We start from the raw sequence: 72,089 nt of genomic DNA, 5'->3' as shown, positions 1-72,089 counted from the left end.
CTGTATGACCGTTCTATGTTAGACGTGATTTGTTCGTGTCCATGCCTTTCCTAGGCAAGATACGGCTTGGCCGTAGGCCTTATTCCACTGTATCCATTCCATTGCATATTTGTAAATAGTGCATTGTAGCTTGCACGCATCGACTGCATCCCCCCATCTATGGCTTGCGCCTTTCCATGTTGAGCTTGGTCTATGTGCCCATACTTTTCATGTCTATACACTCATAGTTCTGTATGACCGTTCTATGTTAGACGTGGTTTGTGTGTGTCCATGCCTTTCCTAGGCAAGATTTGGTTTGGCTGCTTGCCATATCCATTGTATATATATTACATTGTAGTGTAATTTTTTTTTTTTTTTTGCATCCAGCATTAGGATCATTGGTCTTTCTTCAGCGGGTCATTTCCCCACCTATGTCATTCCACCCAATTACTTGTTCTTGTGTCCGTCTACATCACTCATAGTCCAGCATGTGTACGCGCCTATTCCACGTTGGTATGTTGGTTTGAGGGTTGTGGCACCTTTTCTATGGTAGACGGACTTTGCATCTCCATCAATCTATTTGACATTTGTGTGGTTTTGAACCGCTCATGATTTGATCATGATTCAATTGCATTGCATTTTCATTTGCATTATTATACATAGTTTTGTATATATCGCATATCATTTTGCATTCATTTTGCATGTTGTGCATATTGCTAACGATATATGTACCTGTTAAGTTTTCTTTCATGCACGATATTGTATGTACGGTTCATTGGAAGCTGGTGCAACCAGACAAACCGCGCAGGTATTGTATTCTTCGAGTGAGACGTATCGAGAATTGCATAATTCTCTTACATCCTTTCTACATTGTAGTGTAGTTTGGTGTATGCTAGCTTAAAACTGTCGCATGTTATGCTTCGTTACAGCTTTCTTTGCATGATCATAAGTTATGTTCGGCTCCTTGCATTGTCAGTTGCATTTTGCCCCTGCCTTCAGGCGCATATCTTTGCTTGTCTTGCATGCTTGTCTAAGTCTTCGGCCTTGTCAAAAATAGGTCGTCTCTGGGCTTTGACATTCACTCCCATCATTGTTATGACTTTTGAGTTCTGTCAAAGAGGGGCAACTGTAGACACCCCATTTTTGACCGTCCTCAAGGCTTGGACATCATCGTTTGAACACGTGATGATTATCCATGCTTGTGTTTGTTTTGAGTTTCAAAAAGTCTTGGCTGTGCGCCTTGCCTTAAAATCTCTTAACTTCTCTGTTTTGTGCTTGGTTGCACCAAGAGCTTGTGGATGTGTTCCTGAGGGAAGGGGGTAGCCTGTCGACCAAGTCTCCTGCCCACCGGCCACCTTGATTTTCAATCAGCCAAATGTGATGGCCGGCCGGTCAATTTGACTGCCGGTCGACCACTTTGATAGCCGGCCGGCCAAGTGTGGTTTTCAATAGATATCTCTGCAGACAGCTGGCAGTTGTCATTCTAGGCCATACCCCAGCCCATACCTGGACGTGGGTGTTCTGAGGAGCTGCAGATTGATATATTTCTATATCAATCGAGCTCTCTAACAACAAGAGGAGAGATATACAACTTTGAGCAAAAAAATCTCTCTCTCTCTCTACATTTTCAGCCTCTCTCTCTAAGGTTTAGGGCTTGTTTGTGCTCAAAAGTACATTTTCTTTGCACTTTTGCATACAAACACCTAGTTCTCTACTCCCTTTATTGAGCTGAGGTCCTTGGAGGTGATTTTTAGGGTGATTTGAAGCTTTTTTTGGTCCAAAAGTTGCTGATTTGCTACTGTGCTTCAAGGGTGAGCTTTTACCTCTTTCAAGCCTTGTTTTCATAGCTTGTTTTGTCATATTTGCAACTGTTTTTGAGTTTAACATATAATATAGAAAAGTCTTGTTTTTGTCTACCCTAAATAGTTTCTTAAGGGTGTTTTAAGCTTTGGGGTTGTTTGACCCCTCTTAAGGCTTGTTTGGCCCTTGTTTTGTGCCATTTCGGTTGAGCTCCGAGACCATTGTGTTTGGGCCTCCTCATCACTGAAATCTTGAGGGATTTCAGTAATGAAGATGGTGCCTTAAGGTCCTAAGAAGGAAAGGGCCACCCCCTCTTCTTGTTGTCCTTGAAAAGGGCCATTTTTGCCTCTTGAGGGAGCATCTTGTTTAAGTGTATGTTGGCCATGCTTTAACTGATTTTTGTGCTTATTATGTCATAATATAGCTCTGTTTTCAGTTGATTTGGACACACCTTGCATGCCTTGCATACATGTCTTGTAATGCCACATTTTTGCCTTAACATGCTTTAGGTGTAGACCCTTGTTCTAGCATGATTTAGGCTTAGCTTTGTGAAGCTTACATACATATTTTGATGTGCTAAGGGACTGTTTTAGGTCATTTGAGTCATTCATGTCTTGCTTTATATAGCTACCATGCAATCCCTCTTGAATGCCTTAAGCTTCGGCCTCTCTAGCATGCATTACTTGCATTATTTCAGTGGTTTGGAACCACTTACCATGTTATTTCAGTCCTTATAACATGCTTGCATACTTGCATTTGATGCTCCTTTGTTGCTTTAAAAGGTTGTTGCCTCATGCTCCATGAGCGTGCTCCTTTGTATGCTTGCATGTTTAAGCCACTTAGATGCCATCTAGGTGTTCACTTAGCATTGTTTAGGTCTTCCTTAAACCTGTTTTAAATCCTCTTGGCCTTGAGAGGCTAGGTTGACTTGGCCATGGTTTAAGTCTCCTTGGCTTGCCTCAAGTACTTGGACCATTATTGCATGCTTTGCTTGTTTTGATTACTTGGTTTGGCACCTCTCTTTCATGCAATTTCAGAGCTTATGATACATGCCATATGCCCATGTTTGTCCTCCTTTAAGTGTGCTTAAAGGTTGCTTATTTGATGCTTAAGTGTTGGCCCATCAACATGTACATGTGTGTGTGTGTTGGCTCTCATTTCCATAGCATTAGCCGCTGTTTTAGGCTTGTTTAAGGGCTTCCTAATTTAGTTTAAGTCCACCCTTTGGCATGTTGTTGCATGCCTAGCTTATGACATGTTGTTGCATGTTGAAATGATGTTGCATTTGGCACGTATTCTCCTCCTTGTTTTGGTTGCTTAACATGCCATATGTTTTGCATGCTTGTGTGTTGACATTGTGCCTTGTATGCTCATTTAACTTGCATGCTTGTTATATGCCTTGCATGCCTCCCATATGCTCATGTTGCATGCCTAGTTAACATACTTAGGTTGCATTGCATTTGCATGCATCTTTCACCTCTTGATCAAGCCATGATAGAGGTTGAAAGTCCCTTTGTTTGCTTATTTGCATTGCATTTCATTTAAAATCAAAGTGTATACTTGGTTTCTTGGGCCATCATGCATTGAAATGCGCGATTGATGGTCCGAGAATCGAGAACCGTGTCCCTTTGAGTCATAAACATGATAGGGGATATGTTGGTGCATACATTTGCTTGAAATACATTGCCATGCCTTGCCTGCCCTCTGCTGCTGTCAAACAGGTTTCAGCAGGAAAAATTGGCCGGCCGGCAGTGTTGGGTGCCGACCGGCAAAACATGTTTGGCCGAGAGCATAAGTTTGTGGCCGGTGACCATTCTCCATGGCCGGTGGTGTTCTCACTCAGCCGGTAGTGTTCCACAACACTCAGAGAAGCAACCTTGGGAGTTGTGCAATTTTCAGAGAAGCAGAACAGTCAAAGCAGAGGCAAACTTGTGCATGGCGTTGGATTTCCAAGCAAACCCGAGCACGCGCGCATTGGATCCTCTTCCCGAGGCCTTTACTGCTTTCTTAGCTTAGTTAATTTGCTTAATTAATTAGGTGGTCTGTAATAATTAATTAGCTGGTAGGTTAATTAATTTGTATTATTCTTTTGGTCCCTCCGAGCGAGGGTGAATTTGTAATAAGTGTGGGTGCGTGTGTGCATGTCCTCCAACCCCCACTTCTTTCTCCCTTTTACTTACCTGCTTTGATGGTTAGTATTAGGACATGTTTACTTTAGCATACCTTATGCTATGCATACGTGCATCATTCATTAGTCTTGCATGCACCAGGCTCGGCGCATCATACTAACTGCATAAGTATTTCAAATCTAACTTGAATATATGCTACTTGTGCATTTTCACATGTCATTTGTAAACTAGCCGAGTCTACTCTAGTGACGTTCCGTATGCGTTGCATTAGGCATTTAAACATGGACTGGGATCATGCATGATTGCTAACATGTTCTTGTTTTGGCACGGAGTACTAGGTGAGCGCTTTATACTTTAGCATCTCACATGAGTGTGAACGTTAACATGATAGCATGATTACCATGAGGCTAGCTGCTTATGTGATATAAACTGCTTGAGTGCCTGTGGGTGGAGGTCGAATTACCTAAATTGGAATAATGCATTAAAACTGTGAATTTTAATCCCACTAAATAGTGGCAAAACTATCTTTTCTAAAGCCCACTTGAGGGTGGCAAAACCTGCATTTCAGCCTACTTGCGAGTAGGAAACCATTTTCAAAACAAGCATGAAATGTTTGGTTCCAATTTAGGCAATTTGGTCTATACTTGTTTGCTGTGCGCATAACATAGTAGTTCTAGGTTAATAACTGGAATAAGAACACATAACGTTTTCAAAAACGGATATCACGGTTAGTAAAGGCCGATCTTCGGATCAGGCGAGAGGGAGTGCTCATAGCTGACCTTCCCCAATCGTACCCAAGCTCCCGAGCCGAGGCAACTTTGGTGATGACGGACACGTGGCCTTTGGCACCGAGTCAGGGTTTCCTAAATTCCCCCATAAAAAATATTTAGGTGGCGACTCTGTATCTGGCAAAGCAGTCCATGTTTGGCACTTCTTTTCTAAAAATCTATTTTCTCAAAACGATTTGCCGGATTTGGACTCTTTGGTTCAGATTAAGAACCGTGACAATTTGAGAGTCCGAACTGTAGCGAGCCCCAAAAACGAACAGAACGAGGGGACTCGTCCTCCCGGGGCGTTCAGGGACGTCTACAGTCAGCCTCAGTTGGCATTGTGGTTTCTTTCTCCGCTGCTATCTCGGCATCGATTTCCAGTAATGTTTGGTCCAAACTCTTCTTGGCTGCCTGGACCTCGACCTCAGAAGTGGTATGTTTTGGAGAGGCTGCCTTGGAAACCAAGTCTTCCTCATCTTGAGTCAAGTCCAGGACTTGATCATTCAAGGTTGGAGACTTGGCCCCCTTAGCAGTATCCTCCTCCTCTTCGGCATCGTCAAATCTAGATTTCTCTTCCTCAACTTCCCCGTCTGACTCTTTGGAAGTCAGGGGGAGTGGCACTTGGAGTTTGCTTATATCCCGGAGGTCGGAGTGCATAGGGACAGATAGTTTGTTGAGGGCTGCAGTCCAGCCGAGATAGAAGCCTCGGTTACAGTTTTGGTTGACTTGATCTCTGTAGGCGTCGTAGATTGCAGCTTGCCCTTCTGAGAAGGCCTTTTCATCGATCACCTTGATCTCGACTTCCTTCGCAACCAGCACTTCTTAGAGCTCTGCCTCGACCTTGGCAGTTTTCTCCTCGGCATTCTTGATATCATATCTCAACACTTCAACTACAGCCTCGGCCGCCTTAGCTTTTTCTTCGGCCTGATCCTGGGCCCGTCTAGCTGCCTTAGCCTGATCAAGCAGAACCTTAATTTTGGCCTCAGCATTGTTTAAGGAAGAAAGAAAACCAACAGCTTTCTTGGTTTTTTGTACTAACTCCTTTTTGAAAGCCTCAGCTTTCGTCGCAAAAGAATGGGCGTGTTGGATAGCCTGTAAGAATTCAAAGAAAATTCGTTAAGTATGAAAACCAGAGTTAAAACAAGATAAAAGAGTACCAAGTGTTGGGTGCTTACTAAAACGGAATGCTATATCGTCAAAGCAAAATTTTCATATTCATTGATCTCGGCTATACGAGTGAGATCGGTTGGAAGGAGCACGGCTGTTGAGAGAGCAACGCCAACCTCAATACTATCAATGGCGCTGTCACCAGCCTTCATTGGCTGATCCCTAATCATGATGGCTGGGGCCCAGGGCTCATCAGCTTTAAATGTACTTGAGGTTGCCGCAGCTTCTGTCCTTGGCTTCTTTGACCGAGCGGTATCAGTTGGATCGGCCTCAGCAAGCCTTTTCTCAACAGTAGGGAATGTTTTCTTGATCTTAGTGAGCTTCGAGATTGGTACTATATCTTCCGATTCAACTTGGGTGGCAGAGGCTTTTGCCTTAACTCTCTTTACCCTTTTTTGTTTTGGTTTCTATTGAGGCTGAGATAGTGAAGAGGAGGCCACAGTGACCACTCCTGGCAGGTCAGCCAAGAGGTCCTCAACAACTGTTTTTTGGCCCATGTCTTTAGCAGTAGCAGCAAAGGTGACTTTGGTTCCAAAATGAATGGTTGGCAAGGCAATTGGAGGGTTCGCTGGATCATACGCCGACGCCCCCGAGTCCTGACATTTACGACTACGAGTCTTGCTTGCTGGAATGTTTGCTGGGGCACAATGCCGGCGTCGGCGCTGGGATGTCGGGATAAGTTGAGGAGCAGATGTAGATGGCAACTCGATTGGATCAGAAAATGAAGCCTAATCAGTTCTTGGTGAAGAAGTGACTGAGGGAGTTAAAGCAGACAGTGGAGTTAGACTTCTCTGAAGGACGTCAGGCAAAGCCGACTTGTACGTTGGGATGTAATTGAGTAGCAAAAGGACTTTGCGCTTATCAATGAGCAGGCCAAGAATCTTTTTCAAGTCCTTATTGGGGGAAAAAGTTTGTTGGAAGTTTTATGCTGGTTGGGGAAGAGCTACAAAAAAGGAACAAGAAAACAAAAGTATTCAGACGAAGATATATGAGTTGACAAATCCTAACAGAAATGTGATTAAAAGAATGACTCAATTCTTACCATCACCCTCTTTAAACACCGTTCGGCGCAGAGGGAAGAGATGAAGATCATCATCAAGAGCAAACTCCTAGTTGCCCGAGACGATGAGGTAATCATCTCCAGCACCCTTATTAGAGTCTGGGAGGTCAGCTATGATTTTGTATGCAGTGGATCTGGGTTTCAGGTAATAAATATAGCATTTTTCAGACTTTAGGCCACACATGGTATAACAATATTGAATGTCGGCCAATGTTATCCTAGCGTTTTCTCGCCGAGCTAGGGCAATTATACCATTAATAACCCTGTAGGAATTGATGGCTAGCTGTATCGGATTGAGTTTATAATAATGAAGGATTTCCCTGAAGAGAATATTTAAGGGAAGCCGAAGTTCGCATTATAGGAAGGCCACAACAGGGAAGGGCATGGAGTCTCCATCTAGCATGATGGAGTCCTCCTCCCCGACTAACATAATTTGGACGTCGATGGGGATAGAAAACTCTCTCTTAAAATATTTGAGCTTTTCTGTGGTGTCAACCTTCTATCTGAACATACCCATTATCTCGAGGTAAAGGGTTTGGGCAACAGGGTAATGGTTATAGGTTTGAACACCTTGGTTAAAACCTAAACTAGCACTGGGGCTATGGTTTTCTCAGATCTAAGGGGAGTTTGTTTTAGTTTCTCCTAAGTGTTTGGTTTCTAGGCAAATCCCAAACCTACAAGCTAAGCACGAAAACAAAGGTGCAAGGGCAAGAATCTGGAAATTAAGTCAAAGAGAAACAGAAAAGAACATGATTCACTTAAGAAAGAAACAAAGATTCAAGAACACTGAACAAGTGTGTGCAAATGTGCCAATATCAAGAGCAGTGACAAATTGTTAAAGCATCAAACAGTGTGTATGTGCATGCACAAATCACAAATAGTGTATATAGACACAGAGATAAATTGAACAGCACAAGTTGCAAACAAACACATTTGACATTCTGAATGATGAAATTTAAAGCACAGTGAAAATTCAAGGAACCAGAAATGATTCATGATGACCAGAATATAAGAACAGACGAAGAATAGTACAAATTATTTGAAGATACGAACAGTAATATCAGGGACTTACCGATTCAAGCCGAAGAAGGAGACGCCGGAGTCAGATCATTTGAGAGATCAAAATTAGATGGTGAAAAGCTTACCGGAATAGGTAATCGAAGCAAGTGTAGAGCTTCGAAGGTATGAAAATGGCAGAAACTAGAGAGCGAAAGTTTGAGCACAAGAGAAAGAAATCAAATTTTGCGAAAGTGAAGAGGCAAAGAGAGAGAGAAAGAGTTTTTGTTAAAACGCGAAAAAGTGGCAAAACATAATTAAACGCCTTGGACGACGTGCTTGTCAGGCGGTGCGCACAAAAGTGACGCGACCTGATAGCGCGTGTCACGTATGGACCAATAAGGAAAAGGCGCATGGGGGAAACGGTTGAGAAAACTGTGCATGACAGCTCATGCGCAAATGAAACTCTTAGAGTTCTTAAGTTAATAGAACGAAAACCTCGGCTAGAGGAACGGCTTCGGTTAAGATACTTAAAGAACTTGGTTCTTGGTTCTTGATCCCTGGTAAAGTTGGACAGTTGAGTCCTGGATACATGAAGCCGGCGAATAATGATCTCGAACGAGGAAGAAAGAATGAATTTCAGTCGACAAGGTAAATGCACTGGCGATGTAGGTTCCATCACCTCAGGTTGCTGAGATAATAGAACCTAGGACGCAGTTGTGGGGACATATTTTATGAATGACAACATGTGGCCAAGGTGACGCCAATGTGTCAGCCAAGGTGCTACGTGGCCTGGTCTTGATGCCGAGTTGATCTCGGTTAGGCCGAGGTTATCTATAGAGACACCGAAATTCGAGGTGAGCGGATAAGGGACAAGAGTCCTAGAACTGAGAAGGATCTCAGTCTGGATAAAGATAAAGCTCTTAGGAAGTTTATCTCTATCTAACTGGGAGTCCAAGATGAGCATTGAGCCAAAGTCCATTCAAGCTAGGCTTCTACAAGGATCAGGTTAGTGCTGGCTATAAAAGTAAGGCACCCTTGTGGGTCTAAGGTATGCTTTTTTAGGCTCTGTCTAGTGAGTTAAGCATTATTGGCTATCTTTGAGAGATAATTACTAACTTGATTGTCGGAGTGCCCCCGGGTGGACGAACCACCGCCGGATTCTTATATTTCTGTAACAGGTTGTTCGGGGGCTTAATCTATTCTGCTAGTGCTCTCCTACTGAGTTTTCATGTTTGGTTGTGTGGTAAAAAATGAGCACCCACAATATACATATATATTGGCTTGAGAGAAAGAGATAGAGAGAGAGATAGGGGGTAACCGTAGCCGGTGCAGTGGACAATGATGCTCTGACCGGGGACAGGTTTGGGTCTGGTTCCGATAGTGAGGACTTCCTTTTCGACTCCCATCTTTGAATCTCTTGTTGTTTTACTTCACATTCCCCTTTTACAGTGGCTCCCTTCGTCAATATTGAATGAGGTTTGGGGCGATTGGAATGGCGAAGACAGAGAGTGAGGAAGAGAGAAGATGAAGAAAGTAATAGGGGGTTTGGGGTTTGGTCGCCAGCAAGGGTTGGGCTTCGACAGAGAAGGACGGGAATGGGCTTTGATGGAGGTAGAGAGAGAGAGAGAGAGAGAGAGAGAGAGAGTGTTCAAAATTTGAAAGAGATGAAAGGAGTGTGACCAAATAGAGAGTGAGACATTTTTAGCCTTTGGATTGAACCAATCTAAATTTTGACAAAGGAACAAAAGCCCCATCAAGAAAAATCTGAGTTGTTTTGTTATATAGATATTAAACGGCTTGACTTTTTAAAATCTATTTAGATTTCCTTTATCATACTAAAACTTGGTGACATGAAAATAAATTCATCCATAAATCATTTTTTTTATTCATAATTTAATAAATTTAGCTTTTATTTTTTGTTTTGTGTTAATTTTATAAACTATAATTCTGTAACACCGTGTCCAAATCTCCTACTCTTGGCCTAAAAAAGAGCTCGAACTCATGATAAACCTCCTGATTGATAAGGTTTCACAAATATGTTTGGAATTAAGGGGTGTTTCGGAAAGATGGTAAGTTAGTTTTTGGCTTTTTACTAAATTTTTTGGCTTTTTTAGAAAGTGATTTGGGAAGATGGTTAAAAGTTGTTTTTGACTTTTTTTGATTAATATTTATTTATGATGTTATATCACAATAAAATGACCAAACTACCCACCCAATTTAGAAAATTTACATTTTCACCCATATATAATCCTAAATAATATAAAGGGTATAATTATAATTTTATATGTAGCTTTTTTAGACTTGCCAAATGACTCCATAACTAAAAAAGCCATCTAGCTTTTTTAGCCCCCAAGTTGCAAACTCAACTTTTAACCCAATTTGCCAAAAGACCACTAAATATATTAGTTGAACATTTCTTTTCTTTTCTTTTCTTTTTCTCTTTTGGGTAAATTATACAAATGATTTTTATAAGTTACACGATGTGTCAATTTGGTCCCTCTTGTTTTAATTTGCTCAATTTTATCCCTTAATTTAACAAATTGTGTCATATTAGTCCAATAAATAACAGCTATTAGATTTGCTGGATGGAAAGTCATACGATGTGTTAATTTAGTCCCTATAATTTACATGATTTGTCAATTTGGTTTCTATCAAAACCGAGCAATTAAAACAATAGGGGCCAAATTGACACATCTTTTGATTTTCAATCCACCAAATCTAACAGCCGTTATTTATTGGACTAATATGATACAATCTGTCAAATTAAGAAGTAAAATCGAGCAAATTAAAACAACATAGACCAAATTAACACATCGTAAAAACTATATGTATCATTTTCATAATTTATCCTTTTTTTCTCTTTTTTTTTTTTTTGGGATTCTTTTTCCTCACGCTAAAATGTTGTGTCATCCGCTTTTGTTATTGTTTGTCGAGGATACAAATGAGTAAAACTATCTCATCTCTAATTAATTTAAACTTTTAAATGTAACAAATATTTTTTTTATCGACGAAAATCAATTTTGTTATATTAGCTCTTGTAGGATTGAACTCACAATCTCTTCCAAACAAACACCCAAGTGCTTCCTCCATTTTATTAGGTAACAAGGCCATGGAATAATGTCACAATTTAATATAGGATCAAAGCACATTAGGTTTTATTAGCACATTAGGTTTTATTATTACTAATTTGAATGGACAATATCCAATTAGATCATATGAACTGAAATAAAAAAAAAAAATTTAAGGACTAAATAGTTGAAAATAGTTTAGAAATAAAATTTAAAACAAAAATGAGTGAATAATTTAGGGGATAAAAATTAATATTAACCCTTCATATTTTTAACAGGTATTATATTTACGGGGTACCTATGTAGCACGCGCCCGCGAGGGACCCCGCTACTACAGTTCGGACTCGATTTTGTGTCACGATTCTTAATTTTGAACCAAAGAGTCCAAATCTGGCAAATCGTTTTGAGAAAACAGATTTTAGGAAAGAAGTGCAAAACATGGACTGCTTTGCCAGATACAGAGTCGCCACCTAAATATTTTAAAATGGGGGAATTTAGGAAACCTTGACTCGGTGCCAAAGGCCACGTGTCTATCATCACCGGAGTTGTCTCGGCTCGGGAGCTAGGGTACGATCGGGGAAGGTCAGCTATGAGCACCCCCTTTCGCCCGGTCCGAAGACCGGCCTCTACTAACTATGATATCCGATTTTGAAAACGTTATGTGTTCTTATTCCATTTGTTAGCCTAGAATTACTATGTTATGCGCACAGCAAATAAGTATAGACTAGATTGTCTAATTTGGAAATAAGCATTGCATATCCGTTTGTTTTGAAAAGCGCTTTGGAATTTGCTACTCGCAAGTAGGCTAAAATACGGATTTCAACGAGTTTTTCCAACTCAAACAATCCAACCTTCACCCACAGGCATTCAAACAGTTTATCTCATATAAGCACTTAGCCACATGGTAAGCATATTATCATGGCAGCATTCACACGCGTACAATATGCTAAAGCGAAAATACTTACATCGTACTCCGTGCCAAAACAACAAACTAGTTAGCAAACATGCATGATCCTAGTTCATGCCAAGTTGACTAATGTGACACATGCAAAATGCAATTAGAGTAGGCTCGGCCAACCTAAACATGGCATGTGAGATGCAACCAATTGATGCACGTATTCAATTTGGAATTGAAATACAAATGCAGTTAGCATGATATACCGAGCCCGGTGCATGCAAAACAAATGGATGAATGCACGCATGCATAGCATAAGGTATGCTAATTTTAAATATGCCCTAGTCTACCATCATAAGCAGGTAAATAAAAGGGAAGCAAGAAGTGGGGATTGGAAGACATGCACACTACTCACACACACTTATTACAGATTTGCCCTCGCGCGGAGGGACCAAATAAATGATACAAATTAATTAATTACGCAAGCTAATTAAATATTACAAATTGCCTAATTAATTAATAAATTAACTAAGCTAGGAAAAACAGTAAACCGCCTCGGGAGGAGAGCCAGATGCAGCGCATGCTCGGGTCCCGTTCGGAAGTGCACGGCCATGCATAGTCTGCCTCTGTTTTCCCTGCTCTGCTCCTCTGGAGGCTACCAAAACCTCAGGGATGTTTCTCTGGATGCTGAGTAGAATTACCACCGGCAGTGAATTGTGGTCACCAGCACAAAATGAATCCATCGGCTGGTGAATTACTGCCAGTCGGCAATATATACTGCCGATCGGCAAAGGATGCCTGCAGAACCTGCAACTCACAGCAACAGAGGACAGAACTTGCATGGCAATACAATTCAAGCAATGTATGCACCAATCGTGTCCCCTATCATGTTTGTGACTCAAAATGGCATGTGTTTCGATTCTCGGACCGCCAATCACGCATTTCCATGCATGATGGCCCAAAGAATCAAGTGTGCAACTTTCATGTCAAATGAAATGCAAACCAAACAAATGAACCAAGGCCCAATTCCTATCACCGAGTCAAGGAATAAAGCATGCATGCAAGATGCAATGCAACCTAGGCATACATGCTAAGGATGCAACATGGCATGGCAAGACACTTATGCAAGCATACAAGCAAACATGAGGCAATGCAAATTTATGAAAAGGTGGACTTATACATGATTTAGGCAACTCTAAATAGGCCTAAAACAGTGGCCATAGTGCAATAATAAGGGACCAAATACACATGCACACATGCACATGATTAAAGGCCAACACTTAGGCACAAATGGGGCAACTCTCAAGCACACTTGAAAAGGGATATCATGGACAATTAGCATGCAACATAAGCTCTGAAAATCATATTAAAACATGGTGCCAAACCAAGCAACAAATCAAGCTAAACATGCAACAAATGGCCCAAGTGCTTGAACCAAGTCAAAGGGGCTTGGACCATGACCAAGCCAACCAAGCCTAACAAGGCTAAGAGGACTTAAAATAGGTTCAAGGCAGACCTAGACCATGCAAAGGGGACCCCCTAGATGGCATCTAAGTGGCTCAAATTCAAAGGCATACACAAGGCCAAAACATGGGGCATGCAAGTCAAGCTTCCAAAGCTTCAAAGAGGTGTCCAAAGCAAACATACAAGCATGCTATAAGGTCTGAAATTATGCTAAAAATGATGCCAAATCATTAGAATAAAGCAAATAGTGCATGCTACAAACTCACACACTTGAGGCCAACAAGCCAAAATGCAAAGGGGGCATATAATGCGTGCCATGGCCGACCCAAACAACTATGGACAGACCTCTAGCATGGCAAAATAAGCACACAAGCTTCACAAAACGAGACCTAAAACATGCTCGAGCAAAGGCTAACAACCTAAGGCATATTAAGGCAACAACAAGGCATTACATGGTAGGTATGCTAAGCATGCATGGTGTACCAAAATCAACACACAACAAGGTTATATCATGGCATAATAAGCATGGAAAACAACCAAGACATGATCAATACACACTCTAACATGATGCTCTCTCAAGAGGCCAAAAAGGGTCCCTTTCAAGGACAACAAGGAGAGGGGGTGGCCCTCCCCTTTTGGAGACTTCAAGGCACCATCTCCGCCACTGAAATCCCTCAAGATTTCAATGGTGAAGAGGCCCAAACACCCAAGTCTCGAAACTCACTCAAAATAGCACAAAATGGGGCCTTTCAAGGCCTAAGAGGGGTCAAACACTTCCAAACCACAAAACACTCTAAAAAACAATTTAGAGGGCCTAAAAAAAAAACTTTTTTGTATTATACACCAAGCTCAAAAACGACTTTAAGACAGGTAGAAAGCAATGCAAGATTGGGGAATAAAGAGGCTAAATTGTTACCCTTGCAAACCCCTTCAACAATGGTGCTCCAACAGCTCCTTCTAGGTTGAAAACAGCTCCAAAACTTCAAAACCAACCTCTTAGAACCTCAGTAGCTAAGTGAAGGTGAAACACTATGTGTTTGTGTGCAATAGTAAGGCACAAACACAATTTAACACACACAAGAGGGAGATATAGAGATAGAAAGTGTATGGTTTCTAACCCTAGAACTCAAAACCCTAAAAATGGCTGTCTAAAAATATCTTAAGTCTCTCAAGTGTCTAACCCTAAAGCCAAGAGAGAAGGCTCTCTCTTATAGAGCCTTTTGTCTTGTAAAGCTTACAAGGCAAGCTTCCAAGAGAGAGATCCCTCCATACACGTGTATGGAGGGGAGTCAAAAGCAAGACAGCTGTGATAAAATATCTGGAAAAGCAGATGCACAGTAGTCGGCCGGCCAAAGATGCCATTTTGGCAAAAAGGAGTGCCGACCGGCAACAAAGAGTGCCGACCGGCAAAATAGATTGCCGATGGAAACAAAAACCAGCCGGTGGCCCCTGGTCACTGCCGGTGGTGTGTGGGGATGCCTTACAAGGCATTCCCTATCCCTCCAAGGCAAAACACAAGTGTTTGGTGCAAAACCAGACACTAAACAGTCAAGTTCGGAGATCTTGAGGCAAGGCGCGTAGCCGAGACCTCCGGGAAATCCAAACGAACACAAACATGGATAATCACCGAGTGTTCCAATAGTGATGTCCAAGTCTTGAGGATGGTCAAAAATGGGGTGTCTACAACCTAGTGGTTGGGTATCACAACCACCTCCAATCCTTAGGAACTTGCCTTGATAGCCATGAGAATGGAAAGATCACAATGTGCCTGTGGGACCATAAGGTTAAGGGACTCTTCTTCCACCAAACCGCATTCAGTGTTAGCTTATCCAATGTCAAGAGCTTCATTCAAGATGTGCAAAAACTAGTTGATTTGGAGCCTAAAGCATTGTGTGTCCTAGACTTGTACAATGGAGTCCTCATGAGGTATGTGAAGTCCTTAAGTGCTTTCTTAGGCAAACAAGAAGGTGGTGTAGACTTTGATATCACTTATTATCGGAGCAAAGACCCAATGACCCCTAGGCTTTATGAAGACATACTTGAGGAGGTGGAGCAGCTTGGCTTGTTCAAATACGGAGGGCTGCCCCATTGGGGCAAGAATCGAAACGTAGCGTTTGATGGTGTAATCAAAAAATACAAGAATGTTGGAGAGTTCTTGAAGGTGAAGGCGAGGTATGATCCATTAGGGATTTTCTCTAGCGACTGGACAAACCGATTACTTGGATTGCAAAACGGAGTGACAATGGTCCAGGAGGGTTGTGCTCTAGAAGGGTTGTGTGTATGCTCTCAAGATGTCCATTGTGCCCCAAGTAAAGGCTACTATTGTCGACCGGGAAGAGTTTACAAGGACGCAAGAGTTTGTACTAAGTTAAGTTAAGGAATTTGATATTGTTCATTCAAGGATTAAATTAAATTCAAATTTAAATAATATTCATTTACATATGAATATCAAGATTGAATTTGAGAGGACTGTCATAGATTTGAAACCACAATTATGTATGAAATACTTATTTGAAATCATTCATATTAAGGATTATAATTCTATATGAATCTTAGTAAAATAGTTTTGTTTCAATCCTTATTTCAGTTTCTTAATCTCATATTTCAACTGTCAAAATGGTTCACACTTATCCGACTTTGTATTAAAATGGTCCACAACGTTATTTTTGTCCAAATTTTATAATGGAAGGGATATTTTTGTTCAAATTTGCACTCAACCACGTAAAATATCAACAATCAAAATAAAACAAAAAACGTATATAACAGTTTAATCTTTTAGATGAATTAGTGATTAACAATATGATATCAGAGTAGACAATAGATAGATATTTACATGTGTTTGGCCAGTTATGAAAAATAAATAAATAAATAATTGAAGAAGAAGAAATATCTAACGACACGTAAGGCACATATTGAGGGTCAACAATTCAAGAAAACTAATTAACTGCGTTACCGCTTAATAAAAAATCATAAATGAAATTAAGCGCGAATGACCTTGTATAAGCATGGTAGGGGAGGAAGTGGGGGAATTCTATTTACACCTAAAAAATATTTAAGTGAGCTTAATTTTTCAATATACCTTATTAAATTATTTAGGATTACAATTTATTCTTAGTACATCCTATTTTTTCCCCAAATTACCCTTTTGAGGTACACTTAAATAAGATAAATTAAAAAATTCAAATTACTTTTGAAATACCCTTTGAATTTTTTTTTTTTTTTTGTTCACATACATACAGGGAATACGACTAGGGAACCCGACATCGGTGAAAGCGGCACTGGCAAAGAAGGATGGTGAATGAAAAGCAGAAGGTGAACTTCACGTTCAGACTTCCAGAATTAAAGAAATGCACTTTGTTGGGTTCTGAAAGTTCGAATAATAATGAAAAAAAACAAGCAGAATATTCGCTTTTATGTAAAGGAAAAAAAAAACACAAAAATCAATAATTGTATTTTAATATTATGTCAATATTTACCTCATCGTTGATAGATTGTCTTAAAAAACTGTTTCGATTATTAGTCTCATTCATTGTTTGATTTTATTCAAACTTTCTTCTATTTGCAAGTAATAAATATAATAAAAACAATGATGTTGATGATAATGGTGAGTTTTGGTGGGGTGGATTGGAGTTTTTGAGTGAAGAAGAACAAGAAAAAAATAATTGAAATTTAGGAAAGAAGATGAAGAAATCTAAATAGGAAGAATATGTAAAATTTATTAGGCATAACATAAGAAAAATAACATTTTGTATGAGAGGGTTCAAGAATGTTGTCGGAAAATTCAAAAATCTTCGAATATCTTTGAAGAAAACTCGAATTCTCTAGAAATGATGAGAGGCTTAGATTCTTTAACAGCCACAACTAGGAACACAATAGCAAGGAGATGATGGAGATAAGAGATTGGGTAAAGAAGAAGGCAAAGCAGTTAGAGAGAGAATGATAGCAAGGCTTTCCCATGGATCTCCCACTTTCACTCTCAAGGTAGATAATGAAGAAAGGAAATTAGTTCTTTCCCAAGAGTTGTCTCTCTAAAATCCCTTACTTGTAAAGCTATGGGTGGGTGCAATTTATAGGCACCTCATGATGTATGATGGAGGCCATGTGCAAGGCACATGGGGAATATTCTCTCTAACCACCTTGTCCGAGAAGGTGACGTCTCCGAGGATGAGGAAAACCTCGAAGAGAAGATCAACCTGTCGGCGAACCCTTCTTCTTAGCCACATCTAACCAATGATCCCTAATTATCCCAAAGGGTCAGAAGTATTCCCAGAGGACGCCCTACCATAGAAGGGTCAGGGGTAGTTCAAGAGAACGCCCTACCACAAATATTGCCGAGTCTCAAGAACCCCTTAGATCGTGCCATCTCGATTTGGGTATAGGCTAGTTTAACTAAAGAGTGAATTTATCTCCACTCACCGTCCTTGGGATCAGGTCCTTTGTTCGGACTCTGTTACGCCCATGGTTTTGGTGCGTAGATCCCAGAAAACTCCAAGCCTACAAGTGTTCTGGGACTCATTAACGGACGACTTCTAGATTGCATTTAAATCCGTTCGAAGCCAAACGCTTTCGGATCTCTAGGTTAGTGGATCCGAACCCTTTCGACTCCGAGCTCCAATAGGTCTCTAGGTTCGTGGTTCCGAACCCTTTCAAGACTAAGCCAACACCTCAGAGGATGGATCTCTTCCTAGGGTTTCATCTCTTTTGAAAGTAATGGTTCACCTCTTCAGACGCCCATATGATCTGGGCCTTCTCGGATGGGCTTGTTGGACTCTCTTTAGAGATTTCTGGTTGGTGGGTCTTCCTTAACCCAATTTGTTGGCTTTCTTATAGGCCTGTTTAATAGAAGTCACTTGGGCACATTTGGCAATAATTTCTCCAAGCTCACCAATTTTTGGGCTTTCCGATTGGGTTTCAATTGGGTCCAATTAATTTAATGGGCTCAAGTTAACCCTTCTTACATTTTGCCCCTTGCATGTGTGGGAAATTTTGAATTTCTCGAACATGCATATTTTCACTTCTTTGGCCATGATTCGCTTCACACCCTCGGGAATATTTTGTCCTCATGTGACTTTTGGATGAGATTGATAACTCATCATATTTTATGGATAAGATTGACAACTAATAAAGATAAAAAGGAATTATTTATTTATTTTTCATGCCATGTTTGGCTAACACACCTTTGTGCCCTTTGATTTTTATTTTTTTAAAGAAAATCAAAACTTGATTTTTTTTTTTTTTGATCTAAAATGTATATTGCTTGGGCCCACACAACTTTTTTTTTCCAAATTTTTTCAAAGACTTGCTACTTAAATCCTCCATCACATGATAATGCCTAATCATTTCATTAATGTTTGAAAAGAAACCTTTTTCTTCTCTAATCAAGAGAAAACAATAACTTGGAGGCTCATTTTATATATATATATATATATATATATATATATATATATATATATCTTTAGCTATTTGAGGGAACCATCAGTATCACACACATTTTACTTTACACAAAGGACAAATTCTAGTCCTTATCCCCTTTTTTTTTTTTATTGCCAAAACACTTTTCTCAGGCCACTCTCTCTAACAGAGAGACTCAGATTCCATCTTCAACGAAGGCTTGCTTCGTTGTTTGCTCACTACTGCGTCTATGCCCTCTAGCGACGTCTATTTTGCCACCGCCGACCGGCGCCTCTACTTCATCGCAGCATCGGCCTGCCCAGCGCCATTCAGCGCGCCGTTGCCCTTTAAGAGAACCAATTGCGATCCTGCCGTGCATGGACAATCTTGTCTGCATGGCCTTCATGTTTCGCAACCTACAACCCACGCCGATTGCCACTTTTTCGCGCCTGACCTGCGTTGTCTCGATCCAACTGTCTACTCACCGCTTGTTGCAAGAGTCGGTCTTGTTCATTACTGACCCATCTTCTCTTCCTACTCCTTCAGATTTATGATGAAGTGCTCGTCGAAACCCCATTCTTGAATATATATATTTTTTTGTTGTTCATGAACTTGGGCTTGCAAAATATATATATTTGGGATTTGTGTTCTTGACTTCTGAAATATCTAGTGCTTTGTTATTGAGGGAAATAAAGCTCTTGTTGAATCTTGATTTGTAAGTGAAATGTAGCCTTGAAATTCATGTTTTGGAATTTGGCCCTGTGTTGGGAAATCTGCCATAAATTAAGTATTAATCTTGATTGTTGTTTTGTTGATCTTGTGGATGCTTGAGAAATATAGTTGATGCCGAAAATTTGTTTGAACATTGCTGCTTTGCATTGGCTTTAGAGGAATCGACCTGAATACATAAAATGATTGTTGTATTTTCATGAACTTGCTCGGAGGAATAGAATTGTTGTAACTTAAATAGATCATTATTATTTATTGATGTTGCCCCATTTTGATAATGCCTGAATCATAATGTGAACTCGATATTATTTATCTAGTTTGTTGGTTTTACTATTTCAGGCAAATGAAATTTTTTTTGTGCAAAAATCCACGACCTCGGGGCCCTCAGAATCTGCACTAATGAGAGTAAAGGTTGTCCCTCGAAAGTCTGAATGGAAGCAAAATTGTCCCTCAGGAGTCTGAAAGTAGCATACAGCCTACATTGGCAAGAAAAAATCCCTTCTAGCAGGCAACTGAGTCTACCAAGTTCGTATTAACAGAAGTAAAGATTGTCCCTCGAAAGTCTGAGTGAAAGCAAAGCTGCCCCTCGGAAGTCCGAGTGGATGTACACTCTCTTCTTCGACAATCAGTAGAAGCAAAGGTTATCCCTCAAAAGTTCGAGTAGGAGTACACTTTACTTCGACAAAAAAAGATCCTTGAAGCTGGCACTGATGGAAGCAAGGGCTATTGTTCGAAAGTCCGAGTGGGAACACAAACTCTACTTCAATAAGAAAGACCCTCGAAGCTTGTACTGATAAAAGTAAGGGCTATTCTTCGGAAGTCCGAGTCGGAGTACACACTCTACTTCAACAAGAAAGACCATTGAAGCTTGCATTGATGAAAGTAATAGTTGCTCTTCGGAGGTTCAAGTGAGAGCACACAACATTTCGATAACTAATAGAGGCTGTCTCTCAGAAGTTCGAGTAGGAGTACACTCTACTTCAACAACTAATGGAACTAAAGACTGTCCTTCAAAAGTTCAAGTGGGAGTACACTTCTACTGCATTAAGAAAGGTTCCTTCAGGTTGGTAACCGAGTCTACTATTCCTCTTTCTTCTTCTAAGGGCAACAAAAATTGAAAACTATCTCAAGCAACAAAGCACGATGAAGATACACAATATAAAGAAAATAACTTCTAATGGAGATACACAATATGAAGGAAATAAATTTTTTCATAATATAAGAAAGATAAAACTTCTTGGACAATGCTGAAAATACAAATTATAAATGTCATAGATAGACTTCTTCTACCGAATATTGACCCTTGCCCCTAGAGTTGCGAGGTCATTCGGAAAACTTTCACCAGCTGCTCGGGTTGTGGCCATCATACGCCATCATAGTCACATCTTCTAAGATATCTAAGGGCCACTGTTCTTTGAACTCTAGCTCATCTGCTTCGACTTTCTTTCTAAAGATCTTCTTAAGTGTAAGATACTTTTCTATAGGATGTCCTAGTGATCGGTGGAAAACACAATAATTAGAGCCCTCGTGGTCCTTCTTCGGCAAAAGCTCTTTGATACGAGGTAACTTCAGTTCCCCATCTACCATCAATACTACATGGAAAATGAGTGTAATCTTCACAGCTCTTCCTCTTCTGCCCTCTAAATTCCTCTCGTGCGACTTTCGGGTAGAAAACGCGGAAGCCACAATGACAGAAGGTCCTCAGGATGACTTGAAACTGGTTTTATAACTAGTCTTGAACCCGATCTCCTAAGACTGAAGTATGTTGATGTTCCGAGATGCTTTAATTAGTGTCGAAAATATGAGTAGCTTGTGATTAATAAGAAGCATCTTGTACCCGTTCAATGCCTCTTCAACACAGATTTGGACCAAGTAGCTTTCCTATACAGCCTCGTGACAGTCCATGGCTTTGTCTTGGAACCTCTTCACATATTCGAAAATGTCTTCACCCTCTCGTTGCTTTTCCTTACACAGGGTAAATGTAGTCACTTTCTCGGACACTTGAAAGAATTTGACGTGAAATTTGTTGACCATCTCCTCCCAACTTCGGATGGAGTTTGGGGCCAAGGTTAACGTATGAACTACATACTCAGTTGGTTAGGGACTTGGAGAATTCTCTCAGATGGAGGACATGATTTGAACCATGAATTTCCAAAGTCTCTATGAATTGAACAACATGTTCTTGAGCATTTCCTTGCTTGCCATCGAATTTAATGAACTTCAGTACCGTGTACCCCTCTGGGTATGGATAACTTAACATCTCGATCGGGTATGGTGGCTTGACATTCGGATCAGGCAAAAAGGGTAAAGTTCTCTTGGTCTATTCTAGCTCGAACATGGCTTGTACATCTACAAAGGGTGAGAAATTGTTGAGGGAGGGAACTTGATGGTGGTATTCCCGGAACTTGGCTTGTAGACCCGAAGCTCGAGCTTGGAATGACTTGGCCATCTGGGTGTTGATAATTCACCATCGGTGTAGGGACGTAATGGCATTGACCATTGGCATCTATTGGTATGACATTCGGTGATGCAGCATTGAATTGAGTTCCATAAACTCCGTCATACGCTATGGATATGTCGGATTGGGCTTGGAAAGCCATTGTCAAAGCCAACAGAGACCCGCTCAGTACATGAGTAGAATTTACAATCGGTGGAACAAAATTTGGCATTGATAGAGCACATTTTGTAGAGAAATTTCCGTGGGCCTTCCTTGAACTTCCATAGCAGCTGGAAACACCATTCATCGCGCCGAAAACTCCTCCAACCACCGATGGACCATGGCTTGATCCTCTAGGTGTGTAATTTTGCGCTCCATAGGCTACAGGTTGGCCATGACTTGTTCCTCTTAGCACTTGATTTTGCACACCATTTTGAGCAACTTCAGGGAGAATTGAGGGTGGGTCTTGATGGTTTTGACATTCCCAACATCACCATGAAGTAATTGATGCTTGCCAGCGCCGACTTGACCTTTATTTGTTGCTGGTGGTGCGAAATTCGAACCCATCACCAACATGGTGTGGGCGAGATTTTGAAGGGTCGTGAGAAGCTTTTGTTAAGTGTGTTGAAGTCCTTGAATGGCTTTAAGGATGAGAGGTGGGTCTTGAACTTGAGTCCTCTCATCACCACCATTGGAGGAGCCTTGTTGATCCCGCCATCTTCACCGAAGTTATGTAGATTCCGGATCTTGTTGAGACCATTAACCAATCTGCCTCCCCAGTGGAGTCGCCAAATGTAAGAGAGGGTTCAAGATTGTTGTCAAAAAATTCAAAGATCTTTGAAGAAAACTCGAATTCTCTAGAAATAATGAGAGACTTAGATTCTTTAACAGTCACAACTAGGAACACAATAACAAGGAGATGATGGAGACAAGAGATTGAGTAAAGAAGAAGGCAAAGCAGTTAGAGAGAATAATGGCAAGGCTCTCACATGGATCTCCCATTTTCATTCTCAAGGTAGATAATGAAAAAACGAAATTAGTTCTTTCCTAAGAGTTGTCTCTCTAAAATCCCTCCCTTGTAAAGCTATGGGTGGGTGCTATTTATAGGCACCTCATGATGTAAGATGGAGCCCATGTGCAATGCACATGGGAAATATTCTCTTTAACCACCTTGTCCGAGGAGGTGACCTCTCCAAGGATGATGAAAACCTTGAAGAGGAGATCAACCTCTCGCCGAACCCTTCTTCTTAGCCACACCTAACCAATGATCTCCAATCATCCCAAAGGGTCATGGGTCGTCCCAGAGGATGCCCTGCCGCAGAAGGGTCAGGAGTAGTTCAAGAGAACGCCCTGCCGCAAATATTGCCGAGTCTTAGGAACCCTCTAGATCATGCCATCTCGACCCGGGTATAGGCTAGTTTAATCGAAGAGTGAATTTATCTCGACTCACCGTCCTCGAGATCGAGTCCTTTGTTTCATACTCCATCATGCCCATGGTTTTGGTGAGTAGATCCTGGAAAGCTTCAAGCCCACAGGTGTCTTAGGACTCATTAACGGAGCGACTTTTAGATTGCATTCGAATCCGTTTAAACCCAAGTGCTTTCGGATCTCTAGGTTCGTGGATCTGAACACTTTTGAGTCCGAGCTCAAATAGGTCTCTAGGGTTGTGGTTCCTAACCCTTTCAAGACTAAGCCAATACCTCGGAGAATGGATCTCTTCCGAGGGTTTCATCCCTTTTGAAAGTAATGGTTCACCCCCTCAGACGCCCGTATGATCTGGGCCTCCTCGAATGAGCTTGTTGGACTCTTTTTAGAGATTTCTGCTTGATGGGTCTCCCTCGGTCCAATTTGTTAGCTTTCTTATGGGCCCGTTTAATAGAATTCACTTGGGTGCATTTGGAAATAATTTCTCCAAGCTCACCAATTTTTGGGCTTTCCAATTGGGTTTCGATTGGGCCCAATTAATTTAGTGGGTTCAAGTTAACCTCTCTTACATATTTTATTTTAAAATTTAATATTTATTGTCTTTATTAATATACATTACAATATAACAAGAATTAAAATTTTAAGATTTAAGTTCGACATACTAGAATAAATTTTGGAGTCTAAGTAGAATGGCCCGAGGAAGAGTGCTACGTATCTTGATCCTCTTCTTCATTAGTTGTAATAGACCAGGCCTGGCCCAGTGAAAAGGCAAGGTAAGAGAGGCTTCTCTTGGTCTTCAAAATTTGGATCGAGGTTGAGGATTTGGGGCCTAGGGCCTAATCCATTATAGTTTGTGGGCCCATATAAAGGCCAAAAAAATTATACTGAAATCGATAGAAGTGTTACCACTACTCTTCAGCAGCGTTGGCAATGTCACTTGGTTTCTGACGGTGGGGCAGAGGCAGTCCAACGGCTATGAATGTGACTATGTGAGTCCTCTCTCTCTTTCTCGCATTTTAATAGAAGAGTTCTTGCCCTAATTTTTGTTTTACAATTTCTGCACCCTAATTTATGTTCCCTAATGGAACCGACTCTTATTTATGTGCCCCAATGGAAATCTCTAATTTCTATCATCTAGTTTTTTGTAACATTTATGGCCTTACCTTGTTTGGGAAGTTGACTATTTTAGTAAGTTATTTTAGTTTTTAGTTATTTTAATAAGTTAAAAATTTTGTATTTAGAAAGATAGTTGAATTTTTTATAATTAAATGTAGTGTTTATGAGATAAAAAAATAAAATAATTATGAATTTAATGTAATATTTTATCTTATTAATTGTTTTAATATATTTTATGTTTTTATAAATTTTATCCTAAAAAGTCAATTAATAACTTTTTCCAAACAGTATAACAAAAGAGTCCAGCAACCCCTTCCCCGGCGTGGGGCTGTCCATGACTGGAAAAAAAAAATAAACAAATAAACAAACATTTTTTTTTTTTTTTTTACCAATCAGAAGGATCCCAGCACTCCAACCGAAGGTCTCATGCATTCTCCTTAACAAAAACAACTCAAATTTTTCCTGACGTGACTTTTGTTCCTTTGTGAAAATTTGGTCGGTTCAATCCAAAGGCTAAGAATGCCTCACTCTCTATTTGGTCCATTACACTCTCTCTCCTCTCTCTCTCTCTCTCTCTCCCCTCTCTACCTCCATCCATCGGAGCCCATTCCTGTCCTTCCCTGTCGCAGCCCAACCCTTGCCTGCGACCGAACCCCAAACCCCCTATTACTCTCTTCATCTTCTCTCCTCCTCCCTCCCGCTCTCCGCCATCCCATTCGCCCCAAACCCCTTCAATATTGACGAAGGGAGCCACCGCAAAAGGGAAAAAGGAAGTAAAACAGTGAGAGATTCAGAGATGGGAGTCGAAAAGGAAGTCCTCTCTGCCGGAACCGGACCCAAGCCTGTCCCCGGTCAGAGCGTCATCATCCACTGCACCGGCTACAGTTATCTCTTTCTCTCTCTCTCTCAAGCCAATATGTATGTCTATATATGCATTTGTGTGTATTATATATATAAATATATATGATTAAGGATATATATATGATTATATATTCATAGATTTGTTCATAGATCTTCTAATTCATCATCTAAACTTATATATATGGTTATGTATGTCCTCACTGCACCGTCCATGGTTTTTGTTCAATAAGGGCAAGAAAAACTTATATAGAATCAAAACCCTCATTTTGAATTTTGGAGCACAAATAAAACAAAACTGCTGCCTTAGATATAAAAATAAAATCAAAACACTGACACTTATAAAATTTTATTTTGATGATATTGTTTCATTTTATTTTATTTTTTGTGGCTTTTTAATTATTTACAAAAAAACTTATATAAAATAAATAGAGCGAATGCGTTGACTTTTTGTGTTACTTTTTGCTTTTTAGTTAATTTTCCTATTCGCAAACAAATAATTAAAATGGATAGGAGTTAAATTAATCTAAATTTGACCAATTTATTTTATGTTCAAGGACTCACAATCCTATGTTTGATTGCAAATTTTATTAACAAATAAAAGAAAATAAAATGGTTATGAATACATAATGGTTGGGGATCATAAATGGCTATGTCATGAATCCATAATAAATGGTTGTCACGAATTTTTCACTAATTCATGAGATTATTAATCATTTTATTATTAATCCTGTTAATAGTAGGCTCACATTAATTTTATTTATTTTTTACATTGATTCATTTAACACTTTGTTTTTTTTTATTGACAAATAGTAACATTTATCAACAATCCCGTGATTCTTTGATTTTGAAGACCATTAAAGCCTTCATAGAGCTGACTGTATGTGTGTGTGTGTGTTTTTTTTTCGTTGATTTAAATGTACTATGTAATTTTTTTCTTTTTGTATGTTATATGAGAGAGAATTTGTACAACCATGACCATATCTACTTGTAAATGGGTCAAAGAAAGGTAGAGATTGGTTTTTTTGGGTCCAACATTATCATCCAAATTCAAAAGAACATGTATAATTTAGGTCTATATTTTGTATTTTTTTAGTAGAGGGATAATTCTTCTACTTTCTTCACTTTTCTTTTTTCTTTTTCTTTTTCTTTTTTCGGTCTCATATGCAAAATCAACAACCACCTCAAACTGAAATCCTATTATTGAAGCATATCATATAGTCCAATCCTCTTGATTCATGAACAATCCAATAATCACCTCCTATGGTGAGTTGACTTTAAAATAAATTGCTAACCACCCTCTTCCTAACTTGTCGATCTACTCTATCTTGGCTCGATCTCCCCCCATAAAGCTCCAACTCCCTCTTCCCAATCCCTAACTCACTCCCTCTTCTCTTTCAAGTACAATTTTTGTTCTTTGTAGTATCATTGTTTGTATAATTTTGAATATTTTTTACGTGGTTCATGAAGCCTATTTGTATTTTTTTTTTTTTTTAACCGTTCCCATTACTGATATAATTTGTTATCAATTTATTTGTATTACAAGAGAATTTGTAATGCCCCTTGGTTCTTTGGTTGTAGAATGGTGAAGCTATGTCAAAGGTATGAAAATTAGGTATGGATTTTTTCTAAATCAATTTTTGGTGTTTCTAATATAATCACTATTTGTAAGAATATTTTTTATGTGATTCATTATTTTTTGGATTTTTTTCTAAATCTATTTCTAAAATTTGATTTCTTCTTGCTAACGGTCAACAATTTTTGAGGTTTCTAATATAATCACTATTTGTAAGAATATTTTTTATGTGATTCACTATTTTGTTTCCTATGTATTTTTTTTTTATCATTTGAATACTCATGAAATCTGTTTGTATATTTGAGATTCATGTAATTTTAAAAGCATTATAACAAGAAGAGGACTCATATGGCTGAAGTGATTCACAATCATTTTAATAACTCCTATACTGTTTTTATTTCCTAACTACACTTTTTGTTATTTCGGTCAATAATTCACAAGCCTATTTCATAATATTTCCTGTACATTTAAATGACAACTTCGTAGTAATTAGCAATACATTTTATTGCTTTGCATTTTCACATTCAAAATCTGTTGTACATGGTTTTGTAGAATGGAATACCCTCTAGATGATCTTTTGCATTATTTTGCAGGAAATAATTGAAGTAATTTTGATTATGTTTTTACGAGATCATCCAAATAATTGAAGGTATTCATTGGCATCTACTTTCAATATTATGTTTAATCAATCATTATTTCTGTTGGTTGTTGATTTTGATGTTTTTGATTTTTTATTAGTTGATGCGCTTTTAAATTTATTGAGCACATTAGCTAGTTTACTCTGGTTTTATTGAATTTCTATCTTGATGGATTTGGTAAGTTGTTGGTGAGGCAGAGAGCGTGTGCGGTAGGGGAGGGAAAGACAAAGAAGGTGGTGGCAATGCGATGGGGGAATAAATTTGAAAAAAACAAAATATTTAGTTTTAGAGATTGCTTCTCCCTTTCATCCACGGTCAATTTCCAAGACTGATTTTGAAAATGTATTTGTCCTATGTGGCAATTTGGATGGTCTAGATTTAACCCAATGTTCTATATTTTAACACTTCACCCATCTTAGATTCTAGATATCTCTCAACCCCTCCTCAGCTTTGCCCCTTCCTTCTAGCCACAGCCTCATCAAAGTCTAATTTTTCTTGGTTTTCTAATTTTTGCTTTCACTATTTTTGTGCCTCTTTCATTACATAATGAGCTTTTCCTTTTTTGGTTTTTTCATTTTCCCATTATGCCAACTAATAGATTTCTAAAAGCATTGCTATCTTCAACTCATGCTGTGATGAGATCCTTAGATGCTTTTGTTTTCTAATTTGATTTTGATTTAGTGTTTGTTTACAATTCTATTTTGGGTTTGTTTTTAAACATATGTATTCCTAGCATTGTTGTTTAGATCATATGAGAGCCCCTTTATTCAGATTTGTATTTGTCTGCTTGTTTTTATTTTCTTTTCTTTTATTTATTTATTCTTTGTTTTGGACTTTGTTGTTAACCATTTAGTTTGAACTTTTTTTTGGGTGAATATTTAGAGTGAACTTTGTTGCATTAATATTCTTAATTTGATTTTCTTGGGAAAATTGAATCTTTGAGGACTGTTTAAGGATTAAAAATGGAGTGTGAGGCTGACAGGTGAGTTTAAGAACATATTAAATGTTGATAATTTACGCTTCATTTTGGTTGGGGAGTGCCTTTAAGCACAGTTCATTTGCTAGATTATTTTGATATATTCTTCTTTTTGGTAATGCCTTTTTCTCACAAAAATGCTTATTTTTCTTTCTTTTTTATTTTTTCTTTTTTGGTGAGATGCTGAATTTTTTATTTTGTCACAAAAGTTTTTTTTTAATTTTTTTTAAAAAAAAGGTTCAACAACCTTCAAAGTGTTGAAATCGCAGTTTTTTTAGTCCCATGATTGTTCTTAAATAAAATTCTTATCAATTGGTATGGTTCTTGAAGCATTTTTATTTATTGTTCATTTATTTAACAATTAAAATATTAGTATGTTTCAAGACTACAAAGCACTTGATGCTTCATAATATTAGTATTATTGTTAAACTTTTATTTGATGTTACCGGTAGGTTGTGTTGTGTCAAGTGTCTATTGTTATGCTTCTAATTATGTCGAAAGCTCCTCTTGTTTGAATAATTGAATGTAACATTGTGGTCTTTTCTTAATTTTGACATTGATACATACTTGGGAATGTAGTAATAGGTGCAATATCAGTTTTTCCATGGACTACTAGATTCGTTATATTCATCAAAAACAAAGAATTTAAATTTAGTGAGATGTCAAATTTGTTCCTGCAACAAATTTGACATCTCACTAAATTTAAATTCTTTGTTTTTGGGCAGGAACAAATTTGACATCTCACTAAATTTAAATTCTTTGTTTTTGATAAACATAACAAATTGGATTTTTTTTTTAGGTTTGCATATTTGGGATTTTTCTTCCAATGAATAGTTGGATAAGTGAATATTGACCCAAGGGCACAACAAGATGGTGGATTTGATGGCCATGGATCTCATGGATTTTTTTTAATTAGTTTAAATACGTTCGTAATTTCTAAGCTTATTTCTTTTATATGTGAGAAATAGCAGATAATGTACTATTAATGAGTGTGTAAGATCTTAGATTTTAAAGATTCAAGCAGTCTCATCATTGTCTAATGAAATCATGCATGATGTAGTCAATAATTTTTTTCAATTAACTTTTTCTTCAATGCCTATTTATTTAACATGCTTAATTATATGATTTCTTATATGGTTTTATGTGAACAAACTACAAAGGTTCTTTAGATCAGGGAAGTCGAAGTACTTGAACCAATCTTTTATAATACTAATTCAAAGATTGTAATGATGGATGCATTTGGTAATTCTCGAAGGCATTTGGAAGCATTGTCCTTTTTTTTAACACTACGTCAAAGGAAGTGCAGGACTTCATATTGCTTTTCCTATTTAGTTCTATGATACTCCATTACAACTCAGGGCAAAGTTTTTTTGAAGGGAATAAACGGTTATCTATTGTACACCTTCATACTTGTGAAGGTGAGGAACCTTGACTAGGTGTCCCATCTTTTTAGTTTTAATACAATAGTTTGTTTTGCCTCTTAGCTTTTGTTGGCAATAGTCAGTTTGTATTGTTTGGATTTTCTCAAGTGTTAAATTTTTTTAATGGTAATTTTTTTAAATGATTCTTTTTAAGCCTTTAATACAATAGTTTGTTTTGCCTCTTAGCTTTTGTCGGCAATAGTCAGTTTGGATTGTTTGGATTTTCTCAAGTGTTACATTTTTTTAATGGTAATTTTTTTAAATGATTTTTTTAAGCCTTCTATGAGGAATCACGTATTTTGATCACGAAAAAATTGTTCAAGTTTGAATGTGATAATTGCAGGTAAATTGGGGAAGACACTGGTGCTTTTATGAAGAAGAGTTATGTTAGAAATTTTTTTATGTTCAATTTATCTTAATTCATAATTATTGGTTTTTCTGTTTCTCATAAATATTTTGAATGAGTTTTCCTGTTATGATTTCTTTTTGCTGATTTTTTAAAGTCGAATTTAAGTGTTGGAATGATTTTGTTACCGGTGATTAATCAGTATTAGAAACGTTGTGGTTGTGTTGCTTTTTTCTATGTGTGTTAATGATTGGTCTTTCACTCTTGATTAGATGATTAGTTTTTTTGTTTTTAATAAGCTATAATGATTATTCTTTGGTACTAAAATGTTCATTCACCATTTCTCTTATGCGTGAAGTATGTCATTTTGAATTGATTTGTTATAATTGAGTTCTATAGTGCAGTGAAATTATTGTCATTCTGAATTGATTTATTTTAATTGAGTTTTGTAGAGTGATGTACCAAAAAAATTGTTGAGAGTGCCTTTAGGCATGAGTTATAGATTTATATTTTTTTTACCTTACATTTTACTATTTTCATTTGTAATATTACTATACATTATAAATTTTATATGCTTATTCTTTAATTTGCATTAAGGCTAGGCGGAGTTGTTATTTTTAATTGAGTTCTATAAAGCGTGTTATACAAGCAAACTTGTTAAAATCCACTCACTACACCACTACCACCTCACCTACTCCACTAAACCTAACCCACTACACCACTACCACCTCACCTACTCCACTAAACCTAACCCACTACACCACTACCACCTCTACTTACTCCACTAAACCTAACCCACTACACCACTACCACCTCACCTACTCCACTAAACCTAACCCACTACACCACTACCACCTCCACTTCACCTACTTCTTACCTACTACACACTCACCCTCTTCTATATATAGGAATCATGAATCATTGTAATAAATAGATCAATATACAATCAATTAATAATACAATTCTCTATTTCTCTTTATACATTAAATTTCTTCATGGTATCAGAGCCATAAGATTTAGGCCCGTATTTTGTTTTCTCACCGGCGGGCAGCCGGCCAGCAACCTTGCCTTCGCTGCCCGCTGGCGGCGCCGCACCTGCGCTGAAGGTTGCCCAATTTAGGCGGAAAGTTTGCTCGGTATTTGGCATTGTAGTACCATTAAAACTCTGCAGAACTTTCTCTCTCCTTCACTCCCAGTTTTCCTCTGCGCTACTCCACACCCCCACCCATTTCATATTTGCCCTTATCCACCGCCACAGTTAACAAATCATCTGATTCAAGCTACTTCTTCTTCATAATCTGCTTCTTTATTGTGCACCTTGTTCCAGGTGATAATACTGTAGATGGCAGCATCATCAGCTTGCCTAGTGGGAAGTGGTTTATCTACCCATAGTACTAAACCAAGTTTGGACAAAGAGATCTATGGCAGGCGCCTTTTTTTCTTCCTCTAGCCTTCTGTCATTGGGTAAGTTATTAAAAAGAAATTATGTAACAGCATCTCTGGACCAAAGGCACCATGAAGGAAGAAGAGGTTTTTTGAAGTTGTTACTCGGAAATGCAGGACTTAGTGTACCTGCCTTACTTGGTGGTGGGAATGCATATGCTGATGACCAAGGGTTTTCTTCCTCCAGGATGTCTTATTCTAGGTTCTTGGAGTACTTGGACAAGGACAGAGTGAAAAAGGTAGATTTATTTGAGAATGGAACCATAGCTATTGTTGAGGCTGTTTCTCCAGAATTGGGGAATCGGGTGCAACGAGTTTGGGTCCAACTCCCTGGACTCAGCCAGGAGCTCCTTCAGAAGTTCAGGGAGAAGAACATTGACTTTGCTGCGCACAATGCTCAAGAGGACTCAGGTTCTCTATTGTTCAACTTAATTGGAAATTTGGCCTTCCCACCAATCTTAATTGGGGGTCTGTTCCTTCTCTCAAGGCGGTCATCTGGAGGAATAGGAGGTCCTGGTGGACCTGGATTTCCTCTTGCCTTTGGTCAGTCAAAAGCCAAGTTTCAGATGGAACCTAATACTGGAGTGACATTTGATGATGTTGCTGGTGGAGATGAAGCAAAGCAAGATTTCATGGAGGTGGTGGAGTTTCTGAAGAAGCCTGAGAGGTTCACTGCAGTTGGGGCTCGTATCCCTAAAGGAGTGCTTCTTGTTAGTCCTCCACTTTACACCTCACATGCCTTCTCTCTGTCTAAACAATAATTTTCCACCACCCAACTTTCTTTTTATTTTCTTTTCTTTTCTTTTATTTTATCACCCACTCACTTCTTATGATGAAAACACAATGGACCCAACTTCATGCCAGCCACATGGGCCTGTCCCTCCGCCAATGCTCTCATCCTTTTCCTTTTTTCATATATATATTTATTTCGCCAACCAATACCACTTTTTTTAATTCCTTAATTTATTTTAATAACATGAGTGGCCTCTCTTTTCCACCATCTCCCTCTTTTTCTACACAATATTTTTGTACCACCGCCCACTCCATGATTTCCATATTAATATTATTATTATTATTATTATTATTATTATTATTATTATTATTATTATTATTTTCACAAAAAAAAAAAAAAAAAAATCATTCCAGTTGATTTTTCTGCCTTACCACACCTACCATTCGAGTTTGCCAAACACACTTATTTTATTCATGTCAGGATCAACCCCGATCATAATTTTACACGAAAACAAAAAAAAAAAAAACCACCATAACACACCCAACACCCACAGTGGGATTTTTCTTCTCTACTCTGCTGCAGGTCTCTTCTTCTTGCCTCCGTCCTGGGCGGCCCTTGACGGTGTTGCCTCCGTGTTTCCCACTCCACTGGGCACGATCACTCCACCCTGCTCCTCCACTACAGCATATGGCGGACCTCCAAATCGGAACATAACGGTGGCCTTCCGCTTCAGCTCCTTATTTTCCGCCTTTAGCACACTTATCTCTGCTCGCGCATCCTTATACATGCGTTGGAGCAGAGCCAGCTGGGCATTTAACTGCTGCACCTCATTTGTCCTGCTCTGCAGCCGGTGCGACAAGTTTGTGACTGCAGTCATGGTTTCCACACATGACTTCAAAGTATACTGATTGGCCTCCACATCCGACTGCACTGCCATTCTTTGCTCCACAGACCGCATCGGAAAGTTCAACGGAGCAAACTCCGGGGCGCTTGGTTGAGGTTCCAGTGCCACCGCACCAGTTATCTCTCTTGTTGACTCGTTGAGGTCGGGAAAAAGAGTGAGCAGACCACGGGACGAAGAGGCCATATTCTGGGTAGCTGAACGGGAAGACGAGGCCATGTTATGGGTTGCTGAGTGTTTCAGAGAATGGTTGGTTACAGAATTGCAACAGAGTGTTCCAGAATCTCTTTCTCAGAAACGGAAGAGTTTTTTCAAAGGATTTTCGGCGGTTTCAGACTGGTTTGCACAGCCTCCGCCTCAACCTTGGTTAAATAGCCGAGGCAGACACGCGCATCATGCGCTTCTCGGCGCTCGCCGACAACATGGGCGCTCCTTTTGATAGGAACGCCTTTTAATGGCACGCCTTTTTATGGATTGGGCACGTCTTTTGATGGCACGCCTTTTTATGGATTGGGCACACCTTTTGATGGCACGCCTTTTTTGACAGATTGGGCACACCTTTTGAGGGCGCGACTTTTGAGGGCTAACTATATATATCCATATATATATATATATTTGGGCATCCTATATACACCATCATACAGTGTATTTTTTAAGGGTCCGACAAGACTCTGTAAACTGTCCCGACATTGATTCCGGTTAGCTCCTTCATGGGTCCGACAAGACTCTGTAAACTGTCCCGACATTGATTTCGGTTAGTTTCTACAAGGGTCCAGCAAGACTCCGTAAACTGTCTCAACAACTGTCAGAACATTGTCTGCTACAACGGTCCGACATGACCCCATAAACTGTCTTCTACATCGGTCTGACACCGCCATCCAGTGTCCTCTACAACGTTATGACACCACCATCCAGTGTCTTCACCAATGGTCTGACACGACCATACAGTGTCTCCTATCCTCTTTTATTTTTATGTATTTTCTTGTTTTGTTACTCTCTCCAAACTCAAGTTGGTTAGTTCCTATCCCCCTTGAGTTTGCGGGGGGCTGTTAAAATCCACTCACTACACCACTACCACCTCACCTACTCTACTAAACCTAACCCACTACACCACTACCACCTCACCTACTCCACTAAACCTAACCCACTACACCACTACCACCTCCACTTACTCCACTAAACCTAACCCACTACACCACTACCACCTCACCTACTCCACTAAACCTAACCCACTACACCACTACCACCTCCACTTCACCTACTCTTTACCTACTACACACTCACCCTCTTCTATATATAGGAATCATGAATCATTGTAATAAATAGATCAATATACAATCAATCAATAATACAATTCTCTATTTCTCTTTATACATTAAATTTCTTCAAAACTTGTTAAAAATTCTTTAAGAAGAATAAAAAAATCCTATGGACTTCACAAATTTTAACATGATACGTACAAATTACAACTATATTTTGATCCTAATATTATTTACACCGTGCCTTTAGGCACAGGCATACACTAGTATTATTATATGCAGATATCCATATTCAGTGGATTGTGAATTTGTGTGGATTTTTTTTATTATATAGTCATGCTTCCTCGGAGATATAGCTCCGGATGTGAAAAAAGAAAACAAAACAAAAAGTAGAAAAATTTATTCACTCTCAATCGGGTGCAATTGATAAGTTTTTTGGTAACAAGAAACAAGTAGAGAGATCATTTTTAGTTGATGAAGATTTTGTAATTGAAGAACCTAGTGAAATTATGAATGAATATATATATATATATATATTTTTGGGGATATATATGAAAAAAAGGCCCCCCTATAAAAGTCAGAGCCAGTCCTGTCAATTACATGTCTAATAGCTATAAAATAGTGTTATGAACTTATTCTTATTTCAAATTAAGAAAATGTCATTACATTGAGCATCTTCCATTACATATGCAGCACCAATAACAAAAAAGGAGAGATAGCTGCTAATTTGGCAATACAGTCAGCAACTGCATTGGCTTCGATCGTGATAGTTATACCGCAGCTGCTGGAGAAGGGCAGAGAACTTGGCACAAAGAAGATGCATGCTGTCCTGATGATATTATGAAGGAAGAAAACATCCGAAAAACCCTCCTCTCCTTCACAAACAAATAATATTCCTGTTTACTGTGAAATTAACCATTAATTGATCTATTAGAATGCACCAACCGCTTCTTCCTCTTCTTCGTTCCTACAAAATTGATACCACCGTTATTCACTGTTCCACTATTCTCCCGTTGAAACTCCCAAAATTTTCTTTCTTCTCTTCAACACCCCAACAACAACAACAAGACCATAATCAACGGCAGAAACGGAAACAACTCAAACAGATGCAAAAACATTTAGTTCCTCCTCCTCGTCCTCCTCCTCCTCCTCGTCCTTCTGCAATCCCAATTAGGTCCCCTGCTCGAATCCAAAAGCTCATAGCTTCCCAACCAAACCCACTCCTTGCCATAGAAATTTTCAACTTGGCCTCTCGCCAATCCAACTTCCACCACTCTTACTCTTCCTTCCACACTCTCATTCTCAAACTCGGCCACACTCGTCACTTCTCTCTCATGCACAACCTCCTCTCTCGTCTCAAAGCCCATGGCTACCCTGTCGCTCCTTCCCTCTTCTCCTACATCATCCGATTCTATGCTGACGCCCAACTTCCCGACAAAGTCCTCAACACCTTTTACACCATCCTCCAATTCAATACCAAACCCCTGCCCAAGCACCTAAACCTTGTCCTCCAGGTCCTTGTCGCTCATCCAACCTATCTCCGCCCTGCTTTTGACCTTTTCAAATCCGCTCACCGCTTCGGAATATCACCCAACACTAACTCGTACAACATTTTGATGCGTGCCTTTTGTTTTCATGGTCGTCTTAGCATTGCATATTCCCTGTTCAATCAGATGTTTAAAAGAGATGTTGCTCTTGATGTTGAGTCCTATCGAATTTTAATGCAGGGATTGTATAGGAAGAGTCAGGTGAACAAAGCTATTGACTTGTTGGAAGATATGTTGAACAAAGGTTTTGTGCCAGATACTTTGAGTTATACCACATTGTTGAACTGTTTGTGTAGGAAGAAGCTTAAGGAGGCTTACAAGCTCCTTTGCAAGATGAAGGTTAAAGGATGCAATCCTGACATTGTTCATTACAATACTGTCATCTTGGGATTCTGCAGGGAAGGTCGTGCTTTCAATGCTTGTAAGGTTCTAGAGGATATGCAATCAAATGGGTGCTTACCGAATTTGGTGTCTTATCGGACTTTGGTTGTTGGTTTATGCAATCAGGGCATGTATGACGAGGCCAAGAGTTATATGAAAGAAATGATATTGAAGGGGCTTTCTCCACATTTTTCAATCTTTCATGCATTGATCATTGGCTTCTGTAATGTTGGCAAGGTCAATGAAGCTTGTGGAATGTTGGAGGAAATGTTGAGCCATGGGGAAGCCCCGCATGTGGATACTTGGGTGGAAATTGTACCTAGAATTTGTGAGGTGGATGAAACTGTTGGAATGGGAAATCTTTTCGAAGAGGTTTTGAAGGTAGAAATAATGCCTGACACAAGAATAGTGGAAGCGGCTGCTGGTTTGGAGGAATATCTAATTAGGAGGATACACTGTAGATCAAGAGTTGCTTGAAAGTTCTTTGTTACTTACTTGTTTGATCCATTCTATTCCCCTTCAACCTTGGGAATATGTAAGGTTCCAGGTTTAAACAACCTACTCCACATGGTTCTGTCATTATGTATTTCAGTTTGTTGCCAAATTAGTTGTTGTTAGCTTAGTTGATTTTAGTGTAGTGTTTGTGTCAAAAAATGGTCTATTTTCTATGTTGTTTAACATTGATATTCTACAGTCAATTTGCTTATTTGTTATTTTTTGTTTAGATATTCATTTTAAATGTGATAGGCAAATATGGGAAGGGTATATCAGACTCTGATTAGGTGAGACATTCTCATGTGGCTGGTTGATATTGAGAGTGGAATTATGATCAGATAAATTTTGAGAGCATATTGGATACACAAAGGGAGATGGTAGATTTATTTTTGGAATGATCCTTGGTGCAGGGATGCTGTCTCAAATGTGTATTTCCAGACCTATTCAGCATCCTGATGGATGAAGATGGCTATATGAGTTAGTCAAGAGCCGAGTGTGGTGTGGAATTCATGCTTTGTTACTATCATGCAATATTAGGAGTTGGACTTGGCGATTGGTCTTTCCCATAGGACGTTGCAGCTTCTATCCTGAACTGCACAGAGCGTTTGTCTTTACACATACTGCAAAGTATCTCAAAACTCGAGGTAAGTGAAGGAACTATGGTATTATTAGTTTATTATTAGAAAATGTTATTTTTCTATGGAGGCTTAGAATATTATCAGATATTCATGTAAGATGTGAGATCAATTTTCCTTCCACTGGAGTTTGTGCATGTTTGCAAACTTATTTAGGGGACAAATAACCCTTCCCATTCTTGCTCTGGAGTCTTTGTAGTCTTTGACCTATTGGAGGTGTTTGTTCGTTGTCATTTGTATCATGAAACCTCACAAGTCACAAGACCAGTAATAATCCGTGATTCCGTGAATGAAGTCAAATAATGTTGTCAACATTACTTGTGTTTCATGCAAGAAAACAGGTAAATAAACATAAATTCCTGTTGGAATGTGTCCCACATCGCCTGGAGTTGTCCCATTTGTGCTAGTTATAAGGTTTCAGTTTCTTTCTTCTTAATACCTGGGTTTTAAGGAGAAGTGTGGACTGAACTTTTTAATTATTCCCATATGAAAAGCTAGTAAGGATTAACCAATGTGGGGAATCATTTCTGCAGGAAAAGGGATATAGAAGCCATAGGTGAAACAAACCAAATTCCCCCAGAAACATGACCATAGATGGTTATTTAGGAGATCCCAAAATGACTGAAATTAGAAACTTGAGGAAAAAAATCCAATACATAGACTCGAGAATTTCCCCAGCCTGTCAATACAAACAAAAACTTGTATGACATATTTTTCAAGAACAGGAAATAGTTTTTTAGAATGATGCCAAAAGAGCAATAAATTTTCTTTTCTTTTCTTTTCTTTTCCTATTAAATCATTAACAGCAATAAGGTGCATTTGAGAATTGGTCAGTGTTTACTCTGCTGTCTGCACACAGCTTGTGAAACCCAGAGGATTTGTGAAGTACTTTTTTCACTTCTATTCTGATACTTCTCCTTAACTTGCACTTACCTTTGCATAGTGTTTTTCAATCCATCTGCATGGGTATCATTGTATCATGATTTAAGCAAATTCTTAGCTTCTGTGTATCCTTAGTGCAAGTTTTCAGGTAACTTAGTTGGAAGTCTAGTGTGTTCTTTGGATCACCAGACTTGGGACGTGAAGCAGTCATGGCTGAGGGGACGGAAAATGAGGACCGGGTGGATCTTGACGATGACTATTACATTGAAGAAATGGACGATGACGTTGAAAAACAAATAAAGGATGATGCAGCAGGAGGAGGTGGCAATGAAAATGGTGAAGACCGACATGAGGACTTGAGAAGAGAGGATAGTGGGAAAGACCAAGTGCTAGAAGTAGATAGAGGTGAAGCAGATAGGAGCAACATTGTCAATGAGCTCGTGGAAGATGAAGAAAAAACTTTCAATTGATGAAGATGACAAAGAGAAGTGTGCAGAGCTTCTTGCCCTTCCTCCTCATGGGTCTGAAATTTTTGTTGGTGGACTTCCTCGAGATGTCTCAGAAGAAGATTTGAGGGATCTCTGTGAATTAATGGACAAGATTTTTGAGGTCAGTTCTAATCCAGGGGGAAGAAAAAAGGTGCCTGGGATCATGATCTTTCTGCCTGTATCATTTAGGAATTTATTTGTTGCATTTCCTATATGATTTTAATGTCTCAATCATTTGCAGATAAAGTTGATGAAAAATAGGGATACTGGTGAAGGTAAGGGTTTTGCCTTTGTAGCATTCAAAGCCAAGGAGGTTGCACAACAGGCCATTGAAGAGTTGCACAACAAAGAATTCAAGGTATTTTTGTGCTTACAACAGTACGACCTGTTTTTGCACACATTGGTCTTTGCAAAAATTAAATGTTTGGGGCCTCAGACGCACTTATTCAGTTTTTTATTTATATTTTTCATAAGCAAAATAAAGATGGGCATGGTTATTCCGATGCATTACAAATACTGTTTTAGTTTGTGACTTTTTGTATGTCTCATCACTGTAGGGTAGATCATTAAGGTGTTCACTCTCTGAAGCTCAACACAGGTTGTTTATTGGTAATGTTCCGAAGACCTGGACAGATGATGAGTTTAGAAAAGTCATTGAGGTGACTGGTCCTGGGGCAGCAAAAACATTGAGCTTATAAAGGTGTTTTTTGATTTTTGAAATTTTGAACTGCATATGTTATGAATAATTGTATAATTGTCTTGATAATGAACTAGCTATAACTACTACAATGCTGGTACCATTGTCTTCTTGTAAGAACAGGATCTGCAAAATCCAAGCCAGAATCGTGGCTTTGCTTTTGTTGAGTATGACAACAATGCCTGTGCTGACTATTCTAGACAGAAAACGTCGAGTGCAAATTTTAAGATGGATGGCAATGCCCCGACTGTCAGCTGGGCTGATCCAAAGAATGTGCCTGATAATTCTGCTGCTGTTTCTCAGGTAAATTCCCATGGGATGGAAACCTGTCTGAGCTCTTACAATTCAAATTAAATTTTGACTACTTCCTTAAGGCATTATTGTGGTACACTGTTACAGCTTAAGCTGGTATTTACCTTCAATACCATCTATTTGACCTCCATCTTAGAATCCTTGTTGCATGGATATGTAAGACTGCAGCATATTTGTCCTAACAACCAAAAATAATTAGGAAAAAAAATAAAAAATAATTCTTTTGTACTTGAAATGTTAAAATGTAACCCAATTTCAAAGTGGCAAAGAGAGAACTTGACTACATAGTTATATTTTAGTTTATATTTACTAGCAGCAAACTAATGGAGGGGTGTTATTTTTCACTGGTCATGAGTTTAAGGGGTGTCCCTATCATATATAGGTTAGGGTGTGAGTTGAGGGGGGCCTGTTAAACGTTTCCTATATTTTTTTAAGTTTTGTTACTTTTATCAACATTGGATGCACTGGTGAGTTCTTGATGCATGCATAGTGAATGGGATTACAGGGAGTCCGAGGACAACATCATATGTCGACCAAATCTAGCACTGCAATGCAAGTACTGAACTCATTTGGAAGAATTAATTCAATGTAGAGCTTAACTTTGTAACTCTGCCTCCTAGGCCTCTGGCAGTAGCATGCTTTTTTGAACCCAAGTGCATTCTAAGAGCTTTAAAAAGTTTTTTAATCTTTTCCCAAACTGGTAGAATGAAATGAATTGTAGTCTCCATTTCTCTTGCTGAGAAAGAATTAGCTTGCCCACCCTTGTAAAGCTTATTTTAAACCTCTTTAGATTTGGGAAGATATAAACGAAACCAAACTAAATCTTAAGTCCCATCAAATGGAGTTAGCTATATGAATCTTTCTTTTCCACTCAACTCTAGCAAATGCTGATTGGGGAAAATATACATGAGAAATATTAAATTCTCTTTCTACAGATCAAAGTATTCATTCTAAATCATGCATGTGGAAAGTACACCTTATTTGTCCCTAGTTGCTTTCGTAGTAAAATAGTTCATTGCTAGCTTGAGATATAAAGTGTACCTGTGTTGGTTTCCAAGTTAAGGCTCTTTATGTGAAGAACATACCCGAGAACACTCCTACTGACACTACAAGAAAAGTTGACTATGATGGCACTTGCATCAAGACGTTTTAAAAAACGCGGTGATATATCAACGTGTGTTTCAAGGTGTGATGGTCTCAATGAGCCAAGTCTATTTAACTTAATAGACACTTAACCCCATATCTATTCAAACCATTCCAGTTACCAAAAATAACACAATCTCACTCTCTCTCACACCGCTCTTCTCTCTCGCGATTAAAATCGATCTCTCTAACTCTAGCTGTTCTTCATCGAACTCGATCTCAATCTCTCTTGCAAATCACATATCTAAAGTCGAACAAGAAAGTCAATCTAATCTGATCGAAATCCGAACTCGATCTGATCTGAGCTCTCTCGCATTTTGTTAGATTGCTCTCACTCTAGCTGTTCATCGAACTCGATCTCTCTCGCAAATCGCAGATTCAAAATCGAACAAGAAAGTTAATCTAATTTGATCGAAATCTGAACTCGGTCTGATCTGATCTGATCTCTCTCGCATTTTGTTGGATTTGATGATTAACAAGGTTTAAAGCAAGCCATTTTTATTGTGTTTTTCATTAACAAGTGTTAATCGGTGTTTGAGTTTGAACTATCAGATATACTTTCTCATTGTCAAATTAGATCTGTTGATTAACTATCTATTTTTCCATTCTCAGATCAGATTATCGATCTCTCTTACTTTTCATCTCAGGTACATTTTTTTGGATCAATTAGTTCCTCCTCACAGGTGATTAATCTCTCTTACTTCTGTTTGGAATTTAGGCGTGGTGGAATTCAATATGTGATACAAGTGATGATACACTGAGGATTTAAAGTTAATTTTGATAGTTTTTGTATAATTAAATTTTTTGATTTACATAGTATCAACACCCTCTAAATCACAGCAACAAAAAAAATATGAAAATAGTTTATTTTCATCAATTTAGTTAAAATAGTTTATGTATAATTATTTTTTTGATTTACTTTTTTTGAAAATTGATAACTTTTTTCCCTATGCTTAAATTCCTTTTTTAGTCATACTTAGTTTAATACGCGTATAATACTATTCATTCTCTGAAGAAAATAGATAGTGCCCATATCTTCAAATCTAATGTTGTTGTGAATGTTTAATTTTGTTTTATTATTAGTGATTTTGATTTGTATGATTATATCTCTCTCTATATATATATATATTTGTGAATCTGCTTTCTTATTGGATATCATTAGTGTAAACTGTCTTTTTTTCTTCTTTTGCAGGTCAATGTGGTACTTTAATTGGTTCTAGTAAAGACGAGGTACTTATTTTTGCTGATTAATATGCTTTGGGTTGCAATTCCAGGTTGTTTCCTTATTCATTGTGTGGAAAACATTCAATGTGCAAGTTGACTTCTAGTCTCTCTAATTCATTCTCTTCTAATTACACCCAAGCTCATCTCCATGGAGATCGAAAAGGCCCGTCAAGACCTTTGAGCTATCATCTCCAGGGAGCACTGCGCTCCTATCATGCTTTGCTTGGCGTAATCTTATTTTTCTATTCAATCTTCTTCTTTTAAGTTCATATATATGTATATATATAGCATACTCAATTTTGTTTTTGTTACTGCTTCTGGTTTTCGTCTCCTTTTTTTGGTGCTCTTAGGTCAGGTTTGTGAACAATTTTCATCATTTTAATGTAACAGTGTACTCTGATTGTTAATTTGCTATCTATCTAGTGGATTCCTTCCATTTTGTACAACTCTCTTCTTGTGCCATGAAAGGTTCAATGAATTTTTTTAATTGGAAAATCAATAATAAGGAACCAAATTTGGTGAAATAAAATATGATATATGTGACATGATTTCTGCTACAATGTTCAGTAAACTTAATTTATATGGCATATTATTATTTGCCGTCTTTATTTATTTACGCTTGTATGTTCTATTTGAGATGTAATTAGACTTTTTATTTTTTAATGATTTAATTCTATCTGTTTTTCTTATCTGATGTGTGACGTTTAACTTATTGTGTCAAGTATCCTGATAATCCAAATAAAACACAGATGGCATGATTAACATTTTACCGGTCTTGATTAATAGATAACAAAGATTTCAATTAAAGACTTTGATTGAATTTGGTAAAAAAAAAAATTAAATTAAATTAAATTAAAAAGAACATATAAAACTAGAAATGAATTGACAATATGTACATATTTCAACATATGTATTGAGGGGACATATATTGTTTGATAGAGTAAGGTTGATATTTATATAACAATTAGATAATATGAGTTAGTTGCATCAAATTCATGCTAAGCGAGTTTGACACTAATTTTGATTTGTTTATTTTTTGTGCTATTGAGTCATGTTAGGTTTGGATTCGTGTCAAGAACTAGTCAATTATTAGAGAAATATCTTGATCTTGTTCAGTTTATAGCCATTTTATGGTATTACAGATATATTGGTAATTTGCTGTTGTGTAAACAGTGTGGCACTATAGTCACAAGACTGGCAACAACAATGCAACCATCTTGATCGAGTTAATAAAAAATAATCGATTCAGAGCATTTTGCTTATCTAATCGATTTAGAGTGTTAATTATTTCCGAGAGAAACAATTTTATAATCTCTTTGCTCAAAATAAATGCTTTATAGGTTGTAGTTTGTCAGATTCTACCTAGTATACAGGTTTTGAAATGGCAATAGCTAATTTTTTCTTTCATACACCTCCCTGTTTGAGATTCCTGTTGTGATTCTTTACCTAGCATGCTTATGCCATAAAATCATTTTTTTCTACAATTTCTTGTAGTTCAAATGGGATGCTGAACATTGTTAATTTATGAATATGTGGTTCTTGGGTTGCTGCCAAATTGCATTATCCTAGCCATGACTCTAGCCAATCAAGATGTCGCAACATCTGATGCTATCAAGCTTGCTCGAGAAGTTGATCCTAATGGTACTTCTGCATATTGTTTATATTTTTTACCCAATACATTACTCTTAATTGGGTTGTATTGTGGCCACTATATTTTTTGTTTTTGTTTTTCTTATCGTGTGATTGCATGGTTAATGCATAGGTGAAAGGACATTTGGTGTGCTGACAAAGCTTGATTTGATGGACTGGGGAACATGTAACAACCCTCACTTTATCTTAGTCATGTTCACATGCATTCACATGAATTTGTTTTGTCTAAGTGTTGCTTGCATGTTTCGTCTCTTGCTTGGTGTGTGGAGCCGATGTCATCTTAAGCCTAGGTCGCACCCTTGAACCTCTTATACTTAAGACCATCGTGGAATCCACTTTGGTTGACCTCCACCTTTGCCCTGGCATATTGGCCGAGATGTCATCATCTAGGCCGAGGTGTGCATCACCTAGGCCGAGATGTGTATTATCTAGGCCGAGATGTTACCATCTAGACGTCCCAGATGTTTGATCCCTGCACCTAGTGATCTTGTTCCTGGACTGGTATGACCTAAACCGAGGTGTGGCACATCTAGGCCGAGGTGTGGCACAGCTAGGCCAAGTGTTATCCTTCCTAGCCGAGATCACCGAAACCTTATTGCCGAAACCTGTGTCTTGACCTGAGGTCATTGCCTTGATAGAATGCCTTTGTCACCTTATTTGTTGAACACACTTTGTCATATTCTTGTCTTGTCAATCAGTCACCTTTTGAGGAGATCCAACCAGACGTTGCCACGTGTCCCAGCAGAGGGTTAAGTCTGCTGGCAGTAGAGAAACCCACATCATTTGTCATATCTTGTCCTAGGAAGAGAGAGAAGCTCTAGGAAGAAGAAGAGAAGTTCTTAGAGAGAGAGCTAGATTTCAAAGCTTGATCTTCACACCTTGAACCGTTAGATCCGTGTTTTGAGGTTAGATTCTTGATCTACTCTTGTTCTTTATATTGATCCGATCACATTGCATGATCCAGCATAATTCATGAGCCATGCATTGATTTAAAGTTTGTTTTAGAAAGAGAAAATGATGTTCTTGTGTTCATGTTTTGATCCGAAAGTTTGTATCAAGATCTATCTTTTTGTGTTTGTTTTCATAAGATCTTCAAGTATGGGTACCCAGGTCCATGTTTTCGAACTCATCTCATGAAATCTCAGTTTTGCATAAAGAAGTTATGATTTTAGCATTCATGTTCTTCATGTTCATGTTCTTCAAGGGAGGAAACCCAGATTTTCAGACCTCATTTCCCTAGATGTGGTCACTGAAACCACTCTTGCCTTGATCTCACACCTAGGCCAAGCATCGTATCTCACTTTGGCCTACCTTGCATGATCACTTGCACCATTAGTCTATCTTGCATGCACACCTAGGCTACCCACTTCACACCTAGGCAGACCATGGTACACCCTTGCCGGCACCTTGTACCACCTTGGCAGGAAGCTGCGCACCGAAGTCTAGGTAACCACACCTCGGCCAAGAGGTGTGGGACCTCGGCCAAGACCTCCTGAGTTCACCCAGCTAGGTCATTTTTGCGTAGATCATCTTTGTGCATCCATTCCAAGACCTGGTTGGTACCCAGCATGTTTTCCCGAGTTGGGAAACAGTGTTTTAACTCCTAGCACGTGTTTTGCTTTGTCTTGACTTAGTTTTGAAAGAAATACCGAGATCATTTACACTCATGCAAAGCTTATTTTAGGAATGCATTTCATATCCATCTTTAAGCATCTCTCCTTTCCTTTTGAGCCTACCCTTGCGGGATGTGCAAGGGATGTTATTTCATTTAGGTGTCTTTGCTGATAGGTATGTTCATGGCCCACATATTGTCTATGGGGCCCATGAACATTCTCCTTGCATCAGCTAATTCTCTTTTGCTTAGGGTGTTGTTTGTTGCTTCTGCACATATTTCTATTAGGTTTTGGTTGAAGTTTTGATGTTCTAGCAGGTTGTTTGTTTTGGTCCTTGTGGGCCCTCATCCTTTCTGGGACGGGTCTGCATTGTTGTTGTCCAATTTTTATTGGTTTTTGTATAATTCTGTTAGGGCCTGGGGCATGCCCCTTCTATTTTGTGTAAGTTTTTGTTTTTATTTTATGACTTATTCACCCAAAAAAAAGCATCTCTCCTTGACTTCTTGAAGTGCATTCAATGGGATTTATTATGTGCTTGTAGGCCTTGGAACCCTTGCTTTAATCCCTGCACATGAGGAGCTATGTGAGTGGTAATTTTAATAAAGCTATGTTATAAAGTTTTGATAAAGCTTTGCTTTGCTTTGGAAAAGTATTTGATCAAGTATGAATGATTATCTCTAGTTTTGTATCAAGTATTATATTTGTTTTGATGACATTCTTGGAAAGTCTTTAGTGCTAGGGAACTATAATGCAATTACTATCCTTGTTTTGAAAGTCCTTAGTGATAGGGGACTATAATGCAACTAGCACCCTTGTTTGAGATATCTCCCTTCTCTTGCCACAGATGGTTTACCGCGTGGGTTTGTTCGGAATGTTATCCCTTGTATTATATTGATACTAGTAAGCATTCCTTGAAGCTTTGAAAGACTTGATAGATGAACTTGGTTCATCCCTTGATTTTGTACAAACTATGCTATGTATTGTTTTGATGAAAATCTTGAATAACATTCATGCAAACCTTTATTACTACTATCATTCACTGAGTATTCAAGCTCACCCTCTCTTTATATATATGTAGGTGACGAGTAAGAAGGCGGTGACGTCTAGTTGAATATTTGCAAGATGTTTTGGATTCATATTTTGTAGCATCTTGAAGATTATGCTTCTTGGCTTGGTTGTTGTAGTTCATTTTGTACATGTCGGCTTGAGAAGCCTTTTGATCAAGATGTAATATGCACTTTATTCTATTTGTATCCAAGTTGTAAACCATGTTAAAATGTATGTCATTTCATTTGATCTATTCACAGCTCCTATAGACTAATTAGATTCAAAAATATTGCTTCCGCACATATAAGCCCCATATGTATACTCTGATTGTGTGTGAACTTTTCAAAGTTAGCCTTTGGTAATCTCAGATTACTGGCCATCATGGCACCATTCTACTAGGGGCAGAATGGGGTCGTGACAAATTGGTATCAGAGCACCGGTTCCTTATAATACGTTATTCACACACTTTGAGTCCTAAAGAGCATAGGATGTTCCTTAGAATGATGTTAGGATTGCATCATATTGTTTGTTATTTGACAAGGTGTGTATCATCTCGACATGATCATTTGTTACTTGCATACATGTCTAATTGTCCATTTTGTTTTGAAGTCATATTTTGCATACTCTTAGCATCATGAGATGGGGTAGACCTCTAGTTGGCCGAGATCATCCCGAGGACAGATTAGACAGACTAGAAAGATTGGTCGAAGGTTTGGTCCGTGAGTTGAGACAGCCTAGGCCACAGGACGCTAGTACTACCTCCACCCAGGCGAGCAGACAAACGGCCGACATGCAGTTCCGCCTCCACCTCCTCCAGTACCGCAAGTGCCTCCACAGCCAGCTTTATATGGGGACGTCACGATAACTTTGATCAAAGAGTTCAAGAAAATGAACCCGCCGAGATTCCAAGGGGGTATCGAGCCAATGAAAGCCGAAGCATGGGTTTTGGAGATGGAGAAGTTGTTCAAGATTTTTCCTAGCACCGACGCCCAGAAGGTGTCATTAGCAGCATTCACGTTGGACGACGATGCTCGAAGATGGTGGATGATGATCCAAGAAGGCAATCCAGGTTTGACTTGGGCCAGATTTTTAGAGTTGTTTTATAACAAGCATTTTCTCCCTAGTGTCCGAGATCGCAAGACCATAGAGTTCCAGACTCTGACACAAGGCAACAAGACAGTGGCAGAATACGACCGTGCTTTTACTGAGTTGGCGAGATATGCGCCTCACATGGTCGATGACGAATATAGAAAAGCTAGGAAGTTTGAAAGTGGGTTGCGTGGACCGATACAGGATCGAGTTAACATGCTCAACATGCCGACTTACGCCGGAGTGTTAGACAAGGCCATCCTAGCAGAAGCTAACTTGAACCGATATCAGAGTTCAGCAGAGAGCTAGAGGAAGAGACAAAACTATGAGAATCGCCGGGTACCGTTTAATGCCAAGAAGGCGGCGAATATGGGCTGTTCCAGCAACTCAAATTAGGAAGGTGATACTAAGCCGACGTGTGCAAGTAGTGGGAAGCCACATTTTGGGGTCTGTCGTTGGGCGTCAGGAGCTTGCTTTGAATGCGGCGAGATAGGCCATCGTGTGAAGGATTGTCCGAAGACAAAGGCTGACGATGGTAAGAAGAATGGGAACACTTCGGGCTCTGCACAGAAAAACATCGGAAGGGCGCATGCGAGGCAGGGCAGAGTTTTTACATTAGTGTCAGGAGGCACCCAGAGTGCGGAGACAGTAGTGTCAGGTATCCTTCCAATTTGCTCTCAAGATACATACATATTGATTGATTCGGGTTTTACACATTCATTTGTATTTGCTAAATTTGCCAAGAAGTTGAATAGGGAACTAGAACCCCTTGGTTATGTGTTATCTGTATCTACTCCGTCTGGGAGAACTATGACTGTCACATCCATTTATAGAGCATGTGTAGTTGTAATTGAGAATGTTGAATTACTTGTTGATTTGAAGCTGTTGAACGTGACCCATTTTGATGTCATATTGGGAATGGATTGGTTAGTAGTTAATCGTGCATCCATTAATTGTGTTTCCAAGAGTGTCACCTTGGAACCCCCAAACCAAGCCGAGATTACGTTTCAGGGTAAAGGAGTAGTATCTCCACCTTAATCTCATCCATGAAGGCCTATAAGTTGATTCAAAAAGGGTGTCAAGGTTATTTGTGTAGCAAACTAAGCAATCTGAGTGGAAACGTTGAATTGGCTGACATCCCAGTTGTTAAGGAATTCCCCGACGTCTTTCCAAATGACTTGCCTGGCTACTTAGTCGATAGAGAAATAGAGTTTACTGTTGACGTCATGTCGGGAACTCGGCCTATCTCCAAAACACCTTATAGAATGGCCCCAGCCGAGCTTAGGGAGTTGAAGCTGCAATTACAAGAGTTGTTGGATAAGGGCTTCATTAGACCGAGCACTTCCCCTTGGGGAGCACCAGTTCTATTCGTGAAGAAAAAGGATGGTACACTTCGTCTTTGTGTTGATTATCGAGAACTGAATAAGGTAACCATTAGGAATAAGTACCTGTTGTCGAGGATCGACGATTTGCTTTATCAACTACAAGGAGCATGAGTCTTTTCTAAAATTGATCTCAGGTCGGGCTACCATCAGCTCAAGGTTAAAGCTGAGGATGTTGAGAAGACTGCTTTTCAAACAAGATATGGCCACTACGAATTTTTGGTAATGCCTTTTGGAGTGACTAATGCTCTTGCAGCATTTATGGATTTGATGAATAGAGTCTTTAAGCCATACCTAGATGAGTTTGTGGTTGTTTTCATCGACGATATATTGATCTATTCCAAGAGTGGAGTTGAGCATGAGAAGCATTTGAGACTAGCCCTACAAATTTTGAGGGACAGAAAGTTGTATGCCAAGCTTAGCAAGTGCGAGTTTTGGCTTTCTAGCATTTCATTTTTGGGACATGTGATTAATGAAGAAGGTATTTCGGTTGATCCTAGCAAAATTGAAGCCATTGTGAATTGGCCGACACCGACTAACGTGTCCGAGGTTCGTTGTTTTCTGGGTTTGGCAAGTTATTACAGAAAGTTTGTGAAGGACTTCTCAAGAATTGCAGTACCGTTGACACAACTAACTCAGAAGGGAGTGGCGTATGAATGGACCGAGGATAGAGAATTAGCCTTCCAGGAGTTAAAGACGAGGTTAGTCACAACACCGATTCTTGTACTACAGTCAGGTAATGAGGAATTCCAGATTTATAGTGATGCTTCACATAAGGGTTTGGGTTGTGTGTTAATGCAAGAGGGTAAAGTCATAGCGTATGCATCTCGTCAATTGAAACTCCATGAAAAGAACTATCCTACCCATAATCTAGAGCTAGCAGCCGTAGTGTTTGCTTTGAAGATTTGGCGTCATTACTTGTATGGACCTTCTTGCCAAATTTTCACAGACCACAAGAGCTTAAAGTACTTGTTCACTCAGAAGGAATTGAACATGAGGCAGAGAAGATGGCTTGAGTTATTGAAGGACTACGACATACAGATTCAGTATCACCTAGGTAAGGCAAACTCGGTGGCCGATACGTTAAGCAGGAAGTTAGTTGGGAATTTGGCATGTTTGGCAATGATTTCAGTGGAACCGACTATCGTGGAGGAAGTAAAGATAAGACAGAGGGAGGATGAATTCTTCAAGAAGGTAATTGACAAGATTATCACTAAGCCGACGCCAGGATATACCATTGAGAATCAGGTACTTAAGTTTGAAGGAAGATTGTGTGTGGCCGACGTCCCAGAGTTGAAAAGGAAGATCTTGCAGGAAGCCCATGGTTCCAGATTTGCCGTTCATCCAGGAAATACCAAGATGTAAGGCAAACTTTTTGGTGGCCAGATATGAAGAGGGAAATAGCCGAGTTTGTATCCCAGTGCTTATATTGTCAACAAGTAAAAGCGGAACATCAGAGACCAGCAGGACTCCTTCAACCTTTGTCAATTCTTGAGTGGAAATGAGAACACATCTCCATGGATTTTGTTGTTGGTTTGCCGAGAACACAAAAAGGTATGGATTCGATTTGGGTTATAATTGATAGATTAACTAAGTCAGCACACTTCTTGCCTGTTAAGACTATCTTTAATGCCGATCGACTTGCCTTGTTGTGTATGAACGAGATTGTGAGACTTCATGGAGTGCCGATGTTCATTGTTTCAGACCGAGATCCGAAGCTTGTTTCTAGATTTTGGCAGAGTCTACAAAGAGCTTTGGGAGCTGAGTTGAGGTTTAGCACAGCTTTTCATCCCCAGACCGATGGGCAAACAGAGAAAACAATTCAGACACTTGAAGATATGCTTAGACTATGTGTATTGGATTTCAAGGGAAGTTGGGAAGTGCATTTGCCATTAGTAGAATTCGCCTACTATAACAGTTATCAAGCTAGCATTGGCATGGCGCCGTATGAAGCTTTGTATGGAAGGAAGTGCAGATCGCCGATATGTTGGACCGAGGTAGGAGATAAAGCTTTGATTGGTCCCGAGTTAGTTTAAGTGACAACTGAGAAGATTAAGCTAATTCAGTAGAGAATTAGAACTGCTCAGAGTCGACAAAAGAGTTACGCCGATCAGAGGAGAAAAGAGTTAGAATTTGAAGTTGGGGATCATGTATTCTTGAAGATTTCGCCGATGAAAGGAGTTTCAAGATTTGGGAAGAAAGGAAAATTAGCACCTCGTTATATTGGACCATTTGAAATTCTTGAGAAAGTTAAACCCGTTGCTTACAGACTTGCTTTGCCGCCAGAACTAAGTTAGGTCCACAATGTGTTTCATATTTCGATGTTGAGGAAGTATATTCGGGATCCACTGCATGTGATTGATCATTTCGGGATTGTGGTTAATGAAGATTTGGGTTATGAGGAGAAGCCGATACGGGTTCTTGATAGACAAGTGAAACAGTTGAGGAACAAGTTGATACCAATGGTGAAGGTTGAATGGAAAGAGCGTTACGGCAAGGATGCTACATGGGAAATGGAAGAAGAAATGAAAATCCGACATCCGGAATTGTTTATGGGGCAAGGTAACTCAAGTTTGGGGACCAAACTTCTTTAAGGGGGATAGGATGTAACAACCCTCACTTTATCTTAGTCATGTTCACATGCATTCACATGAATTTGTTTTGTCTAAGTGTTGCTTGCATGTTTCGTCTCTTGCTTGGTGTGTGGAGCCGATGTCATCTTAAGCCTAGGTCGCGCCCTTGAACCTCTTATACCTAGGACCATCTTGGAATCCACTTTGGTTGACCTCCACCTTTGCCCTGACATATTGGCCGAGATGTCATCATCTAGGCCGAGGTGTGCATCACCTAGGCCGAGATGTGTATCATCTAGGCTGAGATGTTACCATCTAGACATCCTAGATGTTTGATCCCTGCACCTAGTGATCTTGTTCCTGAACTGGTATGACCTAGACCGAGGTGTGGTACATCTAGGCCGCGGTGTGGCACAGCTAGGCCAAGTGTTATCCTTCCAAGCCGAGGTCACCGAAACCTTATTGCCGAAACCTGTGTCTTGACCCGAGGTCATTGCCTTGATAGAATGCCCTTGTCACCTTACTTGTTGAACACACTTTGGCATAGTTTGGGAAGTTGGTTTTGGTGGGTTAGGGGCTAAAATAGCCACAAAAAACAAAATAGGCTATTTTAGCCACAAAAAACAATACATCAAATACAACCCATAATCATTACACTCCTCTCTCACAAAAAAAGTCAAAAAAGCCAAAAAGCCCTTCCCAAACCAGGCTTTTTAGCCCCAGGCTAAAAAAGCCACAAAGCCAACCCACTTCCCAAACAGAGGCTTTGTCATACTCTTGTCTTGTCATTCAGTCACCTTTTGAGGAGATCCAACCAGACGTTGCCACGTGTCCCAGCAGAGGGTTAAGTCTGCTGGCAGTAGAGAAACCCACATCATTTGTCATATCTTATCCTAGGAAGAGAGAGAAGCTCTAGGAAGAAGAAGAGAAGTTCTTAGAGAGAGCTAGATTTCCAAGCTTGATCTTCACACCTTGAACCGTTAGATCCGTGTTTTAAGGTTAGATTCTTGATCTACTCTTGTTGTTCTTTATATTGATCCAATCACATTGCATGATCTAGCATGATTCATGAGCCATGCATTGATTTAAAGTTTGTTTTAGAAAGAGAAAATGATGTTCTTGTGTTCTTGAAAGAAAACTATGTTTTGATCCGAAAGTTTGTATCAAGATCCATGTTTTTGTGTTTGTTTTCATAAGATCGTCAAGTATGGGTACTCAGGTCCATGGTTTCGAACTCATCTCATGAAATCGCAGATTTTGCATAAAGAAGTTATGATTTTAGCATTCATGTTCTTCATGTTCTTCAAGGGAGGAAACCCAGATTTCCAGACCTCATTTCCCTAGGTGTGGTCACTAAAACCACTCTTGCCTTGATCTCACACCTAGTCGTATCTCACCTTGGCCTACCTTGCATGATCACTTGCACCATTAGTCTATCTTGCATGCACACCTAGGCTAACCACTTCACACCTAGGCCGACCATGGTACACCCTTGCCGGCACCTTGTAACACCTTGGCAGGAAGTTGCACACCGAAGTCTAGGTAAACACACCTCGACCAAGAGGTGTGGGACCTCGGCCAAGACCTCTTAAGTTCACCCATCTAGGTCATTTTTGCCTAGATCATCTCTGTGCATCCATTCCAAAACCTGGTTGGTACCCAGCATGTTTTCTCGAGTTGGGAAACAGTGTTTTAACTCCCAGCACGTGTTTTGCTTTGTCTTGACTTAGTTTTGAAAGAAATGCTGAGATCATTTACACTCGTGCAAAACTTGTTTTAGGAATGCATTTCATATCCATCTTTGAGCATCTCTCATTGACTTCTTGAAGTGCATTCAATGGGATTTATTATGTGCTTGTAGGCCTTGGAACCCTTGCTTTAATCCCTGCACACGAGGAGCTATGTGAGTGGTATTTTTAATAAAGCTATATTATAAAGTTTTGATAAAGTTTTGCTTTGCTTTGGAAAAGTATTTGATCAAGTATAAATGATTATCTCTAGTTTTGTATCAAGTATTATATTTGTTTTGATGACATTCTTGGAAAGTCCTTAGTGCTAGAGGACTATAATGCAACTAGTACCCCTGTTTTGAAAGTCCTTAGTGATAGGGGACTATAATGCAACTAGCACCCTTGTTTGAGATATCTCCCTTGTCTTGCCACAGATGGTTTCCCGCATGGGTTTGTCCGGAATGTCATCCCTTGTATTATATTGATACTAGTAAGCATTCCTTGAAGCTTTGAAAGACTTGATAGATGAACTTGGTTCATCCCTTGATTTTGTACAAACTATGCTATGTATTGTTTTGATGAAAATCTTGAATAACATTCATGCAAACCTTTATTACTATTATTATTCACTGAGTATTCAAGCTCACCCTCTCCTTATATATATGTAGGTGACGAGCAAAAAGGCGGTGACGCCTAGTTGAATATTTGCAAGATGTTTTGGATTCATATTTTGTAGCATCTTGAAGATTATGCTTCTTGGCTTGGTTGTTGTAGTTCATTTTGTACATGTCGGCTTGAGAAGCCTTTTGATCAAGATGTAATATGTACTTTATTTTATTTGTATCCAAGTTGTAAACCATGTTAAGATGTATGTCATTTCATTTGATCTATGCACAGCTCCTATGGACTAATTAGATTCAAATATATTACTTCCGCACATGTAAGCCCCATATGTATACTCTGATTGTGTGTGAACTTTTCAAAGTTGGCCTTTGGTAATCTCAGATTACTGGCCATCATGGCACCATTCTACTAGGGGCGGAATGGGGTCGTGACAGAACAAATGCATTAGATGTAAGTTCTCTTACCTTGTAACAAGTATTGTTTAGAAATGCAGAAAACTGGACTTGTTCTTGGTGGACAGTTGAGAACTCTTATTCAACTGTTTTCTTAGAATCCATTGCAGGGGAGATCATTTACTTGGCCATTGTCAATAGCAAGTGTTATGAGTAACTGTCGATTATCATTCCAAAAATCACTTCTACTTTACAATTTTTTGTATCCTTTCATCTCATGCATTTGTAAATTTTGTGGAGCAAGATCTATAAACTTATACCATAAAAAATCCATGGATGCAGAATACTGGGTCTCTCATTTTCTCAATATTGGTTTGTATTATGTTGCAGGTTCTCGAAGGAAGATCTTACCGACTGCAGCATCCTTGGGTTGGAATTGTAAACCGTTCACAGGCTGATATAAATAGAAATGTTGACATGCTTGATGCTAGGCGTAGGGAGCGTGAATTCTTTGCCACCAATCCTGACTATGGACACTCAGCCAGCAGAATGGGTTCAGAATATCTTGCAAAACTTCTCTCTAAGGTGTAGATGGTCTTAATTGCATTTAAATAAATATCTTGAATGTTTCATTTTGTTTTTCAGATAGTATATATAGAATGGCTTGTTATCACCTAGAGTGTATTTTGTTTCAGCAACTAGAGTCTGTCATCAAGGCTCGCATACCAGGTATTATGTCATTGATTAACCAAAGCATTAACGAACTTTGAAGCAGAGTTGAACCACCTTGGTAGAACAGTTGTTGTTGATGCAGGGGTGGGGAGCTTATATTTGTCTCGTTTATGTATGCAATGATATTTTTTGGTTCATACTCAAATTTGTCTTACTGGATGGGTTTTGTTTTCTATTTTGGCAGGCCCAGTTATACACCATCTTAGAGCTTTGCTGTGCATTTGATCGGATATTTAAGGAGCACCTTGATGGATGGTAAGATGTAATATTTGTGAAACATCTGGAAAATAAAAAATAAAAAACCAGCACATCTCCATGGTTTTTTTGTTTTTAGTGAACAATTTTCAGATTTCTTCACAAATATTTTATTTTTAGGTGTATCTAAAGACATAAAAACATGAAAAGCAAAAAATCAAAAACAGTTTTCAAAAACTAAGCCAAACAAGGTATTTTTTCTTTCCCCCGTCCCCCAGGTTCCCCAACTCTCCCACCCCAAACAAAATACCACCACCACCACAGAAAAAGAACCAGTCACATTTTCTTTAGATCATAATCCTTTGTTTCTCCTTCAGTCCTGACAATGTGTGCTCTAAGAGATTCAAGGTTGGAAACACTACACATAATACAAGTAAATGTCACATATATGTGCTAAGGATTCTTTTATTTCACAAGAAGGCATACGATTATGTTCATAGACATTTAAAAATATATGATTTGACTAGATGAAACATCAATTTTCGCAATATCTTGTATTCATTCTCCTTTGATAAAGAAAGTTTATTGATTCTATTAAACTGGAAAAATCACTCTAGATAAACTGACGGTGCCAAATACTTGTTTCCAAATGCAGGAATAAGGAAACGAATGGATTTCTTAAAAGAGAAGTGAGCCCAAAAACTGGAAGCAGAGTTTTGGTATAGTTTTTTGACTTGTCAAATATTCTTAGATTTATGGTTCAAATCCCATAAACTATATAAAGAAAAAACTTTTTTTTTCTTCTTCTTGTCTTTTCTGGTTTGTTTTGGTCCAACATTTTGAACATGCTACACTCTAGGCTGTGCGCAGAGTGTAGCGACTAGCGAGACATATCCTGTTTGGCTGTAGAATTGTTACATAGCAAAACTAAACTGGTTGATTGACTGGGGTGTTACCATAGGCAACAACAATTCTGTTGTGCCGCAGTTGAAAGTTGCTCCGGAAAATGGGAAATAGCAGGAGGGGGATACAAAAGAATTACTATACTGTTCTTGTCATACATAATGTTTCATTTTTTAGTTGATGACATGATAGAGAGTCGTTTAATACTTTGCTGAATTGCAAGGGATGGCCTGGTGGACAAAGTGTTCCCTCTCCAAGTGTGATTGCTAGGTTTGAGTATTATTGCTATGCAATGCAACTTTTCCTTTCCCTATTAACCTCTGCTATGGATTGTAAGAAACAAAAAACATCAAATACAGTACTTTGCAGGAGCAGATAGTGATAGTTGATAGTTGTGGTTTATCAAAATCTGTGGATGGAATGGAGATGCATCAGCTATTCGATAAGGAAATGTGTTGTAATTCTTTTCTCAGATTGCTTGTTAAGAATGTCTATAGCTTGATGATCAAGTCTATTAGAATTAGTGGAAGATTGATCTTGGCTCAACAACACTTCAATCATCTGTTGTGTGTCCTGCAGCCCTTGGATGAGTTGCTTGGGCTTTAGTGTCCATGTTTTCTGCTAGTGCTGCAACTGTGTTTTCTACTGGTGCTTTGGCTGTGGTTGCAGCTGTGTTGTGTTTTCATGAAATTTTCAATGACATTTTATTCATGTTATTTGTTCTTATCCAATGCAGGTTCAAATATCAAAGAAAGGAAAGAAGAAGTAGAGAGGACAAACTCAATGAAAAAAGGCCTCTTTTTGGTTGTAAGTTTGATTATCTGTCTGCTTGGCTATTTATTTATTGATATTGATACTAATATGTTATGCTAGAATTATGGTTTAAAAGTAGCATCAGTACTAGTCATGGAGTCTTGTAAAAAATAGTGCACAAGCTATAGGTTCCATAAATTGGTGGTCCTGTTATTGACTAATGCCTCAACTGCATGCTTCCATGGTTTAAGGTCAGATGTTATTACAGATTAGTTGCATGCTTCCATGTTTATATGTTTTTTGCACTAACTATTGCTTCACCTATCAAAAATTTATATTGTTTCAGAATGAAAGATACATTTATAATGTTCCAGCATGCATCTCATTATTGGTCTTATAGTTGTCTTATAATAGTTCCAACTTGTTGAGCATATGCTGATTGGCCCATTATGGAATGGGCCAATGAGGGTTTTTGGTTTTTCGTATTTGTTTTGAATCGTTGTGTTTTTTCAGTGCCACTGTTCTGTCAAAGGTGGGATACTCATGATCATGTCATTGGCAAGATGAAACCAAATTATTGATGATGGGATTGATGGAGTTGGATGATGGTTTTGATGAAGATGTATTTTGATGATACTTTATGTATGAATGATTGAGAGAATTTTTTGCGTAGAGGAGTTAGTTGAGTACTTTTATGCACTATTTCCCCATCTCCATATAATGTTATATGATGTGTTGATTACAAGATATATGTAAAAATTGTGATTAGCTTGATGCATGTTAGCAAGAGCTGAATTAGCTTGATGCCTCTTCTTCGGGCGTTAAGGCTTCAAGGGCAGTAAGGGATGTTGATATTAAATGTGTTGATAAATTTGACCCATATGTGTTCTTATACAAATTTTCAATTAATTGTCCAGCTATGCTCAGAATCAGGAAGAGAGAGAGAGAGAGAGAGAAGAGGGGGGGGATGGCATTTTTTTTAAAAATGCCACCAAATGATGTCACCTGTGAAAAAAGAAAGGTGGCGTTTTTTTAGAAAACGCCACTAAATGACGTCATCATGATGTCATACGTTAATTGACGGAAATTTAAACTGATGTTAAAGATTTTGCGACATTTTTAAAAACGCCTTCTATTGTCTTTTGTGTCGTTTTTTAAACGTTGTTAAGCTATTACGACAGCCGTATCAGTGACGAAAATATTAAACATCGTAAAAACCAATTGTGGCGTTTTTTAGGCCTAAAACACCGCTAAAAGTCAATTTTCCTGCAGTGTGAACAAGTGAAGCAACTATTTCAACGCTATGGCGAAGTTTCAAAAGTTGTTATGCCACCTGCCAAATCTGGTGGCAAACGAAATTTTGGATTCATCCATTATGCAGAAAGGTCAAGTGCATTGAAGGCTGTCAAAGATGCAGAGAAATATGAAATTGATGGTAGTGTTCTTGCATATTATTTGATTCAATTACCTAAAGCAAGTAAAGGCTGTAGAATATTGACATTGAAATGATGAGTAATAGATGTGTATGTCAATTCTTTGTTGTGGTAATGACTGCATTAGTCTTTTTCTTTATTTATTTATTTATTTATTTATTCTGATGATGTCATGCCCTGAATATAAAATGTTGGAATGGTAAATTTTAGGTTAAATTATTCTGACCTCCCTTGGTGTTTGGAAAAAATATAAGTCTCATAATTGTCATGACTACACCAACCTCCCTTTTAGTAAGGGGACTTGATTGAACTAATGTAGATGGTGTGAAATACAAACAGAAACAACATAAAATATATATGAACTTTTAAGTTGTCAGTTGCTTTTGTTTCTGACTTCCTTTTGTCCGGGAAAATGATATGAGCAATGGCTGCCTACTGCAGGTCAGGAGTTGGAAGTTTGTCTTGCTAAGCCTCAAAGTGATAAGAAGTTTGATTGGACTAATCCATACATTTCCGGCCCCCATCCAAATTACATTCCCCATCCTGGCTATGGCGGCTTTCCTGGAAATCCATATGGCTCTTTAGGGGGCGAATATGGCGTTGCCACCGGGTTTCAGCAGGTGTATTGGTGGACTGGTATCAATTTTCATCTCCCTTTATGCGATTTATTTGATCATTTTTCATCTCATGCACTTGCACTCTTGAACAGCTTTTATGCGATTTATTTGATCAGTTTCATCTCATGCACTTGCACCCTTGAACAGCCTGATATACGGTAGGGGACCAGTGCTAGAAAGGATGCATATGATACCAATGGTTCTTCCAGATGGTCGAACCGGCTATGTTCTGTGAGCCCACCCGCAACCCCCCCCCCCCCCCCCCCCCCCCCCAATTGTAAGACTTGACAGTTGAGAAATTCTTGTTGGTTTTGCTGACTTTCAAATTGTACAGGCAGCAGCCTGGAGTACAGATGCCGCTTTCACAGCCTCACAAAAATGATTGGAGCAACAGCTCAAGCGGAACTAGCAGTCTGATGGCAACCGTAGCAGATGTTATAGACACTACTAGACAATGAGTGACCTATGCAGTTGGATAGGTAGGTAGGTTGTTTTTCCTTGGAGACCTTTTCATCCAAATCAAAAGGAATATGAGAATGGGATTAATTGAGAACAATGTTGATGAGAGCCATTTTATACTTTTCTAAACCTGCTTCAGTGCTGGTTAGAGATAATTTATGTTTGATTTTCTCTGGTATCAAATGTTTTTGGACAAATTACAAACACCCCCCTCGAGGTTTGGTAAAAATGCAGATTCCCCCTGAGGTTTGAGAAATTATAAATTGCCCCCTAAGGGTCAAATTTTCATAACAAATTAGGAGAAATTAGGGGGGAATCTCTATGAAAATAAAAACCTCATAGGGTAATTTGTTATGGAAATATAAACCTCAGTGGTGGGATGTAATTTCTCAAACTTCATGAGAAAATCTGTATTTTCACCAAACCTGAGGGGAGTGTTTGTAATTTGCCCAATGTTTTTTGAACTGGGAATCTCAACTTTTGCCATCAGATTCGCCATTGTTGCTTCACAGATGTTGTAAGAGAAGATAAGGCAAAAGGGTTCTGATGAAACCCTCTAGCTTTTGGGCATTGATTGAATATAATGGATCAGATATGAATTATTCAATTAGTATGATGTGTCATATTAGATGTATCCGGAATATTGTTTTAAAAAAATTGTAAAAGAATGAGTGTAGGATTATTATATTTATCGTACTAATATAAAGCATAATTCTTTTTTCAATAATGGTAAGGTGGTATTATCTGATGCGGCGCTTTACATAGGCCCTGTTTGGTAGAGCTGTGGGAAAGTGTTTATAACTTATGCCTAAACAGTTTATAACTTATAACTATGAACATAAGCTGATTTCTGACTTATAAATCATGCATCTCCTGCCCCACTCAAAGAATAAGTTAATTTCTGACTTTCAAAAAGCTATAAGGTATAAGTTATAAGCTAAATCAAACACATCAAAATAATTTAAATTTAGTTGAAAGTTAAAATAAATAACTTTTAAACTGCACCAAACAGGCACATACTATTGATCAATAGTTTCGAATTATGATTACCCAATGCACTCATCTAGTAGTGATTTATTTTTACCATGTTGCCACGTGTTAATTTTAGACATTTTTAAACTTTTGTTTAGTTTTTATTTAAGAAATTTGTTAGTTTCAGTGTTTTAAATGATAGTAAATTTTTTGCCCTAAAAATATATTTTTAAGAAAAAATCATTTTAAATTATATTAATAAATATTTGGACAAATTACTTACATCTCTCTTTAAGTTTAGCTAAATTATAAATTTTTCTTTGAGATTTCAGAAATTACATCCCGCCTTTTGAAATTTATATTCACATAACAATTTAAATAATTTAACCCCAATCTTTTACTAAACGTTAAGAATAATTAGCTGACATCACTAAAATATAAATTGATAGACGATATTGCCCCTATTGAAATCCTTTTATAAATCAACAAAATTTGTAAAAGAATTACGTTAGATGGAAAAAAAAAAAAGTTTTTGGAATCATGTTTGATTTGTTGTTTAGAAAAAAATTTCAAAATTACAAAAAAAAAAAAGAAAAAAAAAGAACTAATTTAATAAAAATAAATATGAAAAGACATATTTAATTTGTAAAAATTATTTCTAACCACTCAAAAGATGAAATTATATAAACATAATAAGGGATTTTTATTGATAAATCTCATTTAGAAGTGTTTTAACCCAAAAAGTATATGAAGAAATTTATTAACCCATTTAGTCTCATGTATGTATAGTTTTGTTCCATAAAATCTTTTTTTTATTTACACTCTTTTTTTAAGACTCTTATGTCCTTATATTTAATTTTGATACCCTTACAAATATTTTTTGAACGGTTAGCAATTTTATGATGTAAATATTCATATTTTAAAATTCACATTTGTAAGAATGTAAAATTGGCCCGTGGCCTGTAGGCGGTCCAAAGATCGCCCCCGGGGCGGGCCTGGTCCGTTGACAATGTGAATATTCACATTGACATGTTAACATTTACATTGATAGAAGTGTAAAATTGGCTCGTGGCCCGTGGGCAGCCCGAAACTCGCCCGTGGGCTACTCGGGGCAGGCCCGGCTCGGCCCGACCCGTTAACAATGTGAATATTCACATTAACACATTAACATTCACGTTGATAGGAGTGTAAAATTGACCTGCGGCCTATAGGCGGCCCGAAACCTGCCTGCGGACCCGGCCCGGCCCGTTTATAATGTGAATATTCACATTGACATGTTAACATTCACATTGATAGGAATGTAAAATTGGCCCGCGGCCCGTGGGCGGCCGGAAGCCCGCCCGTTGCCCGGGGCGGGGCGGGCTGTAAATATTCATATTTTAACTTTCACATTGGTAAGAATGTAAAATTGGCCCGTGGCCCGTGGGCGGTCTGAAACTCCCGCTGGGCCAAGGCAGGCCCGGTCCGTTGATAATGTGAATATTCACATTGACATGTTAACATTCATATTAATAGAAGTGTAAAATTGGTCCGCGGCCCGTGGGCTGCCAGCGGCGGGCCCGGTTCGGCCCGTTGACAATGTGAATATTCACGTTAACATATTAACATTCACATTGATAGGAGTGTAAAATTGACCTGCGGCCCGTAGACGGCCCGAAACCTGCCCGCGGGCCCGGTCCGGCCTGGCCCGTTTACAATGTGAATATTCACATTGATATGTTAATATTAATATTGATAGGAGTGTAAAATTGGCCTGCGGCCCGGAGCGGGTTCAACCTGCTGACAATGTGAATATTCACATTGACATGTTAATATTTACATTGATAAAAGTGTAAAATTGGCCCACGACACGTGGGCCACCCGAAGCCCTCCCGCGGCCCGGGGCAAGCTCGTTTGGGCCGGGCCCGAGCCTAGCCCGAGAACTTGGGGTAGGACCTGGGCCATCACTTTAAAGCTCGGCCCGCATAAGGCCCATTTAAGGCTCGGCCAACCAGAGGCCCAATATCTTTTTTGTGAAAATAATAAAATTTTGGGAGAAAAAATTTAAAAAAATGGCGAGGCTCACCCAAGCCCGACCCAAGCCCAAGTCTAGGCCCAAGCCCCTTGGCTCTACCCACCGGGGCACCCAAAGCCTGAATACCTTTGTGCCAGGGCTAGGGCCTAGGCCTAATTTTTTGGCCCGTGGGCCGGTCCGAATTTTGGCAAGCACCCACGAGGCTTTACATGGGTTGGCCCCGGCCCGGGCTGGGCCGAGCCCCTACACATTGATGATATGAGCATTCACATTGACGGTGTGAACATTCACATTGACGATGTGAACATTCACATTAGGGGTATTTTGGTAATTATGTCACCCATAGGATATGAACATTCACATTACGGGTATTTTGGTAATTATGTCACCCATAGGATTTATTGAAACATAAGAAAATAATGTGAACTAAATGGAACATAAGTAGATGAAAAGGGTATTTTGGTTTTCTTACCTCAAATAAGAACATTCACATTGACGATGTGAACATGCACATTAAGGGTATTTTGGTAATTATGTCACCCATAGGATGTGACATCCACATTACGGGTATTTTGGTAATTATGTCACCCATAGGACTTATTGAAACATAAGAAAATAATGTGGACTAAATGGAACATAAGTAGATGAAAAGGGTATTTTGGTTTTCTTACCTTAAATAAGAACATTCACATTGACGGTGTGAATATTTACATTGACAGTGTAAACATTCACATTGACGATGTGAACATTCACATTAGGGGTATTTTGCTAATTATGTCACCCATAGGATGTGAACATTCACATTAGGGGTATTTTAGTAATTATGTCATCCATAGGACTTATTGAAACATAAGAAAATAATGTGGACTAAATGGAACATAAGTAGATGAAAATGGTATTTCGGTCTTCTTACTTCAAATAGGAACATTCACATTGACGGTGTGAACATTCACATTGACGGTGTAAACATTCACATTAAGGGTATTTTGATAATTATGTCACCCATAGGACTTATTGAAACATAAGAAAATAATGTGGACTAAATGAAACATAAGTAGATGAAAATGGTATTTTGGTCTTCTTACCTCAAATAGGACCTAATGGAATAGTCAAAAAGAATATGAGTTAGATAGAATAAAACTCTTAGAAAAAGGATTTATCAAAAAAGCTCCCAAATAATAATTATTTTTTATTTTTTATTTCTTAACCAAATTAATTTTTAATTTTTTTTTTAAAATTAAAAATAGATTTTTAAAAATCAAACCAAACATATTCTAAAAATTTTTTGACAAGACATTTCTTATGTTTTTAACTTATCTAATTATTTGTTTAATTTTATGATATTTTTACGATCTGAAACTACAACATAAAAGGGTTTTAGAGATCAATTTTTTTGATCTCTAAAAGTGAAAATTTTGTTGCAAAAGACATTTAGGAACTAATTTTTATCGTTGTGAGGATAGTCGCTAAAAGGTCGCCTTGAAAAGTCAAAAATAAAGCTTTTAGTGATAAAATTGTAAAAATATCAATAATAAATAGACTTTTAAGAACAAAATAATTTGATCTCAAGTTGGTTTACTTTTTGATACAAAAAATTTGATACCAAAAAAATAATAATTAATTACTAATGTTCAATTTTCGTTGCTAAAAATATAATAGCGACACTTTTTCTAACAAAAATATTTTGTTTTCTAAAAATAATTTCATCCCTAAATTTTAGTCTCTAAAATTTTAATTTTTTATAGTGTGATAAGTATTTTTTCATTTTAATTTTATATTTTATAATTTATTTAAAAATAATAATTTAATTAAACCTTAAAAGAAAATATGTAATTTAGTTAAATCTCAACGGAATATCGATAAAATATTGTTGAATATCTTTCTCGTCATTAAATGATGTTTCTAATCTCCTTACGATTTCAATTAATGCACTTTACCCATCTCTCTCTCTCTCTCCAATTAATACCCTTACATCCACAATTAATACCCTTACATCCACATATGACCACAGTAAATTGGGTTTCAAAGTTCAATCGGTACTGTTATATGTATCGATTAGTATATTAATTAATGTATTAATATTAATTATGATATTATTATTGATGGTGTTATATGTATCAATTAGTGTACCAATATTAATTATTATATTATTATTGATCTCACTCATTAATTATATTACAAATATTAAAAATATCTTAAATTATACTGATTAATGCTTGGGAACACTAAAAAGGGAGCACTAGAAGAGCACTAATGAGGTGGCTCTTCCTTTGATGTGATGGTTGTCTCTTGTGTTTTTCTTTTTTCTTTTATTTTTGATATTTTTCAACTCATTAGAGTTATTAGTGATGAGATTTTTTAGTGATCTCTATCATTGCTGAATTATACTATATCATCAATTAATACACTAATTAATATACTAATTGGTACATATATAATTATTTTATTATTATCTACTCCACTCATTAATCACATTATAAATACCAAAAATTTCTTAAATTATATCACATCATCAATTGATACATTAATTAATATACTAATTGATGTATATAATGTTATTCAAGTTCAATTCACAGACCTCATCTTCAATCTGGGATCATATTTTTATATTGTATTTTATTTATCATTTTATATATTACTATTGTATTAGTTTTATGAGTTTTAGTATTCATTTTCATTACTATTGCAGTGATGATATATCACTTAAGATTGTTTGGAAAATGTTAGATTAGTATATTTTTTAATTTTTTATAAAAAATATCGTAAAATATGAATTAAATTTGAAATGATGTGATTTAAATAAGATAATTATAACTTAAATAAAATAATATGTTAAAATAATATGTAAGATTTTAATACATGTTAAACAAACACTAAATAAATAAAACATAATACATAAGTGTTATTATCATGACATAATCATTTCAACCATCTTTTAATGATTGTCAATTTCGAAAAGACAAAGACGTTATAATGTTATTATTTTTTAGATTAGTGTGAATGCATTTAATAAAAGAAAAACAGTGATAATTTGAAAAAAAATAAGTATTACACAAACTAACAAAATTTTGCCAGGGCTCTTTCCAAATTAAACTTTTAATTCAAGATAAAATAATTAAAAAAGTCAAAAGGTTCTCCCTAAATAAAGTTTTTTAACTTAGATTAAAAAAATTAAAAAATAAAAAAGCTAACCAACTTTTCAAATGAAGACAAATTTGTTTATTTATTTATTTTTTTTTTTAAAGAGAATTGTATTCAGCCTATTATTGTGACTTGTGCATGATTTAAATTATTTATTTAAAAATGTTTTATATATAGATTATTCATTAAAAATACGTACAGTGACATTCATAATTATATAATTTTATCATACTTTATATAATTTTATCATACTTTACACAAAACAATGGATTAGATTGCCGGAGTGAGATCATGACGTGTCTCACAAACTCTAACAATACCTTCCAAATCATAGTTGAGGACAATCCTAGGGTTGAGTAAAGAATCCGTGAAATTTGTAATCTGATCCAATCCAGTTCAATTCGATAGGTTTGGATTATTTTTTTATTCCGTGGTTCGGTTCCGGATTGAAGAATTAAAAATCCGTAGTCCACGGATTGGTTCCGGATTGAACCCCATGGTTTTGGATTAGAATCGATCCGGACCGTATATAAATAATCTATATTTTTATTATACATCATCCCCCATAGTATCTTCTTTTATTTCATATAAAACATAAAATCAAACCTAAACCCGCATAATATCTTCTTTTATTACTTTTGTTTGTTAATTTTTAATTTTATTTGTAATAGTCTAAATACTTATGTTGAAACCAATTTTCTTATGATTGTTTAAATTTTAAAACAGTATGTCACTATTATAGAAAGAAATGTTGCTATTGTGGAACTAATATAGCGCTATGTTTATATTTTTATAAAATTAAAGTGTTATATATATATATTTTTGTTATTTAATTATGTGAATTCGTAGTCCTAAACCGATCCAATCCGTATTTAAATGGATTAGTTCGGATTGGTTTCATGATTTAAACAGATTGAATTAATTTCAATTTTTTAAGAACGATAAATAACAAATTGATTCTGATTTTACCCTAATTCGGACCATAAATCCAGCAACCAATTGCTGGCTCTAATGACCAGCCCAACAAGAATCTCAATTCTTCCATAACATAATGGAGCGGGGTTGCGCGCAAACCGAGTCTAATTAGTTAGACGGTAAGTGTGATGATTTATCATCTCCATTCCGATCAATATCTATACCTGAATGTGCTGCTATTTCAACAAGGGAAATTGCTAATTTAACCCAGCAGACGGTGGTGATTTTATACATAGTTATGAAATTTTAAAATTTAAAAGAGAAGTCATCATAATAATATGTGAAATGAAACTTGTCATATCTAGTTAATAGTATAAAATTATATATATTTATATAGCATTATTATTATCCAAATTGTTATATTAGTCTTGTTTGGGAACTTAGTTATTTTAGTAGGCTATTTTAGTTTTTGGGTATTTTAATAAATTAAAATTTTTGTGTTTAGGAATAATGTTAATTTTTTTTTATAGTTGAATGTGATATTTGTGAGAAAAAAAGTAAAGTAATTATGAATTTGATGTACTGTTTTATCTTATGAACTGTTTTAACTTATTTTATCTTTTCATAAATTTTAATAATAAAAAAAAAACTTAAATTTAACTTCCCAAACACGGCATTAGGAGTAGACATTCAAATTGGTTTTTGTGATGGTCACCCTGCGTGACAATGGTTTGTTTTGGGTCATAGTCATGGTCTTACTACACCACGTCACTTCATATATATACGCCTCACTTCGCATATATATACACCATTGCAGTCTGCTTTTCACACTAAAATTTTTAATCAATTTAAAGCGAACACGTTAGCTTATTTGGACTAATTTGAGTGGATTGACTAACAAGTCTAAAAAAAAGGGTATAGAAAATTACAAGTCCGGATTTTGAATTGATTGATTACATGATTGAAATTACTAATAGAGTTGCATTTGGAATTTTTTTTATTATTTTAAATTTCAACAAAGTTTTAATTGGTTCATTGAATCAAACCTCTTTCACATTTGTCTTCCTACTTACCCTCACATCATCAAAAGTCCTAACTTTCTTCGCTGATTTAAAAGGATAAGGTAATTTGCTCTTTTAGTAAGAATCATTAACAATAATGCATTTTCTTGGAAACTGTAAGTCCATTTATGTGTTGACTCTAAATCAAATTAATTTAATCACGCAATTTTTTTTCGAGTCGGATTTTATTCATACACTATTAAAATAAATAAATAAAATATAAGTTTTAATTGATTCAAAATAATGAAATTCATAAATTTAGGTAGGATCAATAATATGGTACCTATAATTTTGAATTAACTAAATTATGTGTTTTTTTGTCAATTGGTAAGAGGCTTACAATATAAAAAGAATTACATCGGAATAATCATAGTTCAATAACTGAAAAAGCCCAACATTCAACCCAATAGACGTGTTTGTTTGGACTTTTTTGAACCAACTTATAACTTTTAGTTTTGAAAAAGTTATTTTGATTTGTTTGGTTAAACTTATTTCAAACAGTTTCTAATTCTAACAACTTATTTTAACTTAAAAAAATTGATTATTGCTCACCCATTACTTCTGATTATTAGCTTCTGCTGTGGACATATTAATTTACGGTTATACTCTTAGATTTTTGTATTTTTTATTTGTTTAAAAATAGAAAAAAAAACTCAAATGAACTAGAGATTATTATTATTTTTTTAAAATGAGAAATGTAGACAAGTAGTGAATAACAAAAAATAAAATTTGATTGAAAAAACTATTTCACAGCTTATTTAACAAACACTACTCAGCAATTTAAATCTATAATCCAACAGTTACACCAAATAGATTAATAGCTTCTGATTAAAGTCATAATCTATAATCTGTTAAGCTATAATCTATAATCTGTTTTAGCAGGTACACCAAACAGGACCAATAAAGAGCCCTATAGAGCATAAATTATATAGTAGGTCAAGAAGACTGTATATTTATGTGTTCGACCAATGAAATGTAATAGTTTGTCTATCATCTCCTTGTTATTAAGGTTATGTATTCATTTAGCTCATTACCGTTGATTGGGTATGTAGGAAATGGTTATAAAATTCTGGGTAAAACTAGAATTTTTTCTCAAGTTTGGTCTATTTTTTAGGTGGGCCCCGTGCGTCGATTTTCACGGGTCAAAATGGTAACGCGTTCTATGCCGCGTTGTGATTCACGTGGTATATTTGGTCGCTCAAAACCATTACCGAGTGAATGGGAAATTGAAACCAAAGCGTGCTCCATGGAAATGGAGTTTTGGTGGAAATTCGTTAAGGTTGTAAAATGGCTTGTCCCACATTGATTTGGTGGGAAGTTTTGAATGGGTTTATAAGGCTTCGGTTTGGTACTTGGGGTGTGCCCCAAAGAGTACCCAAGTGTTTTAAAGGGGGAGGTTAGGGGCAAAATGAGCTAGACTCATTGGACCCAAAAAGCACAACGTCCGCCGCCGGTCGGGCGGGCTGGGCTTGGGCACGAGTGCGTGGTGTGAGGTTGGGTTGGGCTTGTTCGGCCCAATACTAATCTTTTTGGGCCCGAAATAAGGACACAGTGTCAAACACTGGACTTGATCAGATTATAATTCGAAGAAATTAAATCAAGTAAGCTATTTAATTTATTTCCAGTGTTATTATTATTTATTTAAATCAGATTTTAATTTTATTTTTGTAACAAAATAAAATCTGTTTTTATTTATTTATTTTTATTTTGAATTTGATTTTTGTAATCAAATAAATTCTCTCATTTCCTTTATTTCTTTATATTTTGATTGTTGTTTAGTACATAACAGAATTTAATTTATTTAAATACAGTGAAGATTGTCCAACAATCTTAAGACAGAAAATATTTTTGGTATCTTCATTGTATTTAATTTTCTGTAATTTTATAAAGACATATTCTGGTTGGAAAAATAAATAGTGATTTATGCTATTTGATAGATAGTAGTAATATACTGTCTCTTTTCTTTGACAACTAGTAGTAATATACTGGTGTCATTAACAATTGCAGAATATTAATTTGTATTACAGAAAATTATTGTGGTATTTTATTTTTCTAGTTTTAGTAACAAGAAAAATAAAATGATTTTGTGTTTTAATTTATTTTCTGGTTTTGGTAACTAGAAAATTAATTTGTAGTGTATTTTTTTGATTTTTGTAAACAGATATTATTGTGGTATTTTATTTTCTAGTTTTAGTAATAAGGAAAATAAAATTATATTATTTTCTAGTTTTAGTAACAAGAAAAATAAAATTATTTTGTGTTATAATTTATTTTCTGGTTTTAGTAACTAGAAAATTAATTTGTGTTTTAATTTTTTCTGATGTTTGTAATCAGAGATTATGACTACTGCAACTGAAACTGCATCTGGTAGTGGTACTCCTATTGTTACACCAACACCAGTCCAGAACCATGTTCATGTACCAATCAATCATGGAGAAAAATCGAAAAAATTTAATGGTACCGAGTTTAAGAGATGGCAGCAGAAGATGCTATTCTATCTTACAACTCTTAATTTGGTCTGGTTTCTCCATGAAGAGGTTCCAACACTTAAAGAGTGTGAAAGTGATTGGCAAGTTGTTGCCGCTGTACATGCTTGGAAACACTCAGATTTCCTGTGCAGAAACTACATCCTCAATGGCCTTGACAGCATGTTGTATAATGTATACAGTCCTTTGAAGTCAGCAAAAGAATTGTGGGATTCTTTGGAAAAGAAATACAAGATAGAGGATGCCGGCACGAAGAAATTTGTCGTCGGTAAATTTCTGGATTTTGTTATGGTAGACTCCTAAATGGTAATATCTCAAGTTCAAAGTTTTCAGATAATTTTGCATGATATTCATTTAGAAGGTATGTCTCTTAGCAAGTCTTTCCAAGTCACTGCTTTAGTGGAAAAGTTACCACCGGTTTGGAAAGATTTAAAAAATTATTTAAAACATAAACGCAAAGAGATGACCATAGATGAACTTATAGTAAGACTGAGAATTGAGGAAGATAACCGAAAGGCTGAAAAGAGGAATGGAAAAAATCCAATTGAGTCCAAGGCTAATGTGGTTGAACAAGTTTATAAACCACATAACAAAAAGAGGAAGTTTACTGGAGATGGTCCTAAACAAGGCGATAGCAGTAAGAAGTTCAAAGGAAAATGCTATAACTGTGACAAGACTGAACACCGAGCTTCTAACTGCCGCCGTCCTAAGAAGGATCATGGAAGTACAAGCAAGAAGACCACCAATCAGGCCAATGTAACAGAATTGGATTACATCTCTGACGGAGTGAATGACATTAACCTCTCTGTTGTGGTGTCTGAGGCTAACTTGGTTGGAAATCCCAAAGAGTGATGGGTTGACACTGGAGCAACTCGTCACATATGTGCGGACAAGAAGATGTTCATTACCTACAATGAGGCTGCAAATGGTGAACAACTTTTCATGAAAAATTCTTCTACTTCTACGGTGGCTGGACAAGGAAAAGTAATCTTGAAGATGATATCAGGGAAAGAACTGACCCTCAACAACGTACTGCATGTACCTGACATCCGGAAGAATTTAGTTTCTGGTTCTTTGTTAAGTAAAAATGGTTTTAGGCTTGTATTTGAGTCTGATAAATTTGTATTAACAAAGAGTGGTATGTGTGTTGGTAATGGATACATGAGTGATGGTCTCTTTAAGTTGAATGTAATGACAGTTGTACCGAAAGTTGCTATGAATAAGAATAACACATCTTTTGCTTATATTCTTGAGTCAAATTTATGGCATGGTAGATTAGGACATGTAAATTATGATGCTTTGCATAGATTAATTGGTTTGGATTAAATACCAAAGTTTGAAATTAATCCTAATCATAAATGTGAAGTTTGTGTAGAAGCGAAACTAACTAAGGCTCTATTTAAATCGGTTGAAAGGAAAATCGAACCTCTAGAATTAATCCATACTGATGTATGTGATTTAAAATTTATTCAAACTAGAGGAGACAAAAAGTATTTCATAACTTTTATCAATGATTGCACAAGATATTGTTATGTTTATTTACTTAGAAGTAAAAATGAAGCCTTAGAAATGTTTAAACTCTACAAAACATAAGTTGAAAATCAACTTGGTAAAACCATTAAAATGGTTAGAAGTGATAGGGGTGGTGAATATGATGCACCATTAAATGAATTTTGTGCACAACATGGCATTATTCACCAAACTACAGCACCTTATTCTCCACAGCAAAATGAAATTGCTGAAAGTAAGAATAGAACCCTAAAAGAAATAATAAATGCCATGTTACTAAGTTCAGGCTTACCACAGAACTTGTGGGGGGACGCAATATTGTCTACTAATTATGTTCTTAATAGAATACCTCACAAGAAAACCAAAAGCATTTCTTATGAATTGTGGAAATGTCAACCACCTTCCTATAAATACT

The 72,089-nt window shown here is 37.5% G+C and overlaps 3 protein-coding genes and 1 long non-coding RNA gene across 55 annotated transcripts; all 4 read left to right on the top strand.

The window, feature by feature from the left end:
• Positions 1-6,016: 6,016 nt before the first annotated feature.
• Positions 6,017-15,708, top strand: LOC114301981 (putative truncated L-gulonolactone oxidase 7, mitochondrial). Its single transcript, XM_082913470.1, has 3 exons — positions 6,017-6,176; positions 11,251-11,274; positions 15,023-15,708. Exons 1-3 carry the CDS (start codon positions 6,017-6,019, stop codon positions 15,706-15,708), a joined length of 870 nt encoding a protein of 289 aa, XP_082769596.1.
• Positions 15,709-24,977: 9,269 nt separating this feature from the next.
• Positions 24,978-37,647, top strand: LOC114266448 (uncharacterized). 3 transcript variants are annotated; one of them, XR_014362764.1, is made up of 4 exons: positions 25,211-25,347; positions 35,274-37,043; positions 37,234-37,290; positions 37,414-37,647. XR_014362764.1 is itself a non-coding variant. In XM_082917244.1 (2 exons), the coding sequence occupies exon 2, from the start codon at positions 35,516-35,518 to the stop codon at positions 36,983-36,985; it is 1,470 nt and encodes a 489-aa protein (XP_082773370.1). In that variant the 5' UTR covers positions 25,211-25,347; positions 35,274-35,515; the 3' UTR covers positions 36,986-37,054. The 3 variants fall into 3 exon arrangements, 1 of the variants encoding a protein (XP_082773370.1); XR_014362763.1 differs by lacking the exon at positions 37,234-37,290 and having other exon boundaries at positions 24,978-25,347; XM_082917244.1 differs by lacking the exons at positions 37,234-37,290; positions 37,414-37,647 and having other exon boundaries at positions 35,274-37,054.
• LOC145820703 (uncharacterized) lies at positions 25,184-38,784 on the top strand. Its single transcript, XR_014362778.1, has 3 exons — positions 25,184-25,313; positions 27,457-27,512; positions 38,656-38,784. It is a non-coding gene; the product is annotated as an uncharacterized LOC145820703 (long non-coding RNA).
• On the top strand, positions 38,779-60,303 carry LOC114266449 (heterogeneous nuclear ribonucleoprotein Q). Of its 50 annotated transcripts, none has more exons than XM_082917245.1 (17): positions 38,814-39,159; positions 39,250-39,366; positions 39,566-39,708; positions 39,829-40,008; positions 41,808-41,843; positions 42,353-42,390; positions 43,879-44,025; positions 44,147-44,200; positions 54,875-55,069; positions 55,180-55,300; positions 55,401-55,471; positions 56,067-56,130; positions 57,051-57,121; positions 58,340-58,502; positions 58,942-59,136; positions 59,265-59,348; positions 59,452-60,303. In XM_082917245.1, the coding sequence occupies exons 1-3, from the start codon at positions 38,953-38,955 to the stop codon at positions 39,704-39,706; spliced, it is 465 nt and encodes a 154-aa protein (XP_082773371.1). In that variant the 5' UTR covers positions 38,814-38,952; the 3' UTR covers positions 39,707-39,708; positions 39,829-40,008; positions 41,808-41,843; positions 42,353-42,390; positions 43,879-44,025; positions 44,147-44,200; positions 54,875-55,069; positions 55,180-55,300; positions 55,401-55,471; positions 56,067-56,130; positions 57,051-57,121; positions 58,340-58,502; positions 58,942-59,136; positions 59,265-59,348; positions 59,452-60,303. The 50 variants fall into 50 exon arrangements, 37 of the variants coding, with proteins under 37 accessions (XP_082773375.1, XP_082773391.1, XP_082773386.1 ...); XM_082917256.1 differs by lacking the exons at positions 58,340-58,502; positions 58,942-59,136; positions 59,265-59,348; positions 59,452-60,303 and adding exons at positions 53,600-53,641; positions 53,903-53,958; positions 54,137-54,285; positions 57,581-57,998; XM_082917257.1 differs by lacking the exons at positions 58,340-58,502; positions 58,942-59,136; positions 59,265-59,348; positions 59,452-60,303 and adding exons at positions 53,600-53,641; positions 54,137-54,285; positions 57,581-57,998.
• The last annotated feature ends 11,786 nt before the right edge of the window (positions 60,304-72,089 follow it).

Source organism: Camellia sinensis, chromosome 2 (genome assembly GCF_055761805.1).
Source record: "Camellia sinensis isolate YWXY chromosome 2, ASM5576180v1, whole genome shotgun sequence".
NCBI classification, from domain to species: Eukaryota; Viridiplantae; Streptophyta; class Magnoliopsida; order Ericales; family Theaceae; genus Camellia; species Camellia sinensis.
The sequence above is the reverse complement of the archived record's forward strand: the minus strand, read 5'-3'. Positions and strand labels throughout refer to the sequence as shown.

Bases quoted from the DNA above. Each gene is read 5' to 3' on its own strand.
- LOC114301981 (XM_082913470.1), top strand. From the start codon at position 6,017: ATGGCTGGGGCCCAGGGCTCATCAGCTTTAAATGTACTTGAGGTTGCC. The intron at 6,177-11,250 runs GTACTATATCTT...TATTTTTAACAG, and splicing joins CTTAGTGAGCTTCGAGATTG to GTATTATATTTACGGGGTAC. The intron at 11,275-15,022 runs GTAGCACGCGCC...TCTACAACCTAG, and splicing joins TATATTTACGGGGTACCTAT to TGGTTGGGTATCACAACCAC.
- LOC114266449 (XM_082917249.1), top strand. From the start codon at position 38,953: ATGAGCTCGTGGAAGATGAAGAAAAAACTTTCAATTGATGAAGATGAC. The intron at 39,160-39,249 runs GTGCCTGGGATC...AATCATTTGCAG, and splicing joins ATCCAGGGGGAAGAAAAAAG to ATAAAGTTGATGAAAAATAG. The intron at 39,367-39,565 runs GTATTTTTGTGC...TCATCACTGTAG, and splicing joins TGCACAACAAAGAATTCAAG to GGTAGATCATTAAGGTGTTC.
- LOC114266448 (XM_082917244.1), top strand. From the start codon at position 35,516: ATGCACCAACCGCTTCTTCCTCTTCTTCGTTCCTACAAAATTGATACC.